This window comes from Sabethes cyaneus, chromosome 2 (assembly GCF_943734655.1).
Source record: "Sabethes cyaneus chromosome 2, idSabCyanKW18_F2, whole genome shotgun sequence".
Lineage (NCBI taxonomy): Eukaryota > Metazoa > Arthropoda > Insecta > Diptera > Culicidae > Sabethes > Sabethes cyaneus.
Window position 1 is genome coordinate 195,145,928 of NC_071354.1, and position 71,183 is coordinate 195,217,110.

The following is a 71,183-nucleotide window of genomic DNA, read 5'->3' on the forward strand; positions in this document are numbered from 1 at the left end:
ATTATACAAATTTATCAGTATATTACATAGACATGCATATGTATTGAGGATAACTACCATAGTGTTATCAAAAAGTTGAGTTATGTTCCGAAGGCGTGTCGAACTCAAATAACAAATGAGATGGTATAACAAAGGTTCTTTTCACCAATAGGTGGATTAAATCGGGTTTTTATAGAGACTTTGCCTATTTTGGCATTCGCCTCTGTCAATGCTGCTATTACCAGCTACAACTGGCAAAGTAATCTAACAACAGATTTTTTTCAATTACTATGGAGTGGATTTCCGCACCGAGTTCAATAAAAACAAATTATTAAACCCAAAATCAACGGAGAACTTGGGTTGATACGAAAAAGTAAGTTACTCTTTTCAAATATTTTTCATGGAATCACAAAAGGAACACTGCCCTGCTAAAAATATTATGTATAAAGGAAGCCGGAGAGATATTCAAATCCTATTTCAAGGTATTCTAGAAAGACCAGAGGACTGATATGACGTCATATTTTCGTTGCGGCAAACGCAAAACGATTTCACAAAACGAATTTAACTAACCTTTTTCACAGTTTCACATATTTCGAATCAATTGCCTGCCTGGCATTGGCTATGTGATGCTAAAACCTTGGCTAAATTCAAACTAAAACTAACAAAATTCAACAATTCACACATCCGACTCAGTTGTCAGCTTGATCCCATCTATGAAGGTGTCAGCTTGGGCCCGCTCTATGTTGGCTACGTTTTACCTTTGTTATACTATAACAAAGGTTTAAAAATTGGTCGAAAAACACGAAATTGATCCGAGGCCCGGAGGGCCAAGTCACATATACCAATCGATAGGGTTCGACGATTTGAGCAATGTCTGTGTGTGTGTGTGTGTATGTATGTAATGATTTTTTCTATCGCCTGTTTCTCAGAGATGGCTGAACCGAATGGTTCGCTTTTACTTTTGTTTGAAAGGTGTTATTGTCTAGTAGATCACTATTGAGTTGCTTCGTGATACGACGTTTCGTTTAAAAGTTATAAGCAAAAATGTGAAAAATACGTGACACGGGTTTCTTCGAAACTACATGACCGATTTCATCGATCTTAGTATCGAATGAAAGCCCTTATTAAAGGTAAATTGTTCAGGAATTTTTAATTGAAAACAAATAAGTAGTTTAAAAGTTAGCCTTAAAAAACCTGTTTTGACAAGGTAATAATTATCGCCTGTTTCTTAGAGATGGCCAAACCGATTTATGCGCTATTAGTCTCATTCGAAAGATAATATATCCTAATAGATCACTATTGAATGGTTTTTTGATTGGACGTTTAATTTGAAAGTTATGAGCAGCCGTATACACCACACCAAAATTAACAATAATTTATAATGATTTTAACCAAGATAATTTACCTAATTTCAATTATTTTAATATCAAACGAGAGGTTTTGACACTACGAATATATATGCAAAATTTCATAAGAATTGGTTTTACCGGTCAAAAGATATTAACACTCGCGCCAACTTTTGTAACACGGTTACTCGCGCGCACAATAGCCCCAAACCAAAGAAAACGTGTGCACTAGAGTTTTGACTGGGAAAACTTGGTTTTAGGTTTATCGAACCTTTGGAAGAGTTTCTTGAAATTGAAAGCTCTATCGTCTGGAGGAATTTAAATTTTTATTAATCCCCCTAAAAGTAAAATAAAAAAAATATTTTTCTTCAGTGTCAATATAACACATTGATGTGTTCTGCAAAGTTATAGAGCATATTATTACAAGAAATTTTGCTAAAGACAGTAACCTTCTATCTCTGCAGCGAAGATAGAAAAATCTTATTTATTGTATATGAATTTGTAAAATCAGTTTTTCTATTTTTGCTCTTTTTGTAATTGTTGTATGACTTTTTCATGTACTACAATATTGTACAAATAGTAAAAATACACAACTTTGCTGAAAACAGTATACCTGTATGTTTGCTTGTTTAGGAACTGTAGAACTTTGATTATAAAGAATACCCTAATTTTGACTCCGAATTACTCGACTACCAGCAGACGGATACATTTTAAACATTTTACATTTGCTGATAGTTTTTCTGCATAAATTTTCCCAACAATTTAAATTATTAATGCATTGAATAATTATGATATTTTGCTCACAATAAGTTTGTTGAAGAATATACGTTAGTTAAACAACGATTTGTAACTTTATAACAATATGGCGTTGAAAAACCTACACGTGCACTATGGGCCAGAAATTAAAATTTCGAGACACATATATTTGCGGTTAAACGGAATGTCTCAGCTCAATGTGATCTTCGGCAACTTTTTGAATGAAAAAATGATGCATCTTTTGAGGGGGTCGTCCAATACTTAGGTGTTACTTTAACAATAATTTAAGTAATAACTTTTTGGGTAAACTTTTTTTCACCTTTTTGGTTTCAAAATATTGAATATAAACCAATTTCAAGTATTTTTCCTGAAGAAATCAAACTTCTACCATTTACCCATTTTCAGCAATAGACCTTTGTTTATAAACGACCCCACAAACCACATTTCTTCTTGTAACATGTTTATTTCAACAGACAGCTCAATGTGATGTTCTAGACAACATTTTGCACATAAAAGAGAAATATTTTTGCTGAAGACTGTTTTGCTTTTTCTGCATTAATTAATAAGATATAACTGTTTTTAGGTTAAACCCCGTCTGATGAAAAATGTGTTTTTTTATCAAGGTTGGTGTCTTCGAAGAAGTAAAATAATAAAATATAGCGCATCTTCCTGCACTATTAGGGTGACCATGAATTCACCTATTAGGGTGATACAAACTTTTGTTTTCTTAAATAAATTAAAAAAAAAAGTTTTTTTCTCCAAAAGTTGCAGAACATACTAAAATAAGCAACTTTGCTGAATAAAGTAACTATCTATCTCTTACCGGTTGCGAAATATAATGATGTGTTGAAAAAGAGCACTTAAAAATCAATTGCACTTAATAACTTTGCACACGATTATTTTATTGCTTTCAAATGTTCTAAAAATTTATTCAGTATGTTGAAATACATATTTTCTGTGAAGACCGTTTGACGCTAGGACGCATATTTATTAAGTTATAAAATGTATGAAAAAATAAGCCGCACTATTCCCAGGTATTCCCAGTCATGGTATTCGCAGGTATTCTCTGAAATACACATTTGGGCAGATAGCTTTAATAATTCCCCACAAATTGGTATGCAAACTAGTTGCAGATACTTGCAGATGGTCAAGATATTCGGATTTTTCATCAGACGGTTTTTAACCTAAAATCACTTATATCTTATTAATTAATGCATATAAAGCAAAACAGTCTTCAGCAAAAATATTCCTCTTTTATGTGCAAAATATTTTCTAGAACATCATATTGAGCTGTCTTTTGAAATAAACATGTTACAAGAAGAAATGTGATTTGAGGGTTCGTTTATAAACAAAGGTCTGTTGCTGAAAATGGGTAAAAGGTAGAAGTTTCATAGCTTCAGAAAAATTGCTTGAAATTAGTTTATCTTTAATATTTTGAAACCAAAAAGATGAAAAAAGGTTTACTCAAAAAGTTATTACTAGAATTGTTGTTTAAGTAACGCTTAAATATTGGACGACCCCTTCAAAATATGCATCAATTTTTTATTCAAAGAGTTGCCGAAGGCCACATTGAACTGAGACATGCCGTTTAACCGCAAATATTTTTGTCCCGAAATTTTAATTTCTGGCCCATAGTGACGTGTTGTATAAAATACAACAGCGTGAGTTAATAAAAATTGATGAAAATTGTTCAAGAAAACTCTATTGATGTGATTCAAATAGAATGGCATTACAGGAAACTATACATAGTTCAAAAACCTATAAACTAGACCTTTACTAGACTTTGTATATGCTAAAGGATAAGATTTTCTCTTACAACTTACTTTTATTTGCACTTACTCAGATTAATAATAACTTACTTATCCTTACTCAGCAATTTCATGAAAAAAGGATCTATCAAAATTTAAAAGTGTTCCTATTTTGTTCAAATTTTGTGAACTTTTTCAATTTTCAAAAATTTTATGTTAACCAACGCACAACGATAACCAATAGATGAATTATTTTCCGAAGACGTGTCGATTTCTATCTCAAATAGCAAGTAAGATCGTATAACAAAGGTTCCTTTCACCACTAGGTGGATTAAATCGGGTTTTTTCTGTACAGGTTGGTATAGCAAGTGTCATTCCCGTGAGAAAGACAATATCAGCATTCTGATAGATAAGTCCTTGTGGAACCGTAACGAATTGTCATCTGATGAGAAATTTGTAGATATATTTCTTATTGTGCAAGGAAAAACTAGACCACCATTAGTTGCGTTACAGAAAAAATCACAGGGACAGACCAAACTACAACAAGGGCTTTAACTTCAAACTTTTAAATGTTTCTCAAAAAATGTTCAGCGACTACGTTTGTTTTTTTTACGGCATCTAAGCCCGGTAAACTCACTAACCTCTGTACTGAATTCCTGGCCATTGCGCTATAGGAGGAAATGAACTTACAAGTTAACTTTTCAGGTGTGGCTTAGCTCTCCATTCACTGGTCCGTGTCCCTTCTGCGGAACGGCTGTCTGTGGGAAAGCGAGCTGGAACAAGCTGGAAAGCCTAAAAGTCATAAGCAGTCAAAACCAAATGAATATGCCGATTGTTACAGTTACTCAGAAATTGCTGACTCTCTACAGATGAGAGAGAGAGAGCACATTTACAGGGCCTTGCTGGAGCAATTGTCATCTTTTAAATTTCGATTTCGTAAAACTCTAGTAGCGTTTGTCAAAATCCCCCTTACAAATAAAGACGATTTATCTTTCAATGACATTTTTTGCACAAGTAATTGTATTACAGTGATCTGTATGAGAGAAAGAACAAAACATATAATTAACAAAAACTATTCCACGTCACGTCCACGTTTTACGAAGTAAGCATATTTTACTTCTTTCTTCATAACGGAGAAGTTGCTTATTCCACTCCAGAAAATACAAATTTGTTTACATTGCAATAAATGCAAAAAATTATAGTCATAATATTTAGCATTGCAGGATTATTTCATCAGTTTGAGGTCTATCGCAGTTCGTGATATTCCACAGACTAATGCGCAAGCCAATCGTCGGATAGATCCTTGGAAGAAAAGCAAATTCTAAAAAAGAAAAAAGAAAACGGTGCATGTTGACTAATTTCTGTTAAAAAGCAAAAGAGAAAAAATCCATACAATTAAGCTGACAGCGCCAAGAAGAGTAGCTTTCACAGTTGCATCCAGATCGGACGGAAAGTCGATAGTAAAATCATCAAAATCTGCGAACGTATCGCAACAAAATCCCGCGTAATGCTTCGTGATGTTGCCTATCCGAGTCCCGTCCAGAGCAACAATTTCGTAGTTTATATCGTAGAAGCAAGCGAAATTAAGTGGCGGTCCGTTAATTCCCAGTATCACACTTCCTTCGGCGTTAAGAATACTAAAGCGTGATGTCCAGCAGGACCACTCCTGTTGAACGACGCCCAGCACCGTGCCGTTTGCTGCCGTTACGGTTAACCGTTCTCTGCTGAAAGGCAACGGATAGCAGCAACAGGGCATACAACAGTTCATAACACAGCGCCCTTCTCGCTGGAACCGGAACGCAGGAACACCGTTTACGGCAAGCACCGTTGAATCCGTGCGAAATCCTTGCGGAATAAAGTTTCGTGTACAACAGTCAGTGTCCTCCTGCAGCCGGTAGATAACCGAGTCGAACTGATTGGCCAGCTCGAAATGGATTGGCATCTCAACACCGCACACGATCTGCAGCCATTCGACGGATTGTTTAAATTTTACTTTATCGAGTCCGATCAGCGGCGACAGCAGTGCTACGGTGCCTTGAACGATAGCAGTTTGTTCTTTCGATTGCGCAGCGCCCTCCGGAACCGGTTGAGAGCTAATAGGTGCATCACTTGCCGAGTACGGTGGTGGAGGAGGCTGGAAGAATCACAGCAGTGTTTGTAAGAATTTGAATTCGCAAACAGTGATTTGCTGGAAGCGTTGTATTTTTTTCTTGTCTCTTATTTTAACTCATGCTGAACTTTATTGCCTGACCAAAAGATTGCTTTTTACACCATTCAAAATAGAGGACACGGTCGATTAAAATTTAAAAAAAATCAATTTTTTTTCTTTCGGGTATTGAGTTGGTAATGATCCAACTTCCGTTAATGTGAAGTGGATAAAAAGCAATCATACACATAAGTATTCCAATGTCGCGTGGAACAAACTCTACACAATAAAACACCTCTCTTGTTAAAACACGATTTTCAAACTTCATGTACCTTTTTGTTGGAAACTAATCAATTTATTGAAACAAACTTTTTTTTTGTTTTTTTTGAAAAAGTTTGAAAAAGAAGATTTATTTTTGATTTTTCAATCATTTTTTCTTGTTTTTTCTCTTTTCCCAGGATGTATTTGGTTTACACACCCCAAAAGTTATAGGAATTTTCTACAAACTTCTACCAACAAAGTTAAAAATGTTTGTTCCACGTGGTACTAGAATGCTTATGTGTATGATAGTTTTTCATCCACTTTCCCAGTATTAACACCAAGATTTCTCTAAAATTATTTCTTTTTTTTTATTTTTAGCCGACCCTATAAGAACTTTTTTAAATTATGCTATTAAAGTATGTTATTAGAGAATCTAAGCTCAACCGAAAATGAATATTGTCCTTAAGAAGTGCAAAATGAAATGAGAAAAGGCGTGCTTAAATTTCTACGCCTAAAATAGTTTTACAGAACTTGAACAGTGCATCGTATACCATTGCAAACATTAAAACTCGTGTAAACATTCATTAATCTTGCTTTCAAAATAGTGTTTATTTGCTGAATTGTTTACCACGAGGGAATTGAAAACTGACGCACAAGAATGATCTTGTTCATAGCTGTGTAACGATGATTTATTTAAGCACTTCACCAAATGTCTTAATAAAAATCGGTGCCCATTGAATTTCATAGAATTTCACTGATAGGCCCAGAATTATCTGCATTCATCACTACTTGTAGAATAGAACTTATATTCTCGATGCACTTCAACGTTTCAACAAATTCGAGATGATGATGCGAATATTATTCCGGTTCTTTTTTTTTCACACTGCACTTTGCTGTAGTTGCATATAAACATTCCGTTGGTTTTAAACAAAAATGGCGTGAGTATCCCATGAATAGCAAATTTATATTTTGATTACAATTCCAACAGCATCGGCAGATCTGTTTTCTAAAAGCTCTGTATACTTACCACTTTTGCAGCATCCATGACGATATTGTATATGTGATGTTCAGGAAGCGAATGAAAGAGGATTTGCTTTAACAAGAGCCAATCCAAACGGCCGGTTCTGGCTGTCGTCAATTCAATACTGATTGAGATGGTCGTTATTTAACCAAATCTTTCCATCACCAGCAAAATATACAAAGGTATTTCCAGTGATTCGGTCCGTAGAAGCCTAACCTGTTGTTTCCTGACCGGCTCCGCGCGGGGAATGATCGTAACAGGTGAAAAGTTCTATTCGATGGTAATATTTATTTCTGCTAGAATGAAGCACGAGTTCACAACGGTTGGCTCGTAGGGTAACTGCTGTAGCACTCTGCACTACCAGACTCAAGCCTGCGTACTGTTTGCGGATATTTTATTTTGTTGGGATTTTCCCGATTATTTAACGTATTCTAACGACGAACAATTTGACTTGTTCAGTTAACAGAAAAAGCAAATAGCAACGCTTACCCTACATAAATTGTAAGCATCTCAGGTCGTAAGAAATATTGATAACCTCTCTCTGCTATTCCGAAGTTACTACGAACACAGAAAATCTTACGTTACCGCTTCAATGCGACGTAATCACAGACTGGAAAACTTACCAGCTCCCATTGTTCTAGTTTCTTTGTACGTTGAAGGCATAAGAAAATTTCAATTAAGGGGACATAAACGACTAAATTTTTTGAAAAAGTCATAAATTTTTTATTTCAGATTTTGATTTTTGCAGTCTTTTTCGTTTATTTTAATACTAATTTTGTAATGAACCGACCACGGGAAGTGGCCGAAAAACGATCCAACACATAAGCATTCCAGTGTAGCGTGGAACAAGCTCAACGGAATAAAACGCCGCTCCTGTAAAACCACTATTTTCAAACTTTATGTACCTTTTTCTCAGAAACTACACAACGTATCGGAACCAATTTTTTTTTGTTTTGTTGGTAGAAGCTTGGCAAAGACTGTTATAACTTTTAAGCTTTGTAAACGAAACACAACCTGAGGAAAAGGAAAAAGAAGACAAAATTTTTTTTGCCATGCTTTTTTCTTTTTTCTCAAGCTGTGCTTAGTTTACAAAGCTCAAAAGTTATAAAAATCTTTGCCAAGCTTCTACCAACAAAACAAAAAAAAGTTTGTTTTTATACGTTTTGTAGTTTCTGAGAAAAAGGTACATAAAGTTTGAAAATCGCGGTTTTACATGAGTGGCGTTTTATTCCGTTGAGGGTGTTCCACGCCGCACTGGAATGCTTGTGTGTGCGATCGTTTTTCGGTCACTTCCCGTGGTCGGATCATTACAAAATTAGTATCAAAATAAGCGGAAACCCCTGCAGATTTAAGATCTGAAATACTTATGAACTTAAGATTTATCACAAATAGACAAATAAATTTATCTGCTAAATTAATACATATATATGTATTATATATAAGTTACACAACACTAGGGTTTTGGATAGTCTTTTTAAAAAACTACGACTACTCTCTTTGAATTCTAAACTAGTAGTGAATGTGTTTAGTCAGATTTTCCTATAACATAAAGTTTTCTTTATCTATGCTAGCCTCGCCCTAACTTCTAGTGTCGTTATCGTTCGGCCGTTATTCGTCCCTTCGTTACATTGTGGTCCATTGTTATCTCCTGTACTTTCCTGCTTTGCGAATGTTTAGCATTATGCAAATACAGGCTTAGCCTTTCCCAAGTATCTTTCCGAGGAAGTTGGTATCCTTATCAGCTAAGTCTATGATGTAGATGCAGCTGTGAAAGCTGAATAGTTTCTTCTGTATGTATATATATGTATATATTGCAATTCTAAAATATGCACTTAGTGTCCAATTCCCATTAGAAGTAATGTATACTATTAGACAAAACATTTACAACTCACCACCTAATGACAAAAAGTGTCACTAAACATCAACGCTTCATGATCGAGATAATTTAAATTACTGCAATCGGCGGTTCAGGGGTTTACCCCGGTGGATTACATAAGGGTAGAGTTGTATAATTCATTCGTCCATCATCTATGAGTTTAAGGGAATGAGTTACATTTATAGTTACAGTAGCGCCCCGTTCATCTGACAGTCAAACTTTTGTCAACGTGGCTTCAACATTTCTTGTTTAGAGCTGTGCCTCAACAGCTTCGAAAACTATTAAAAGATTTTTTTTTACAAATTAAGAGGTTAATTTGTTTTTGCTTAGAATACTGTGCCTGTAATTATTACACCAAGTAATAAGATCAGATTTAGCATTTGTGGATTATAAAAAACGCAGAAAATTAATTTTTACAAACATGGCATGGCAAACATGGGTAAATCGACCACATAAGTTTAAGTTAGAAATTTCGTTCAACCGGGAACATTTTTGTTGAGCACATAAGAGAAAGTCTTTATTCCATCAGCTCCCGATAGAAGTCTATGGACTTCAAATGCATAAAATGATAGTTTTAAATCATGTAGCACAAAAAGATTTACAACTATCCAAGAATCATAGACCCTATTGCAGGCAATGATAATGAAGCACAGGTTAGGAAAATCGGACAAGCGTATTGGTACTCCGCCTGCATCATACAGTAAAGCAATCGAGGCGCTCGGGAACTACGTCACAACGTTCGTTTTGTTGCTATTGGCCTTGCCAGCGTTGCTGATATTGTTCAGGGTTTTGCGTGAGAAAAAAAGAAAGCGAAGTGTTTTTGCTTTTGTCAACACTCACGCGTTGACAGTTCGGCACGAGATTTCCTGTAAGTGCGAGCAGCCTACAAAATCTCTTTCAACGCTGGCAAGGCCAATAGATTGCAAAAACTAGATCTGAGACTAATTAATATATGGGTGAGGTATAGTTTAAACACAGAGAACAGACCCCCAAGCGAAAGGTCCCCTTTGGATAAAACTTATGTTAAATTAGTTGGGAAACTATAGTGATGATGTCACTGAAGGCGCATAAAATTCTACACTAAACTCACAACAGCTAGCTTCTGGCGCTAGCATAACGCTTATAGTCCATATATACTAGCGCCAGCGGAGCCAAAGGTTGTCAGTGCCCAAATCAAAAGAATCATTTAGTTGGGAAACTATAGTGGTGGTGACGCTAGCATATTAGGTGATTTTAATTGTAAATTTTATCCAAGAATTCCCGAGAAATTTGCTCCTGAATGGATGACTGTTCTCTGTGGTTTAAATGCATAAAGCACTCGAGTACTAATCGAGAAATTCTGGGTTGGAGTCCCAGTGCCACGAACTAAACCCAATATATTTTTAGCCGCAGATCGAAAACTTGCCCAGTATTCAATCTATCATTTTTCGCACCAAACACTCCTCTGCTTTAAACTAGCCATACCTGATCTGAAGCAAACCAAATCATTGTCCTCCCAGTTGGCCTCAAGGTTTGATGCTGGCCTAATAAGCCAATCGTCGTAAGTTCGAATCTCGACTGGGAGAAGCTGTTAGAGTCAAGAGGATCGTAGCAACTGGCTCTGCAATTGTCCTGTACTCTAACAGCTGGCTGCGAAGTCTGTCGTATAAAAACAGAAGGTCAAGTTTCTATAACGGAATGTAGCACCTAGGCACAGAACAGAAGTGGAAGTCCGAACGATTCGGCGATCAAAACTGGTGACAGAGTCTTTTTTGTTTTTATTTTTCTTTGGGAAGGTTTTCGTATAGAAGCGAATAACAGCAATACAAGCAGAACGCTCGCTGCCAATCGCATAGCAGCATTCATATGCTTTGGTGTGCATTCGTAAGCGTTCGGGTGTTTTCGTGGAAAAAAGTGACTCGCCACCGCCAGGTTCGCTAGTATCTGCAGAAAGTAGCATGTACGTGTTTGGATTTTAACTTCCACTTCTGTTCTGTGACCTAGGGTTTGATTTGATCTTTGCAGGGTACTTGTCTTTCATTCTTGCAACATGTCCTGCTCATCGTATCCACCTTTTTAATACTGGGTTCTCCATAGAACTGTGGTTCTATGTTGTTATGATTTAGAATTAAGGTCAAATTCATCAACTACAGCATAATCAGCGTTTACACACCGACAAATGATAAATCCAATGGGATTAGCAATGCGTTTTACGACAGGCTCGAGAGGACCTATGGAGAGTTCCCAAACCACGACATTCATCAGAGACGCAATTCCTCCGTTCTGTCATAGAAAGATATAGTCTTCATCTGTTGACCAATGATAACAATCTGAGGTTCATAAGCTTTGCCGAGGTCATTTTTAGTAACTATTTTGCACGTTTGAATATTCAGAAACACACCTGGAAGCATCCAAATGGAGACTCTAGCTCCCAAATCGATCATGTCCTGATCGATGGTCGACACTTTTCGGGTGTCATCTATGTACGGTCTTGTCGGGGATCAAATGTCGACCAACATTAGAAAAGGGCGGACAAGCCAACGTCAAACAGAACGAGTGAGAGTTCATTTTCCTATGCTGCTCCAGCAAAAAATAACTCTCACTCGTTCTGTTTGACAGTTGGCTTATCCGCCCTTTTCAAATGTTGGTCGATAAATATCGACTCTGACTACAATCTTGTCGTGTGTAAGTTTCATGCAAGGTTGTCGCACGTGGCGAAGGCTCGCACTCGGTGCGAGGAGCGATTCACCAGCAACGACACAGGGAGTTTCTACAAAACGGTGAGAAGCAGGAATTGTGCCATGCCTATGACGTGCAGTGATAGTTCTGGCAGTCTACTCACTGACAAAACGGCGGCAGCAGCCAGGTGACACAAGCATTTCTAGACGCTTTTGAATGAGCACGGAGAGTAGAAGGAACAGAAAAAGAATTGTGAGCGATGGTCAATCAACCTGTTGTGGAACCACGAGCCTAGGAGAAGACTAGGTAGATATGTAGTTAGCTGCAAATGACAAGGCCGAGGTAACGACCAGACGAAGATTAGGAAGACACGTAGTAAGCTGAAAAATGGCAAGGCCGCTAGGAAAGACGATTTCCTGGCTGAACTTCTAAAAGTGGGGAGCGAGCGACCGTACGAGACAATCCACTGCTTCATTGTCAAGATCTGAGCATAGGAACAACTGCTTTTAACAACTGTTTTTAAGAAGGGATATCGACTTGAGAGTAAACACTTTCATGAAGATCGCTCCACGGCGAATCAATGCACAGTGGGCATCGATCGAAAAAATTGAACTTTTTGTTGCCGCTGTTTTTAAGGGACAAAAAGCGACTTTTCTTATGTAAAAAATCACGAGAAATCGATTGGTGATGGTCTCAATGCGCGAAAATGAGGAAAACTAGCCCATTTTGCCTCTTTCACCTTTATTTTCTAATATTTTTGGAAGAATTATATACAAACTCTCTCTAATTGCGGAAAGTAGGAGAATTTTAGAAAAATTATACATGAACAATTTTATATTAATATAACATAATCTAGAAGTCTGATTTACCCCATTATACTCAAGAATTTAGAACTGCAGTCAAAATTCCAATTCGATGCTTTTAGCAGAAATTTTTAAGAAGGCATGCCTGGTGTGAAGTTTGGAAAAATCACAAGATCGAACGACGATCAACTTTTTTAACAAAAATGTCGTGCAAGGAAATGTTTTGCCTTGTTTTACCCTACAGCTTGTACTGAAATTTAAGTATGATTGATAGGAAGAGGAGCAGCAGTAAGAGTGCTTCGATTTTGTTCAAATTTAGTATGTTTGTTCCTATTCGAAAAATTTTTGACCCATATTTTTTTATTGGACGCTCATCCTTTTAAAACTATGGGCAAAATGGGCTACTTCCCCTCATTTCCGCGCGTTGAGACCATCACGAATCGATTTCTCGTGAGTTTTTACATAAGAAAAGTCGCTTTTTATTGGGTATGGGGAAGCAGGGAAGCAAATGGGGAAGACAAATGAGGAGCGTCCAATATAGCTCTAGCTATCCCAAGCTCCTACCTAGCGCCTCCACGTGGCCATACCCGGAAATGCTCTTTTGAGTAGCCAAGCTAGGAGGTGCGATACTGTGTGGTTCCCGGCTGCCTGATCTCATAATCGAGGTTTTGGGCAGACGGTGGAGCCACACGATCTGGTTAATAGGTAAGCATAATATAAGTTATTTTAATTATTTTTTTCATTTTAGCTTATGAAGCATTTACTGCTTTATAGTGAAAACTTTGGCCAATACGAGTGTTAATACTGCACATGGATATTGGATACCAGAAGAGAAATTAAATTAATTATTAGAAGCACTTATGGAAACTAAAAGGACACAACTCTATTCCATTCGAAGGACTGCTGGTGAGATTGTTCTATTTTTACCCATATATACCACATTTCATAAATAAACTAGAATCGAGAAGAGGGAGGGACCATCAGAGCACTTGTTTGAAGCGGTGGGCCTAGGGAGAGTGAAACAGTCAACTTTCTATGGTTAATCTTGGCCCGTTTAGCAACACATCGTGGATAATAAGCGGGCTCTTCTCCCCACCTGCTGGAGTCATTCTGCATTAAGACGGTTTATTCAACGATTGACTCATGTGACTTAGCCCTTGGAAGGAGATTCTCTAAATCCCTGGAACGTGTAAGTGATGTTGCTTATCGACCAATTCCCTTTTGGCCCTTCATACAAGAGTTGGGAAGCATGACCAATCGCTGAATATGTTCAACTCTTTTTGACATGATAGGCTCATTGCTATGAACGGATGTTCAGCTAAGGCAGGTGGTAGTACCATATATTCATATTCATATTCAAGAAAAGTCGCTTTTTATCCCTTAAAAACAGCGGCAACAAAATGTTCCGTTTTTTCGGTCGATTCTGACCACTGTGCAATGGTGGAAGGTAATTATATTAGCGTACTTGCAAAAAAATTCTACGCTCTTGTGAGCGGCCTTCCGCCAGTTAACCGGAACATTTGCCATGGCGGACGGAAACATGCGTGTTGAGTTCTTTCTTCGTTTTATTTATCAATTCCTCCTCATTCCTATTCAGCCGCTTCATCTCCTCCAATGATCGCTTCAAGTAGTGGGCCGACGTAAGACCCGGCCAGAACACCGCGTCTTCGCCCTTATGGTATTTCTTGATGAATGACGCAACTTCCGGCAGGCACTTCATACTATAAATTTCCCCGTTCACGGCCAGTCCGGAGTAGCTCACTTCCTTCGTGGGGGAAGTACGAAGTGCCCTGCCAGACGTTACCATCCAGGGTAAGATAGGTCTCGTCATCCATCACCGTCGCGATTCGGCGGGAAAATCGTCTTGACCATTTTATTCAGCCGATGCCGCTGCGTCATTGCGTGCAGCTCCGAGACCAGTGGACGGGACTGCCGCTTCCTGACATGTTTGTATGTCCATGTTCGTCAGGTACTTTTTCACTATTTGGCCGGTTGCATCGACCTCCCTGCCAAGCGCACGCAGCGATGTAGCCACTTTTCCCTCGGTCTTCCTCTTCAGCATCCTTTGGAGCTTCTTGTCGCTCAGTGGCGTCGGCCGTCCGGAACCGGGCTATCTTTTGATGCTCTGATTGTTGTCCAATAGTACCAAAAGATAGTCCAAAAGATATTGTAGATGCCGGAACGGGCGTATTCGGCGTCCACAAAGTGCCGCACGATGTCCGTTTTCGACGCGGCGGGGTACCGTTCTTTGACCGCGCACACTTCTGAAAGGAGTAGCTTCACTGTTTTCGCCATCACGGCTAGAGTTCGACTGATAGAGCTGTAGATTTTTTTTGCAAGTAAGCTAATATAATTACCTTCCATGAGAAATCCATGAGAAATTATCAAACTTAATTAACTTAGTCTTAGTTTTTTACCACCATCCAAAAAAAGTTAATTTTTTAATGCTAGATAAGCAGATAATGCTAGAACCTGGTTGTGGCGAAACTGGTTAAACTGATTCGGGCGATGCTGAATGGGTCAAAATAATATATCAGATTAGTGGGTCAGACTGAGACATGTACTGAGATTTGGCAGACTGCGGTGGGTTGAATAGAGTGTATGAAAACATATGAAAAATCGTACAATATGAACCGTTATGGATATGAAAAATCATCCTTACCTGGCGACAGCAATGTCCGACTTCGCCGTAATCTTGTTTGAAAAACAACTTAATCTTAATCTGCGTTTCGGAAACTGTAAAACAAATTAAAAACAGTATCGAAGACCGCAAGAATGGCCTCCATTGCCGCACAGATGATGAAATAATTTTTTTTTTTACGAAAAGTTATTTATTTTGAGGAGTTCTATTCTAAGTATTGAGTATTTGCCCTGTCAATAAACGGAACGTATCGTGGTATCGAATTAAATGAAACATCAATCATGGTTTAGGGAGCGACATGCTAAAGGGGATAGTTAATTCATATTTGCATAGATAAAGGTTTGACCCAAAGCTTTAACCCATTGGTTTCTGTTGTATACTCTTATATGCTTTTGACTTTGAGGCTTAACGACTACAAAATTCGAAGCTTATCGCAATTGGATATATTAACGTTATATAGGTTTTCATAGCATCAGATTAGTATTACAAATAGGGTAAATATGACCATATGCACGCGGTGTTTGATGACTTTGCCAGATGACTTAGGCCTGCACGATCAGCGAAAGATGGTATACTTCATAAATTCATATACAATATGAATACATTACTGAAAAATTGAAATGTTCCTTTAAAAAAAGGATAGTTTCGATAGTACATACCGGTTAAGAAACCTACTGCTTTTATTCGACAAACTTTGCAGCTAGCTGTTAGTATACTGGAAAATTTGCTGAACTAGTGCTACTTCATATTGACTCTAACAGTCGCTCCCAGTCGAGATACAAACATACGGCGACAAGCTTATTGGACCTAGAATGGTCAAAATTGGCGAACGGTCCTGTTCAGTGATGCATAGAGGTTTAGTATGGCTAGTAGTGATGGAATTTGCCACGTACGATGACCAATCAGAACTGGCGTGCTGGATACATTGTAAATTGATCAAATTAAACTGTTTGATTTCTAACTAAATGCCAGGAGATGAGATTCCTTCGTATCAATTAACTATAGACTAGACAGTCAGATATTAAATAGTAATAATCTAGAAGTTGCCATCGAAAGTCTGTGAAAGTGGAAGCTCCAAGAATAGAAAGTGCGTACATTCGGTATCTTGGTAGAAGTTCCCAAGAAAGGGGAACAGAACCCTATCAGAATGCGAAAACTGGCGCGGTTGTATATCACTCTCAAAGAACTCTACAAGATAATCCTAGATAATCGAAAACAGAAAAAATTGAAGCTAATCTCCGACGGCAGCAATTAACCGCGGATTTCTAGCTGTATCATATGTGGACCATTATACGAAGTTCTGGCTACTGACTACTGACTAAATAACAAAAACAGCTGGATGTAAAGGAGTCCCAGATAAGCTTGTCCATCCCATCGAAGCTCTCTTTTAGGTGTGCTGCTCGACTTGGTGACTCTTGAAAGAAGACGTACGAACGAACTCTCAAGCCACGTTCCTGGGTAGATTGCTGTTAAAAGATACTGACTGCCCCGATCTTCTGAGTCAACTGCATTTGTATGCTCCTGAACAACCCCTCAGAACTAGGTATTTCGTGCACCTGCAGGGACAGAATGCAAAATACGGACTTACGATCCAATCCGATTTACGGCAATACGGTTCAACGAACTCTACGGTCGGTTCGATTTCATCATGACGCCTAATAACTTTCAACGACGACTCTCTTGTAGACGATAAATTTGTAATTGTACTATTGTATGTATTTACTGTCGTATGTGTTTATATCATGGAGACCACCAAGTTTCCGATGATTTTTTACAAATAAACAAAAAAACAAATAAATTAACCACCTAACGGGTAAGACCGTCTTTGACAGCCTTCGCTTTTAGGACCCCAATGACATATTAGTTTTTTTTATCAAGGATACGAAACATTTGTTTAAATCAGTTCTGACTGACTTCTGACAACGCGTTTAAGTATTGTTAGCAATCATGTACCAAAAATGAAGAAAATTTCATCGTAAATTTTTCCGTTGTTTTGTGTGATTTTAATTTTTTAAAGCACTTTTCCGATTATTTTAACGATGTAGCCTGTTTAAGAGTTAATTTTAAAGCTATTGACACACATTATTAAATATGTTACCATTAGGATCGATTGCATAAAACATAAAATTAAATGTATGCTCACAAGAAACCATGCATGATAATTAGTTCAATTTGACAATCGCGGTTGGAAAGCATCTACTTATCTCATACTATAGGGATAAATAAAAAACAGTGTGCCAGTAAACTCTTCGAAAAAATTCTGATCAGTTACATCTCTGCGCGTATAACAGGTGGTATTTAGATTTACCGCTACAGCTCATTCATTTCTTGATGTGTCTACCTATAGCCATCATATCGGATGAAGTATCACACCTTGCAGTTCCAGCTACCGCCAACCAAACAACAGATTCTATTAATAACATTGATGAGCTCTGATGCTGAAGCATTCACGTTCAGTTCGGAAATTTCGCTTAAACAAATGTTAAGAACCAGTTTTCCAGCATTTTGGGTATGTAGACATGAGACATCACGTGTGTTAAAATATTTTTTTGCCGTTTTTTGGAACGTTCGCGCAATATTTAATCGGAACACATATTTGCTTTAATGTGGGATTAAACTGCCGTTTGAGCAAAATTCTCGATGAAGTTGGCTTGATCCTGACAATTTAATGCCTTTCGCCTGACATACAAAATTATTCTTACCATCACTTGATAACTCTTTTTTGAAGCCATTTGATAGAAAATGTCGCGTTAAGTATTGAAGGCTTTGTAAGTCAACTTTGGCCGAGGTCTCAACCGCTACGTGAGGAACCCTCAGGAGTTCGAAATGATTGATTTGAACGGGAATACAATCAAGCGATGGAGAAAAACTATCTAAACATTGCAACGAGGAAGAAGAGCAACTTTTCTGTGCTAATGAGACGCGCAAGCTCCTTTAGAAAGTTAAAGGTTTACCAATCTCGCAAAGGATACACACCAAATATTTGTAGGGACGAGGAGGAACACCTGGTCACAAACGAGTGCGAGGTGGTCGACAGGTGGAAGCAGTTCTTCGATGAGCATCTCAATAGCGATATAATCGAAGGAAGCGAAACAGAAGGTAACTTAAGAGTGCCTACAAACGCTACAAGAGATCTAGCGAGAATTCAATCAGCGGAAGAATAATAGAGCCGCCGAAAAGGACCGATTCCCGGCAGAACTCTACAAAAATGTCAAAGAAGCACTCACCGTATAATCAACTGATCAACCCCGATCTCCCAGATTTTGTTACAACGTCTATCTCCAATAGCAAGAAAATTGGCAAGGAAGTATCAGGCGGGTTTCATAGGGGCCCGTGCTACTAGGGATCAAATTTTCACTCTACGATCAAATCCTGATATCCAGATATCCATGCATCACATTTTCGTCGATTTCAGGGCAGCACGAACGCAAACAGCTATGGCAGATAATGCATGAGAATTTCAGGACTAACTGACATGGCTGATCAAGGCTACTCTGGAGCGAACGATGTGCTACGTGCGTGTTTCGGGGACACTCTCGAGTCCCTTCGAATAGCGCAGATGGTTACGCCAAGGGGAAGGACTGTCCCCTATCTTATTCAACATGAAAGTGTGATCCGGTGAATGGGCATCGAAACGAGAAGAACTATCTTGAACAAAAATAGCCAACACCTTGCGTTCGCAGACGACCTCGACCTTGGGACGACCGAAGTAATCCACAAATCAATGCGTCGGCAATGAACTGGAAGTGATTCTTGGGTTCATATATGTGGGATCCCTGGTCGCCGTCGACAATAATATGAGTAAGGAGATTCAAAGACGCATTCAAACTGGAAGTCGTGCCTACTTCTCGCTTCGCAAGGCGCTTCGATCAAAGAGCATACACCGCTGCGTAAAGCTGACGACGACCGATATACCTCTACGGATTTGACGCTGTAACTGTAACTGCTTACGGAGAACATACGTGCATTAGCCGTATTTAAAAGAAAGATATTGCGGACTATTTTTGGCGGAGTACAAACGGAAAGCGGAGAGTGGCATAGGCGTATTAATCCCGACTTGCAGGCGCTACTTGGAGAGATTTTCTTTGTACACTTGGCGAAAGTTGGAAGACTACGGTGGGCCGACCACGTCGCCAGGATGTCGAACGACTGAACGATAAAATAAATTTTTCAAATTCAATATTCAGTTCTAGGTTCAATCCAAAAGTCCAACTTCCAGTTCAATTTACCATAAGGCTTCCAATAAGAAATGGTCCAAACGTATTAATTCCTATTTCAAGTCCAATTGTAACTTTAATTTTTAGTCAAATTTCAGGTCCAATATCAAATCCAATATCAAGGCCAATTTCACGTCCAACTCTATGTCCAACTTCAAGTCCAATTCAATGTCTAGTCCAACTTCTAGTTCAATTGTAATTCGAAGTAAACCTTCAAGTGCAAACTGGTCCTAACTAATTTTGAAGATCATGAGAATTTTAAGTATAATTTCAAGTTTAATTCTAAGATCAATTTCAGTTTCTATTTCAAGTTTGATTTTAAAGGATGTCCCACATCAAATTGCACCACGGAAGAAACGCTGTCCTTTAGGTAAAATGTTGTATCTAATCTTAAGTGCAATTTCAGGTCCAATTTTAAAATTAATTTCGTGAGATTTCAAATCCAATTTCAAGTTTGATTTCAAGTACCACTTCAAGTCCTATTTCATATCTGATTTCAATTCGAATTGGAAGTTCAAATTCATGTCCACTTTTGAGATCAATTCAAAGTCCACATTCAAGTCTAAATTGGTGTTAATTTGAATCCAATTTCAAGGCCAATTTCCTTTTTTTTTCGGGTTATCAAATTGGTCGCTTAATAGCGTATAAACCTTTGCACGGTGCCTAACCTCAACTCTGGTTTAACGTTTTTGTGTGTTTTGTTTTGATTCCCTTTGGAACCTAATTTTATTGCTAGTGGGTTTATTACTTGTAATTCGTACCATTTTTTTGTGGAAACCCAAATGCCCGATTTTTCCTAAGCAGAAAAATGATATCAGTTCTGCACAACATATATTTTTGTCATTTTTGCAATTTTTTGCTTCTGGGTCGTGCGAATAAGTAATCAAAACAAACCCCGCAACACTGTCAAACCTGGGACGATAAAAACGCACTGACATCTGCGTGCAATGCTTTATAAAGCTCTATGCCGGGCCCTTTTGTGTTGTCATCAACAGAGTATCAAGGAGACCTCAAACGCCAGTTTTACCTGATGTGACATGTAATGCCGCCCACTAAAACACAGATAGAGCCACAAACAAAGCCGACGCGCCTATGCCTGCAGGCGAAGGCGTTTACAGTCCTGCACAGACTCCACGAACTGACTCTCTGCCAAAGGCTGGGATGTCATATTTTGATGATGATGATGATGATGATGATGATGATGATGATGATGATGATGATGATGATGATGATGACAAATGGAACAATTGTCATCTTCCATAGTCCTGGCATTTATGCACAGTCTCAAGATAGGTCTATGAAGTAAATTAAGCGCAGCACAACGAGGGTATTCGCGGTAGTCGACACAAGCTTCAAACCATAGAGTCGTACCCACCACCTAATCCACTAGACCAAACACCAAGTGCGCAGTACTTATAACGGGAATACGTCGCCAAACTCCAACAACCGTTCGCTACCAAGCACCCCGCTGCCCCACAACCTGCATAGATATATGTTGCAACTACATAATACATTATCGCCGATTATGGGAAAACCCCTTGTTAGTCGGGCCGACCTGATAAAGCCAAGAAATGACATGAATAATGCTTGAACTGTTAGCTATAACAGCTCAGCCCAACCAACGAAAGTCCTTGTCAAAATGGGCGACAAACCCAGTGCAATCAACAGAATTTGACTGTATTTTGCCTCTATCTTTCATCGGTGGTCCACTTTACCTCTTCTCATCCTCTCCCTGGTTAGCTTTCCTTTATGATGACTTAATACATTCTAGAACACTTCAATTTCTTACTTGATTCAATGAATTGAATTTTTGCATCCCGTAATGTTTGCATGTATTTCATTCAGCAATTAAATTAATTGTAAGATTTCTCTTTGATATCCAACTGGATATGGGAGATTTGCCCATTGCCCTTCTTAGTAACATTAAAATCCAAGCCGCCACTCCCATAAAACGGATTTTTGGGAGATTTTTATGAGAATTAAGAATATTCAAGAGTCCGATTAATTTAGAACTATTTGTTATCAGAGATCCCCGTATAGGCTAACTCTTATTCAGAATGGAGGCACTTTCTGAGAACAACGCATCAATCACATTTGGCAATTTTTACCCCGAATTCCACTTGAATTCACAAAAGTATTCTAATATATTCTAATACCCACATACCCACATTCAGAATTAAACGTGACCGCTGTTCATTTACTGATTAGTTAAAAAGTCCTACACCACCTACACCAGTGGGGAAATTCAATTCTAAGTCAAACTTCATACCAATTTTGGGGATTGGGGAAGGCAAATAACGAAGCGTCTAATATAGCTCTTGCCATCCCAAGCTCCCACCCAGCGCCTCCACGTGGCCATCCTGGTAATATTCTATTGAGTAGCTAAGCTAGGAGACCCGATGCTGTGTGATTCCCGGTTGCCTGATCTCGAAACTGCGATTTTAGTATAAACCACATGACCTTGTTGTTATTTCGATTACCTATTTGTTTCGTTCGCACAAAAACAGATTTGACTGTAATGTTTTAGCATTCTATTAAGAAAGGGCTTTATTTTGTAAGTCACGTCGAGTGTCACTTTGCTCGATTGATCTACTTTTGGTTTACATAAGTCACACGCAACACGATTTTGATCGACTGGGTCGATCGCTAAAAAGTTAGTGACTCAACTGTCAGCAAGTGACGCTTGAGTTTGCTTTGTTCGTGCAGCCCCAATGTTGCCCATTTTTTCTGTACTCGACACTCAACAGTGGCTGTGTCGAGTCGAGTTATCCGGTATGACTGATAGAATAGTATAGGCCTTATCATATACACTCGGTTTTGTGTTACAATAGGGCTCGTGCTGCATTCGGGCTGGTGTGATAAAGCCATTCAAAGGACAACCGTGCCTTTCACTATATCTAAACAATTATTGAACAATTATTGAAAGCAGATTTTACCTGGGATCAATTTATCCTCTGATTTTTTTTTTGAGTTTGGTTTTCTCCACCCATCAAACCAAACTTTGTCGGTAAGTGTGGTTCTTTTCAATGCACAATAACATTCGGATGAACTACGTTTTCTGTGATATTCACTAGACTCAGGTTTTCAATACGAATGTTGTCATCAAACTTGTGAGACCTTTTGTTTCGATTACAAATAGCTTAACAGTTTATTTAAATTTTTTTCTGCGAACCATTTACATATGAATTTGTTGGCGTCTAAATGATGGAAGATAAAAAGAGCGTATCAAAATTATGAATTCTTTGCATTGTGCTGCATATACCTACTTATGCATTTCTCGAGTTATAACCTGGTAGGTAAGAATATGGTAAATAGTACTTGCGGTATATGTTGATAATATCGACAACATTTTTATGCGATTTAGTTATTAGTCATTTGCTCTAAATAGAATCAACCAAGCAACTATATGTATATGAATTATAGATTATCTGAGATTGTTTTGTGTCATCCACTTTAAGCATTTTCGTTGCATATTTTGTTTCAATGAGGAATTTGGAAAAACGAAAACAAACATTCTTGAAAATTGAGTAAGAGTAACTCTAAGTGCATTAAGGTAACTTATAAATAATATCCCTGGCACTGAAAACACGTATTTTCTTATTTTAAGATGACGGAGCATCAGCTCTACGCGTACGCAAAATAGTATTTGTGCAACATACACATATAGCGAAAATTATGATAGCACATTACCTTTGTTTGTAATACAAGTCTGTCAGATTGTTCTTATACCAAACATACACTGCCACCATATCGCTGAAAATCGCCGCCTAGTACATCTTTATCATTCATGAGACGTATATATTTTAGGGTGTAAATGTTTTGAAACATTGTTTAAAACATTCCCGGACGATCAGCTTCCTTGTTTCCTGATTTTTCAAAGAACATAAAATCCTAAATTAAAAATAAATGCAATTAATAACTGAGTTGAATTGCGGAAAATGAATTTAACGCTTACAATCAGGAACAACGCGCCCAACAGAGTTGCTTTCACCCTTACGTCAAGATCCATCGGGAAGTTAATGCCAAAATGGTCGGAATCAGTGAAAGCTTCGCGTGCAAATCCAGACCATTGTTTGGAAATTTTTCCCACCTGGCTACCTTCGTTCGTTACAACCTAAAACAAGCACTTGAACGGTCAGATTTGGGCACGGCTTGTGTTAAAAACTCTATCCCACCTTAAATTCAACATCCCCGCATATGCTAAAGGTACAAAACGGACCCTCGATTCTAAGTACCGTATTTCCTGACTGGTCCTTGATGCTGAATTGTGGAGTAAAAATGGACCAGTCCTGTTCCACGGTGCCAATTACGTTGCCCGGGGGCGCTGAAACCTCCATTGTCTGCAGGCAACACGGGAACCAGCAGGATTGACAGCGCAGCGGCCGATTAAAGTGCAGCACTTCATTCTGGTAGTAATCTAAAATTTTCATGTCAAATGGTCGAGCAGCTCCACAACAGTTTCGGGTACAGCAGTCCGTGTCTTCAACGGCCCAGTAAACTTTCTGGCCTAGCGTATTTTTTACGGTATACTTATTTGCTGTTTCGAATCCGACAAACGCTTCCAGCAGCTCGACCTTCTGGTGTACCAACAGCTGATCAATGGACGTAAGGTATTCCAAGCCGGGAGGACAATTCGGTATCCCTTGCGGAATAGTCATCCAACCACCTGCGGAAGAAGAAAAAAATATCTTGTTCAATAAATGCGTTTAAATGTTCCTAGCGTTTCTATTCCAGCATCCTTATTTACACAAATGAAGTATCAACACTGTCAATCACTCACTTTGGAACACAGTGGAACCGTACTGCGTTGCAAACATTAGAAGTTGTTGAGAATCGAACGAGTGAAAATGTAATGCTTATACTTGGGAATAGTGTATACACCTAGAACTTACAGCTTTTAATCTTCTACAAAGATAATCAAGGGTGTCTTAAAGCCCACCGACTGGCTGAATGTAAACCAGACAACGAGATTGCTTTGTGGCAAAACAAACATGCAAATAAAAGTTATTGACCTTCTTTCTTCGTCCGTAAGCAGATGATCATATCCTTTGGCTTTGGCAGAACGCTTTCTTCCTGGAACAAAGCGGAACAACCCACGCAGCACAGATTTAGCTCCTTTTCCGTTTACATGGCGTCCAGCTGTGAGGATCTTCCTACCCAGATAATTGTAAAGAAACTTCCGAATCTGAGCACGATTCCAAACCTGATTATTTGCGGGATTAACACGATCAGTGTTGGCTAGATCATCATCTCGATACAAGGAGATAGTCGATACACAGTAGTCCACTGGCGGCTCACTTGGTTTCATATTGACCTTCTTCGAGATAGCTTGTCCGGATGATTCGCTTCAATCCGTTCTGTGCCAGGTTCACGACTAAACTATTGACGCCAATTAAGCCACAATTGAATCGTGCTCTTGCACAGCAGAGCGCGCACCGAATTATCTCGCTCAGATAACTGTGAAAACATCCCATCCATTCTCTGCTGGCCACTATTTGTTACAGTTTCAACAATGTACACAAGTGGGGACATTTACTTTTGATAAGCGATCGCTCGAAGGGAAGCACAGCATGAATATGCATAACCAAAGAATGCAGCGATAGTTGGACAAGGGTCATCAAATCAAATTTTAAACGAGACACATAATCTAATCGGAAAGTTACTCAGTGCGACAGGCGACTTCTGCCTAAAGACATTGACTAACTCGGCACGTACGGATTCTCCAGTTATTATCGAAGAATACTCGACTATAGATGAACCCATTCTGAGCGCGGCATTGGGACTTACAGGCAAGCACAAGATAACTCTTATCTTGCACGAGGTCCAATAAGTGTACGGTACGAGTGAAAAACAAAAAAAAATCGAAAAAATTACACATTGTCATTGTGCAATTATGCTATCCGATTTTTGAGAATGAGTTAAGCAGTTTTTTCAACTATTCGTGTCATCCTTTCAAGCGCAAACCAAACAAAGCGAGTTAAATAGCAGAAAAAAATTAAACACACACTCTTAGCTTGCAGATGCACCTCGAACATTGAAAATTTGAATCAGCAAATGCGATCTGGTCAATTCAAGTTCACGCTGGTGATTCACCAAAAGAGTGTAGATTTATATGTATTGCGAAAATCTAATTCCTAAGATTTGATAAAACAAAATTAAAAACAAAATATGGGTCATTCCATCTCAAACGTACACAAGGTTTGGATTCGACCATCAGCGATTTCAACCAAAGTTGGCAAAATTGTTCATTTCGACCCGAGAACCAATTTCCCAAAGTTTTACGCCGATTGATCAATCCCCCTAGCAGTGGCGCAACTTCCTTTTTTACAGGTTTTCAAAAAGAAGTCATTTTTCGGGTTTCAATATCTCTGAAACAGTTTCATATGAAAACATGATGCCAATATACTTTTTCTATGGGTTTTTGACCGCGCAATCGAATGTCCAGATCGCGTCAAAATACATCCAAAAGTCCACGCAAGGACTCGCGTTGAAAAATCCTTTGAATGGATACCCCCATTTGACATATTACTGAAGAGAATTCAAAACGGCCAATTTTCAGTTCCGGTAGAGGCGATACCGGATGTTCCGGACTGTGGGACATGAACATGCGCACTACAGAATAGTGTAAGATTTAGTCTTATTGACCACAAATGCATTGGATAACTTGTGCGCACTCTGTTAAGCAGATTTCAGAGTTTTATTTCTCATGTTACTTATGACGTCAAAAAAACCCACTGCGATCTGGAATATCTCCGGGAATAATTTATCAACCCACTTTTTCATTAAAGGCCAATCTAATGTGATTCTTTTAAGACTAATTGCATAAAAATCGAATAAAAATAAGCGGAGATAGAGCTAAAAGTGTATCTGCAAGTACCATCATCTTTTATGTCGGGGACGTAAAGGTTAAACTAAGACCATGTGTGCTACAGAGAGGGCGTGTAGGCGGAACAAGAGAGCCTGGACTACTTCTCTAGTCGAACAAGGAGAAACCGCTGCCGCCTATGGTGATATCCATTTGTTGTAGGTATTTCTCGCCGCCTTAGTGGTGCCAGGATGAATACAAAGATGCCACTAAGGCAGCGGTTCCCAAATGGGGGTTCGCGAACCCCAGGGGTACGCCAAAATTTTAGTTTGCTTCAGAATAGTATAGGGAAATCCGTCAGGGGGTACGCGAACCGAAAAAAGGTTGGGAACCGCTGCACTAAGGGATAGAGCTGGTCAGCTACTGACTGACCGTACAGAACAGCTTAAACGATGGACTTTCGAGTTTCAAATGTCAGAGACCAACAAAACCAGCAGCGTATGACGCCTGCAGTTCGTCGAATTAATCGCGTCAACTCGGAGGCGCTATCGCTGGATGTAATTGTAGCAGCCATCAAGAGTATGAAATCCAATAGAGCGCAAGGGATAGACTGTCAGCCGAAATGCTCAAAGCTGACTCATCATTGTTTGCCCAGATGCATCAGTTTTTCAGCAATATATGGGAAACCGCAACTTCTCCGGTGGACTGGATGCAGGGCATATTGGTCAAAGTCCCTAAGAAATGAGACCTAACTGAATGCGGTAACTGGCGCGGCATCACGTTTTGCTCTGTATTACTTTCAAAATACTTTGTAAGGTAATCCTCAACTGGATCCAGGAGAAAATCGACGCTACTCTCCGGCGGCAGCATGCTGGATTCCGGGCTGGCCGATCATGTGTAGATCATATCACAACGCTCCGAATCATATTGGAGCAGATCAACGATTTCCAGGACTCTCTGCTGCTGGTGTTCGTTGACTTCGAAAATGCGTTCGACCGACTTAACCACGAAAACATCTGGGGCGCACCTAGGCATAGAGGAGCTCCAGATAAGCTAGTCCATCTCATCGAGGCTCAGTATGATGCGTTCTCATGCGAGGTTTTGCACGACGGCGTCTTGTCCGACCCCATAATGGTTACTGCTGGCGTGAGACAGGGCTGCATTTTATCACCGCTTCTGTTTCTCATCGTTATGGATGTGATATTAGTTGGAGCAATTGACACTAGAACAAATCGAGGATTGTCTTGGAATCCTCTAACGAAGGTGCAGCTAAATGACCTCGACCTATCCGACGACATTGTCTTGCTCGCACAACGCCGAAACGATATGCAGAGTAAGTTAGATGACCTCTCCGAGAGCTCCCAGGCAGCAAGTCTCACAGTCAATGTAGCAAGAACTAGGTCTATGGTAGTGAACACTGACAATTCCACCAACTTCACAGTAGCGGGACAACAAGTTGAGCTCACAGTCAATGTAGCAAGAACTAAGTCTATGGTAGTGAACACTGACAATTCCATCAACTTCACAGTAGCGGGACAACAAGTTGAGCCGGTAAACGCCTTTCGATATCTTGATAGCCAGACAATTCATTAACCGGTGCCTGCGATATATTATTCGTGCCTGGTGGCCTGACCACTGGAGGAACTCCATCATCGATGTCATCAATGGCCGATAGCCACAGAAATTCGTGAACGTAGGTGGAAGTGGATCGGACACACATTGAGTAAAGTAGCGAACGAGGTCTGCAGAGAAGCACTCGATTGGAATCCGCAAGCACAGCGTAGAAGAAGCAGACCCAGAGGCTCATGGCGACGCAGCTTAGCCAACGACATCCGGGCTGTAGACGAGAACTTGTCCTGGCGACAGGTAAAAGCCATGGCGGGTAACCGGCAGCAGTGGAGATCTCTGATTTCGTCCCTTTGTTTTGCCGGACCGGCGAACATGGACACATAAGTAACAAGTAAGTAAGTAAATAAATGTGTGCTGCAGCCATCTGGACATGCAGTTCACTGTTTGGCAAAATCTGGGGACTGAAACCTCAACTAGCTCTCGGCCAAAGGTGAATGAAGTGAAAGCGCAGGCCAAGCTAAACAAAGTTTAACGCTTGGCATGTTTGCCAGTGACCAGTGCTATGCGCACAACACCAACTGCAGCCATGGAGGCAATAATTAAATGTAATTCGATTCGGCTGTTATGAAAATATCACGAAAAAGATCTATGCGCTTATAGGTATTTCAGTACAGTGTTGGAGATTAAAACTGTAAGCCTATTTGTTACGGCGTTTGGTCTAATAATTATTTTTGCATCAAAATCACAATTGCAGCTGCTTATTTTGACGATGTCCCGGCTTATTATAAAACACTCACCTGTTGCCTGCTGGCCGGCGGCTACCGGAGCAGCAGCCATCTGGGGTGGTGGGTGTCCCGGAATGCCTGGTTGAACCATTACCGGTTGGGGATACGCTCCGTACGGTTGAGCCGGAGCATACTGCATCGTGGGCGGACCCGCCGGTGGATACGGCGACGGCTGAAAGTAGTACTTATGTGATCAATAGTGATTCGTGTGGGTGAGAGAGAAAATGAGAACATTTATTACACGATGCCCGTCACCTTATGCAGCAACAATGTAGTACATCCTTTGAAACCGTTAGAGAATTTTTGGTGAATTTCTGTTACGCACAACATGCGGATTAAATGGAAAAATTACAAATTGAAAAAATGAACAATCCTTAGCTCGATGAAGGTTATAAAGGTTTAACACAGTTCAAGCAAACAGATGATGACAGATGATTAAATTCCAACAAACAAATAACTGCTAAATTCTATTTACTGCACTTTCGAATAATTATTAAACACAAAAACTATACTAACAGTATTCTTAAAGGGTTCCATATTCAATTGATTGTATGAAAAGCTTATTAAACTAGTGCTCCGTTTGTAGCAAGCGAGTTTGATGTCCACTGACTAAAACTTATCTAATGGTTAGTCATACTCGGTACCGGCTTTCACACGTATTTCAACTTTTCAACAATGTTACACGCGCACTACGCGGTTCATACTGATATTCACTTATGAAAACTAATAAAGCCGTCTATATGCTTTCCCAACGAGTACACATTTTGCCCGGTGCAATTTGAACAGAAACTAACACAGATTAGTCGATATCAGCCCCATATCGAGTGTGGACTTTCGGAGCGATGACATATATTCGCCAGCGTTGGTCGATGAAAATGACTAGCCTGCAACCGGTCAGTGTAAATTTGATTATTATCGCAACGGAAGCGTGCCAACAAATATGTTTCCAGGAAGGTTGAGCTAATGTGCACTTGACTGGCTCGCAGGCAGCAGACTTGGATTGCTCGGCAGGGAATGTTTGTTTTTCTTTCTGAATGCCTATCGCAATGCTAAATTTTTTCTGCGAGGTAAAACTATTGGCGATGACATTTAACGATAAATAAATTTCAAAGTCAATCTACAATTTTATATATTCCATAACATTCGACCGGTATTTTAAAACGGAAAAATATATTTCGTTAACTAAAGAATATAAAATTAGGTATTGTTAACGCACTTTATGACTAAAAAACTAACAAAAATAAACAAGATTATTATCTAATTTTTGATCGGTAGCTAGAGATAGAGGGAATGGAAAAGCTGTATCGTTACAAAAAATTAAATTGACTCCATTATAAAGTCAAGACAAACGCATGAGGTTAGGTCTAAGATTATTACATTCGCTTATGTGAATAAAAAAAACTATTTCTCATAACAGTCATAAGTAGTCAGAGGTGGATAGAGTTACTGTTGATTAATACTTGATTGTCAAACAAGCCGCGCAACGCATTACATTAAAATCCTCTCATGCAGTTTTGCTCGTTTTTGCTATATTTTAAGGCATTACAGTGAATCATAAATTTACGTAACAAACAGTTGAACATTTGCAAAATGTCAAGCAGTGTCGGATTGCACCGGTATGGAGTTTTACGTCAAGCACAGGTTGGTGTTTGACCAAATTGTAGTAAAACACCCTTTATGCAAATGAGATTGAACATTTTGATTTTCGAAATTATAGAGCTTCAATAAATTATAAATATTGGCGGGTTTTCCCACGCAATAGTTTCAGCTGTCTCACAGAGGCACATGCACGGGCGCGTGCCTAGAAGTACATCCACTGTTATATGTTTTCAACGACTGTTTGACCCCATTTATGTTTATAAGTTACTATTCAATTCTACTCTCTACATCACAACCATTCATTATAATCAACATAACACAACTACACTGCACTGGTTTGAGGCAAGGGATAAGCGATGTTATTGTCCAAGTTCTCAACATAAGCAACAGATGATTACATGCGTTTATGAATCTACTTACAGCTGCGGGCGGGTAGCCTCCTACTATGGGGCCTGGCGGGTAAGGTGCCTGGCCGGCCGGCGGGTATCCCATACCACCTTCCTGATGCATCGGTGGATAGGATGGATACGGAGGAGCATACGGTGCTTGCTGCCCGGATTTATCATCCACAGTTGGTCCTGGAGGATAGGGCGCGTACGGCGCGTAGCCTCCACCTCCCGGTGCCGATGGTTGTTGATTCATGATGAACACAGTTTTTCTTTTTCGAATCGGGTTACGCAGGTTAAATTATAATACTCTAGTGCGATTTAAAACGGGAACCTAAACTGACTTGCGGGCGGTTCTTAAAGTGTCCATACGCCGGTGAATAGCTGTAATCAAATACAAGATAACATAGTAAACTTTTTGGGATTTTCGTTATCAGATATATTGGGCAAAAAAGCTACTCCAGCATATAATATTATCTTATCAAAATGGGCTGCTGTGACTCATGTTTGTCATACATAATACATGCAATTGCGCAATAATAAGTTTAACACTATCAATTCATTAAAATTCATCGATCGTCTGTGCGATAAAATGAATCGACAATTTTTGATGTCAATTCTACACAAAGGAATGTGGCGCAAAATTGATAACAAGATTGAATTAATCCGTGTGTTTCTTCTGTTTGTCTGTGGTATAATTGTTCCATCTTCAATTTTTGGAAAAAACTACATCTCCGTTTACTTTTCCGATAAACATAATGTGCATAGTTTAATTGCTAGTATAACGTAGTGTTTTTTTCTAAAGTTAGGCAGTCACGCAGTGAGAAAATTCTGAACTATTGTCCCCAATTTGAAAGGCCTTTATCTACTGAACAAATTTGTCGAAGACACTATACCTCAACAAGGCCAGGATAACGATCTTCTCCATGTTGGAACCAGGGATGGAAAAAATCGCTTCTAGCCATCAAGATCATACACGGAGCGAAAAAGCTCCAGTTTGTTTCAAACAAAATGATTGTTGTTTTAAGCCTCAATAAAATATTTTTATAACAACCTGAACATATTGTTGTTTCCAAACGAGATTCTGTTTGAATCAAGTAAATAACAGTTTTGAATTAAAAGTAAAGTATTTTCAATTTTGAAGTTGACATTGATGTAACAATAAATATTTTCATTTCAATCATACATTTCAGTTTGAAACAAAACGAAATTTTTGTTTGTGCGTAAAACAACCATAAATATGGTTGAAACTACATTTTTATTCTCCGTGTAGGAGTGATCAGATTCAGATTCATTGACATCACTACTTGTAAGCGACAAACAGTGTGTCGCGTTCCGTACAGATCATGACAAACCTCATGTCAGATCATATTCATTCGCGTTGACAGCATTAAACGATCTCTTGCACACTCATAGAAATGCCCGTATGTACATGTGGGTGAAAATCTGCCAAAATGTTTCGATCTCTTGCGCTTTTTAAGAAATTTCTATTCCGCTTCACCCCTACAGTAAACTTTTGGAGGTGGCAGCAGCTTACGTTCGTCAACGCGAATTGCATGATTGCTTTAAGAAATTATAGCAGATACAGACGATTGGTTGTGTGCATCGTATGAATCGCAATACAAACAACATGTGGGACCTTTTATCCCGCAGGTGGGTAAAATGTAACACTATGATCGACTGCTGAGACTGTTTAGAGAACAAAATCTTGTGATTAACGCTAAAGATTCACTGTTTGTCATGATCTGCACGGATCGTGATCTGTGCGTGTGGCGTTAACTCACAGATTTTATCAAAATCACTGATTTTCCATCCCTGGTTGGAACCGTATTAGCATTCGTATTGTGGGGATGACTGTAATACGTCGGTTGGACAGTAGTTGCATAATTTAAAATGAGAGTGTTCCTATTTAGTAGTAGTAGCAATATTTGATATGGTTTGATGGACCCTATTCTGTAAATCTCGTCGAGTGTCACTTTACGCGACTAACTCGAATGAGCCGACCGCTAAAAAGCTAGTGACTCAACTGTTAGCAAGTGACGCCTGAGCTTGTTTAATGTTGGTTATTCATTGAGCCGCTATGCTGCCCGTTCTCTCCTCACTTAACACTCGACAGTGGCTGAGTCGAGTCGAGTCGCTCGACGTGACTTACAGAACAGGGCCCGATATTACAAGAGTTTGCACAAGAAAAATATACCCTCATTGTTAAGTAAATTTAAGCATATTTTTTATTATCAAAATCATCTAAAATAAAAATCCTTCGATTCGAGCTTTTGCCCCACTGTACTTCATCTGGTCGAGTCGCTCTATCTAAAAGATTGCTCTCTTAAATAGCTCATCAGCAATGTATAGTGACTGTCCTATTTCCAGTCGGTTATCAATACAACAGTAGTGCACTTCACTTAACTTTACATTCGCTGTACATAATAATAGTGTTAGCAATGAACCAGTGGCAAGGAAAAGTAGCTGTCGTGACAGGTGCAAGCGCCGGTATTGGTGCAGCCATCGCCAGGGAGCTAGCCAAGGCGGGAATGATCACGATTGGGCTAGCTAGACGACCAGAAAAAATACTAGAACTCAAAAACCTATTACCGGAGGATGCTTCCCAGAGAATTCATGCCGTACGTTGCGATGTTTCTAAAAGGGAGGATATCAGGAAAGTGTTCCAAGAGATTCAAGATAAACACGGAGGAATCGATGTACTAATCAATAACGCTGGCGTTGTGAAACAGACGACACTTTTCGCGGATGACGATGGGCAGCCCCTGCAGGAAATTTTGGATACCAATGTCCTGGGACTGACATTGTGCAGCCGAGAAGCCCTGAAATCGATGAAAGCGCGTGACACCAATGGACATATTATACACATAAACAGCATCGCCGGACACAAAGTGCTACAGTTTCCGCACATGAACATGTACGCAGCTAGTAAATTTGCTGTCACGGCTATCACGGAGACGATGCGCAACGAGCTGCGTGAGATGGGTTCCAAGGTCAAAGTGACGGTAAGAAATAAATTGTATCCTGCTTTTTAATTTAATACATTCATTCTCTTTTTGTTCCGTAGAGTATAAGTCCCGGTGTGGTGAAAACGGAAATCGTAGCCGGTTTAGACGACCACAGAGACTTTCCTAAGCTGGAATGCGAGGACATTGCCGCGGCTGTACTGTACGTGCTGGGAACTCCGCCGCACGTTCAAGTTCACGAGTTAACAATCAAACCGGTTGGAGAGCAGTTTTGATTATTTTTTGCTCAAACTGTAATTAAGGTGTTTCGAACTGGTGTTTTGAAGTAAAAATGTCATTTTTATTTTTGGATTGATATTGTTTTGAAATTTGAAAAAAAAAAAAACATTTCACAGATTGTACCCGGAGGGTTCCTAACTTTATGAAATCTTGTACACTGGCAAAGCTCATGGACTTCTGAACGAAAGCAATATTTTCAAAATTCGAGGTCACCAATTTTCCCTAAAAATTCCCAGTCTGGGGGAAATTTATGGATTTTCCCAGACATCATCTATTTCACAAATTTATTACTTCTGAATCAAGTATCGTAGAACAACGACATTTTAATGTAAATGCATGAAAATTTTCACAGCAATCCAGTAAACACGTTATTTGTAAAAAAAAACTTTTTTAAATTTTTCTTGAAATCGTTTAGTGATAAAAATTTTTGGATAGAGTTTTTGTAAGTAGATTTGTGAGTTTGACGTTGGCCAACATTCCAAATGGCCGTCTCAGGAAAAATGGCGAACGATAAGGGGCACGCGCAGAAAGCATGTGAATATATATAAATAAATTAATCTTCTATTGACAAATCGCGTGTATTGTTCTGCAGTAGGTCCCATGCACATAGTAATGGATGTGATAAATTGAGTCTATTGATATATCACACTTGGTTTTTGTTTTTGAGAAAAGCAAATATAGTGCTTCAGTTGTTGAAACTCCATCAAACCCCTAAGGTAAATTTTTTTACGAATATTACTCGGCTTATCAGAACTGTACATAAAATAGAATTCTGAAAAATTACTGAGAATGATTCACGGATCAAATTTGTAATAGTTACTTTACAAAATAAGTCTCTTCAAACTGCCTCACCAACGGGCTTGATCGTAAGCTCATGAATTTGAACATGCGGTGGCGTGCCTAATGCGTAGATTACTCCATGGGCAATGTCTTCAGGATTGAGCATAGGCATCTTTTCAACTTGCAGGTCATTGTATGTATCACACAACTCTACCATCGGTGTTCTCACGAACCCAGGACTAATGCTCTGAAATAAATATTCAAGAAGTTTTAAAATATTCATAAAATTTAGAATAACTATCGTTACCGTAACTTTAATCTTCGATCCAGCTTTTTGAAGTTCGATTCTCATCGTCTCAGTGAGCGCCGTAACTGCATGCTTACTTGCCGGGTACAGGTTCGCACCCGGATAAAAAGGGACCTTGTGTCCTTCAATGCTATTAATATGTATGATATGCCCATCAACGGCACGCTTGTTCATCGATTGGAATGCTTCACGACTACACAGTGTCAATCCGAGCACGTTAACATCAAGCGAACGACGCAAAGCGTCGGTATTTCCCGCGGCCAACAAATCCACTTTTTCGTAGGTTCCTGCGTTGTTCACCAACACGTCGACTCCATCGAAATTTTGCTCAACAAATTCAAATGCCTGCCAAATTTGCTGCTCGCTGGAGACGTCGCAAGGAAATGCATGTAACCTTGAGGCCGCTTCCGGGGGAAGTTCTGCTTTCATAGTTTCCACCCAATTGTCACGTCTTGCTAAGCCTACGGTAATCAATCCGGTCAGGGCTAATTCCTTTGCGATTGCAGCACCGATTCCCGAACTAGCGCCCGTTACGATAGCGACTTTACCCATCCAACGCTCCATTCTGCACAAAAGTTTACTACGGACTAGTGTAAACAGCACTATGGATATGGAACATTGCGGGTGATGTTGATAAAGTGAGTTTGTTATTGAATTACACAAACTAAGAGCTGACATAGATAATGATGATTGAGTGATAAATAAATTCTTTGTTGTGTTGTTGTGACGCTATGCCAAATGCAGAGGCATATTTTCTCGGTCAAGCAGACAAACCCTGAGCAGAGTACCGCAACAAAAAATATGTTGCTTAGAAGATAAATATAATCAGTAACTATAAACCGTAATATTATTTTCTATATAATTCTGAGATTTGGACGTTTGGTTTAACTTGACCAGTAATTAGATTTTTTAGACCTAATTGATTAGATCAACAATTTCCGTGGTTGACTCTGATCAGGAGATCGGGCCCACAACCTCTAAGCTTGCTTGGCGGGCACCCGAATATGCTATTGGTGGTAGATGTCTTGTATGTCTCCTCCTAACGTGTTTCTCCGTTCATGAAACTAGTTGATCATCGACGGTAAAAACTGCAAGATATCCTTGCAATCCTTAGACAAAGGACTGCTATCCGGGTGCATTTCAGAGATAGGGACTGCAAGTCCCTTGTTTGAATAAATAACTGTTAAACGAGATTTCATCCACTGAGACTGCGGCGGAACAAACCCGACGTTCATGCTTTGGCGGGCTTTATTTTTTTATTTATTTTTAACAACAGACATTGTTTTTTGTCTTATTGATATTCAAAACGGCACTTAGAGGAACATTCTGCCACGTGGAGGTCGTGGTTGAACTCGTAGACGAGTGCGGTTGGCAAGCCATAAACAATCGGCTCTCACAACCAGGATATCAACTACAAGAATTGTTCGACACGGACATGTCCAGGTTGCAAGGGTGTCCAATCCAATTAATATCAGGCGCGTTTCACATCTGGACAGCTGGAGCGGGTTGTTCCATGGGACGCGATGGGGGCATAGCGAATGAATCTGCGTTGTATTTTCTCTAGCCGATCATCGCCGCAGAGACAATAAGGATTCCTGACTGCCGACCAATATCCAAGCCAAGCGTTGAACGAAGTAGTGCACAAATACTTCAATTCTTCTAGCAATGTATATCAGTGAAGCTTTTCGCGGTTCTCATAATCAGGCTAAGACTGCGGGATGCTTTGGCAACGACGTAGTTGATGTGCTGCTTGTATTTGAACTGTGAGTCAAGGAGGACTCCCAGGTCCTTGATGCAGGCCCTTTTTTGGTCAGTTCACTGCCGAGATTTTTCCTGAAGTACGATACAACTGAACACGTGCTAACATTGAACTCCATTCCATCTTCGTTAAACCATCTTGAAAAACTCTCCAATTATTATTGCAAGAACATGGCGCCTTCTATTTTTTTTTATCTCGAGAAAGATCTTAAGATTATCAGCAAAGGAAAGCCTAGGTGCGTCATCGTAGCGAAAAGTTTACGTCGATGACATGCAGCACGAAGATGAGCGGGCGAAGATGACTGTCGGACGTAGTAATAAACTCGCTGGATATTGATCCTCCGATTTTGATAGCTAGATGTTGATTAGCCAAATATAAATGCACCCAAAGCAGTAGGGTGCCACTAAGTCCCATCCTGTTGAGTCTTTAATTTCGTAATTCAACACATCAAAAGCAATAGAAGGATCGGTGTAGATTGCATCCGTATCCGTAGCATAAATAGCATAAATAAATGAAAGAAGGTTTGTCATGGTTGATCGACGTGGCACGAATCCATCTTGGGAATCGTCGATGAATTGTTCACACTGATGTTTATAAATGGTACTACCTACTACCTGCTTTAACATCATACGTAATACTAGACTAAAGAAACTGAAATGATATAGTGGTCAAAGTAACTCAGTAGCTCGTGAGTATCTTGTCATCATTAATCCAGTGACACTTTCTGACGACTCTGCTGGAATTTCCATCCTAACGGGTGGCAACTAAAATTTTGGAATTTTTTCGCGGCCCTTATGCTCCACAACAAACGAGATCAGAGAGAAATGAGAGTATGTATGCATAGAGTTCTGAATTAAGAGACTGGCCATGGCAACTATCACTAGCTCGCGAGAACTTGTCATCATTAAACCAGCGATACACGTTTCACGTAATTAGTGAGTGTCGTTGGTTTAATTATGCGAGTTTTTGAGTGACATGGCCAGTCTCTCAATTCAGAACTCTATGTATGTGTTAGATCTCTCTCCTCTTTTCGTTAATATTTTTTGTTTTGTTTATGCTTGCCGAGTTTTGCTAAAAATGGCGTCGAAACAAGAAGCATTTCGGGAGCGCGTTGTACACTTCTACGAACTGCAACAGAAATCTCGGCAAAAAGTATACGGTATAATATTTAAAAAGCGTTGCGGCTTCGACTGTTTACCATATCCTAAGATGCCCAACAACTATTTGCAAGCAAGATAGTGGAAGACCAGCCAAAATTATGGACGCAGAAGGACATCGTTCTCTTTCTCGTTTCTTCAACTACAAGCCCTCTGGTTTGGCCATCAATCAAGATGCACCAGACGAATGTTTGAAGAAAATTTTGATCCCGTTTTTTTCAAAAATATCATGCAGATGGACAATACGTGTTTTGGCCGGATAGAGCAACATCGTATGATGCCAAAAAAACACAATCGTTCCTGAATACCCATTCGATCCCATTTTTACCCAAAAACCACGACCCGAAAAATCTGTCTCAGTGCACCCAATCGAAGATTTCTTCGGAGTTTTGAGTTCCTTGGTGTACAAAAATAACTGGAGAGCCACGAATTGCAAACAGTTCATTGGCAGAATCGAGAGATGCATTCGCAAAGTTGACATGACGACCGTACAACGCTCCTGTTTCGACGTCAAACGAAAGCTTCGTCGAACTGCCGATTACGGACCGTTTTCATATATACTAATTTTTTTTCAACAATGGATAATGTATCTTCAATTTAGGTAAATTAGATCTTCTTCATGTATCTTTGTCTTTTTTTGACAGCTTGAGGAAAAAATTCCAAAATTTTAGTTGCCACCCGTTATACATACACATTACTAATCAGCATTAGCGACAAAAAAACAGACACAGTAAAACCAGTGAAGCACTTTGAAGCATATGGTTCCTAGGTTGATAAGCATTTCCTCTTATCGACGGAAATATGAATACATAGCGCCCTACACGCTGTTCTCTCGAAGTTGCCCCTCTTCACCCAAAACCACTTTCCATTTATAGTTACTTTTCTTTGCTTAGTTCCTGGAGTCCTGGAAAAGATCCTATGTTCATCCAATATGCAAAAAGAGAATGAGCGTTTAGGAGCTTCTAAAGACTTCAGACTTACAAATCGACAACTCTCAGCTAAATTAGGCTCTACTGAGTCGTGCTGCTTTCGCAATCAATCTGAAGTTCTACAAGGAAGCAGCGTAGCACCATTATTCAATATGTTTTTAATGACGTTTGTCTTGTGAACCCATCGGACTCTCTCTGAACTATTTCTCTCTCAACGATTTGTTGAGGACTGTGAGTTATTCCAAGGTTTTAAAACTCACTTAAAAAATGATGTCGCTTATATAACCTGGCCATCAGTATTTGCAAAAGCTTAGTCAGCTCTTTAGTATGCTCCATTTTAGACACACCTTCCAATCGCTTATATTTGGTCAACAATAATTGAAGCCGTGCAACGGAGATTTATCAAACACGTTTTAAGACATTTTTTGTGGCCGGACCATCAAAATCTTTCTGGTGTATGACCAATTGGTTAAAACCACATTGAATAATAATAATAATCAAAATCTTTCGAATCTTTTAAGTCGGGAAATCGATGCCCCTGAAATTCTAGGTATGAGAGTTATGAATGTTACGTCTCGGCCACTCAGATCTCGAGCATTTCTTCGACCCGCTTGCCATCTCAGACATTATGGACAGCATGAACCAAATCAAGCGATGTGTTGTATATTTAATGAAGTCATATATGAACAATTTGACTTTTTCATATCAATAATAGAATAAGGACTAATGTAATTTTAGGTGAAAATTATGATATTTATGTTTGATTAAGTTTGTGCTTGAAGGCTAGGTTGAGAATAGAAACAACCTCAACTCAAACCGAATTTTCCCATTCACAGTTTGTAATCTGTGATCCGAGGAAGAGCTATAATAAATAATAGTAATAATAATAATCGTGTCCTTCACTTTTCGCCACGCTGCTATTTTACCAGATTTCTTCTGACCTTCCGCCATTTCCAGAATTAGATGATCCTCCATCGCCTATCGATTTTGGTCCAATTGAAAACTGAAACCGATTAACGAAAGCACATAAATAGTCGTTATTTTTTCGACCATATGTTAGGAATAAAAACTAACTCTATCGAAAAATTTTTGCCCTGAAATATCAAAAATTGGCAGCAAGCAGGAAAAAAATATTTCAAAAATCTTCCGTTCACAATTTTTCCGACTTTTCGTGTGAATTCTCCGCGACTGTGTAAAATATTGTAAAAAACTTTTCCCAAATGATATTTTTGTAAAATGTACTTACATTTTAGCAAAAGCATTTCTGCTCTATGATGTTTAGTTAAAAAAATGTAATAAATCATATTATGTATTTGACTAGATAGATTAGACCATGGTGAGTAAAGCATTAGACTAAAATATACCATTTCATTAAAAGTCAGCATAAAAAAGTACCTAAAAATGGTGGGATTGCGCACTAGAGGTTTAATTATGCAAATGTACAAAATTTCATGGAATTGTGGAACCCCAGTAGCACAATTTTAAAAAACGCCCATGTCTGAAAAAATCTTGATAATATTTAAAAGCATAATATTTAAAAGTATAAGAAAAACTGCGTACAATTAAGAGCTATCACGGTAACTCTAGCAGAAAAATTTTGTGAATTAGAAGAGACCATTTATTTTTTACTTTTTTATAATTGGTCTTTCTGATCTGGATGGCTGGATCGCTCCAAGAAACAGAGACTTTATGAATGAAACATTTTTTGGTTATCCATAGTATAACCTTTAGGTTGTGTATCAAAAATAAGTTGGGCCTACCCGTTTTTTATGAGTTTACAAACGAATTTGACCTATTTTGGTTTATATAAGTTACAATTTGAGCACCTTCCTACTAGACATTTTTCCTACCAAAAGAGAAGGGCAACCCGGGTATGTACATATAAAAATGTTTGTACCCTAGCGATTACAACCAGTAGCAGGAAACACGTTAAGCGCGTTACTACTCCAGCTGCCGTAAACTTACTAATTTTGTTTAGTGTTTACCAACTGCTTAGTATGGATCGTTGGATAGGCAAAATAGCAGTAGTGACTGGTGCGAGCTCTGGTATTGGAGCCGCGATAGCCAAAGAGTTAGCCCGATCTGGCCTCACAACTGTAGGCCTCGCTCGACGAGTGAAGCGTGTCGAAGCATTGAAAGGCGAACTACCTCCAGAAGCAGCTTCCCGCTTGCATCCATTCCGCTGTGATGTAACACGGGAGGAAGACATTATGCGGGCGTTTGCCTATGTCGGCGACACATTCGGAGGAGTTGACGTGCTGATCAACAACGCTGGAGTATCGAGGGATGCCACTGCATTGACGCCAGGAAATTCAAAAGCGATTCGAGAAATATTCGACACCAATGTGATCGCGTTGATCCACTGCAGCCGGGAAGCGTACCAATCGATGAAGAAGCGATCCGCGGAAGGATGCATCATTAACATAAATAGCGTTGCTGGCCATCAGGTTTTCGATTTGCCACGACAATCAATCTATAGTCCAAGTAAATTCGCAGTTACTTCCCTAACGGAATCGTTGCGTATGGAGTTAAGGAAAGAAAATGCGAACGTTAGAGTTACGGTAAGAATGTTAAAGTGCAGTTAATTAACGTGATTTCGACCATTTATGTTTCCCTGTTATTCCAGAGCATTAGCCCAGGAGTATGTAAAACAGAAATTTTAGAAGGAATTCCTGGAGCAGACTTGGTACCGACACTTGTACCGGAAGATATAGCTGACGCGATACGTTATGTGCTTAGTACACCAGCAAGGGTACAAATCCAAGAGCTAACAATAAGACCTTTGGGAGAGCCGTTTTAGGTTCAGAAATAAACGAACAATATTCCACTGATGCAATCTAAAAGCTGTTTTATGTGTTTAAAATCCTTTTCGGTTTTTATTCCCGTCTAAGAATTCGTTTAGAGCAATTTAGATGAAATGAAAAACCCAAAATCGGAGATGATAATTTAAACTATGAGAAACAATAACAACCGAAAAAAAAACTGTTACCCACATATTGGCTAAAGCATTTTGCTATCAACTTTTTTAACAAATTATCCAGAATGTAAACTTGCAACTTGCAAGTACTTCTAATTTTATTAAATTAGTATGAAAACCTTGCTGAAAATATCTTGCAACACACTGTCCATTTGACATGCAATCATGTTGGATTGCGCAAAATAAAAAAATTCTTTCAAACATACTCTTCAAGTGCAAACCATTAAAGAATCAAAATTATAAGGAAAATAACACTTCTGCTTTAACCATCACCCGCAGTAACATTTGGAAAAGATTTTTCCAAGTGGCAATGATGAGATAAATTTCGATGTTTAGGTAGGAATAAGAAATAATGACTCACGTTTATGCTCGATCTGTTTCACGTCGCCACGGATGCCAATACAATCACTGCTTTCGCTAATCACTACTTGAAAACCAGCGATGAATCATTACTTACTGGTGACCACGGCTCTCCCCATTCAGTAACATTACTCAAATAGCATAGAAAGTGATCATTAATGGTGGGTGGTAGTAATCACACCACTATGAAATTGATCGTGACTAAAATTTACACAATTACTGAGATTCGATTTCGCACATGCAGATCAGACAGCACTACACTTTTGAAAAATCTTCGCCAGTCGATGTTACATACAATCCTCTTTTCCACTATATAGTTTTTTCCTTTCAGTTTCACTAACAAAACTATGCTTCGCGTTTTTGGTAGCCTAAAAGAACACAAATTCGCGAGAAAAGAATGTTGGTATTTTTAAGAGGAATATTTTTATTGTCGGTCGCTCGGTTGGCATGCAGAAAACACAAACACTTCTAAGCAACGCAATGAGAGTGAATACACAGGTGAAGGCAGGCAGGATTCGAACGTTTCGCAACTACATATATATACAGTACCGCCCCGCTAATCCCACAAATTTATAGCCGGATTAGCGAATTTTGACTCGATAATCCGACAATCAAACTGACGTCAGTGTGAATTAGAAATGTGGTTTTGTTTACATCCATACGTAAACAACTCCGGAAATTTTATAAAATATTTGTCGTAAATACACAATAACTATGTTTAATACTCAGTAATGCTCAGTTTCGTCAACAAAATATTTTGAAACTCTTAGTTAGTGTCGAAATAAGCGCAAGCACATCAGTCTATTGAGAATAGCTATGAAAATATTATGGCCATGGCAAAAGTTAACTTAGTTAGAAGGATGTATCATGTATCATTTTCATTTAGTTAGAAAGAGTACCATTCTGACTCTAACGGAGACGCCAAACGAAGGTAGTATTCGATTGAAAGAAGTTAAGTACAATACTTTTTAATTCGGAATTTTCCGGATTAGCGAGATCCGGACTATTGAGTCGTCGGATTATTGGGTGTCGGATTAGCGGGGGGATACTGTACGAAGGTAAAGTGCTGCTACCTGGATGAGTTTAATCTACAAATGAACCAATTTGATATATACAGGTGTGGCAATGTTGGTTAAGTGGTGTTAGTGCAATGAAGGAATTTCATCATGGTGTGGGTGGAATCGTAAATCGACCAATCACGATGAAGCATGACGTCAAACTCCAAAAACAAACCCCATTGTCCGACGTGGTTTATTTTTGTAGTTTGACGTCGTTTTCTGATTTTTCGCTACTAATACCACCAAATGTCTGGATCTGCCACACCTTTCTAAACCTCATTGTAAATGAACCAAGGATAGGAATTTGTCAAAGAGTGCAAGAAACAGTGAGATTTAGGCCATTGCACTTCTGTGAGAGTAAAGGAGATTGTGTAGCTTCGTAGACGCTGTATCCAGCTTTTTACGAGCCATAATGGCGGAAATGTTCGTAATATTTGAACAGCATTTTTGACGTTTTCCTAATACATCGCAAGTTTTCTTTCCGTACATTCCTTTAGTTTTACCGTGAACGCGCGGGAAGAAAACGTGCGATGTATTGGGGAAATGTCAAAAATGCTGTTAAAATATTACGAACACGTCCGCCATTATGGCTCGTAAAAAGCTGGATATCAAATTTACCAAGATAGGACACACGTATCCAGCTTTTTATGAACCATTTTTAACAAGATTTTTAACATATCTGTATGCATCGCTCATATTTCTTTTTTTTTTGTTCTCACGGCAAAACCAAAAGAACGTGTAGAAAGAAAATATGGATATAATAAAATAATACGAATACGGATTATGTACAGAAACTGTAGATTACGGAGTCAACTAGCAACTCAAAAACCGCTAAATTTTGAATCAAAACATAGAGTTACCTTTACTTGTGGGGGAGTACCACTCGTTTTGATTCAAAATTTAGCGGGTTTTGAATGCCTAGTCGCCTCTGTAATCTACAGTCTCTGTAGGATTATGCTCTCCGCTATTATGGCTCGTAAAAATATTGCTGGCGGCGTTCACCAGAGGGGTGGTGTGGCTGTCAAACTACATATAGCGTTTTTGTTTTTGCTTATACCGTTTTTGCTTTTGCTTTTGCTTAGGTCCAATCCAGGTTCGCTCTAGTTCCAATCGAACGGCTGTCAAAACGTTTGTTTTTTCACTCAGGTTGAACTTAGTTTCGCTCTGGGTTGCACTTTTTAGACGACGGGTTCACACTGAGATTTTGCGCAGTTTGAACCTCGCAATAAGCAATACACTGACAACCCGAAAACGTTTGTTTATGCTCGTGAAAATGTTTGTTTATTCAGTGGTAAACTCAGGTTGAAAAACAAAAACGCTATTAGATCCAACCTATTTTCACCCTAGTTTCAATCGAACTGCTGTCAAAACGTTTGTTTTTTTTTCACTCAGGTTGAACATAGTTTCGCTCTCGGTTGCACTTTTTAGACGTTTAGACGGACAACCCGAAAATGTTTGTTTATTCTCCCGAAAATGTTTGTTTGTTCAGTGGTCAAGTTGGAATTAACCCAGGTAAAAAAACAAAAACGGTAATACATTGCCCATGTCCCACTCATTGGTTTTGGTACCTTTGGTACTGCGACCTACTTAAAAGTTGATTCGTTTTAAAACAACTGAAACTAATTAGAAAGCAGTTGAACACAGCCTTTATAATAATTTATTATAATTTAATTATAATTATAATTTAACTATTATTAGCTATAATTTTCGATATGCTGGCTGGTTCCAAATTGTCGCCATCCATGGATGTTTAGTCCGCAAAATTTTGACAATTTCACACTCCTGGCATTCACCAAGAAAATACAGCCTGAATTCGTTAATTGCACGGGAATGACACTTCCAATACCAACCTGTACAAAAAAAACGTAGCCAACATAGAGCGGGCCCAAGCTGACAGCTTCATAGATGGGCTCAAGCTGACAACCGGGTCGGATGTGTAAATTGTTAAATTTTGTTAGGTTTAGTTTGATTTTAGCCAAGGTTTTAGCGTCACATTGCTAATGCCAGGCAGGCAATTGATGCGAAACAAAAGAAGCTGTGAAAATGGTTAGTTAAATTCGTTTTGTGAAATCGCTTTGCGTTTGCCGCCTTTTTCATGTGAGCAACGAAAATGTGACGTCATATCAGCCCCCTGGTTAATTGGGCCACGACTGCACTCCAGCTGATTCGCTAATTGGGCCGACTGACAGTTGTTAGAAATTTCTAAACTCGAAAATTCCATACAATTTTGACATTCAGGTTGTCACATTCGCTATGACGGCACCGCACGACCTCTTTTACACTTACAGAACTGCCCGTAGCTGAATGCGTGAAAATTATTTCTGATATGTTTCTGTCTTTTGCACTCATTAACAAATCGCTATTCTGCTTCACGCAAACTCGAAACTAATGAAGGTGTCTCCACTGCGGCGCGGTCATAATAGCGAATAGCCCAATTAGCGAACACCCAATTAACGAACCACCAATTAACGAAACTTTGCTGTAATCAATTTTGTTTCTTACCTTGTCGAATACTCTCATTGAACATTGCGATGTTTTCTCTGTTTTAGGACGATTCAGAGGAACCAGATTAACAGTCAACGGAACGTTAGCGCTGCGATTCCGAGTAACGTGATAGACGAAATTCTATTGCGCTGCCATTCGCATTTACTGCGGTGTTATGCAAATCGAGTTACATGTTGCGAAAGGTTCTTCTGGAAATTTTCATATAATTTGCTTCGCTAATACGCGATGAAATTGAAACGCGAATGAAATTGATTGAAACGCGTGTCAATAGATAATATCGACAGAAAAACAAACTCGCTGTTAGAACAGTTTGAAATGTAAAGCAGAGAATAGGAAATTGAAAATTTAGGCTTTCTTTTTATATACATACATTTAGATATAGAGCGGAATCATTCATTAAAAATGAATTGGCAAATCTTTATTTATCTTAAATCCTGGTTACATTTCGGCAATCATTACTATACTAATAGATAAGTGCTAATATAATGTGATACACCTTTGCACAGATTAAAACGTATATTTACTGGATAAAATACCGTTTGTTGCGAGAGAATAAAAAACTGAAATTTATGGAAAGAGTAAATGTATGTGGGTGTGTGCGTGAATGATGAACTTTATCCCACCGGCGATAAACGAACGCACATCGCCCGGTCGCAAGTGGACATGAAATGAATCTACGTTCTAATGTCCAATATCACTGATTAGAAATGAACTGGTTGATACTGTATATGAATATGAATAAATCGCTTCATCTGATCTGATTTTTTGGACCATTGTCTATTCCATATTGATGTACCAATAATTTGTCCGTTTTTTGTTTTGTTTTATTTGTTTGGTTTGGCGGAAGAAAATGAAATCTTCTTTTAATACGCACCGATCCCGGGGGCATGAACTGCACGTCACTGTGGTTTTTATTTTATTTTTGTTTATTAGTAGATAGTCGGAAAAGCTTCTGTATGCTTACCACTATGTATGTAGATTGTTCGTAAGTCCGGTGAAACAAAAATTAGGAGATAAAACGTTTACCAAGTGGATGAATCCAACTATACTTAATCCAGTGAGGATACTATATTAACTACCAAACTGAATCTTTGCCGCTAAAGTATGATTGTACAAAATGTTAACAGAAATCTTCGACGGTTCTAGTGGTCTAAGACCGTCGTTTCGCTTGTACACAAGAATATATTCTTTTTTGATAAAGAAAGTACTTTCTCTCATGATGGTTTGGATAGTTGCGGTGAACAATTAAATGATGCATTGATTAGTGTAACGAATGTAGGATGTTTGGTTTTTGGTTGTAATGTCGTAAAGTGTATTATGTACTCTATTTTATTTGTGTGAGTTATCGTTTCCACTATCCGTTATAACTAATGTCATTATAATGGGTCTTCCTAGAAAATTTTTAAATTTAGCTTTAATCTCATGCATTTTGCGTGATCTCGAACAGCCTGTTCGATCATACATAAGTATATTTTTCAAGATGTAATCTTTAGGTTTGGTAAATATAGGAAAGATTGAATCACACCCTATTAATAATATTCGAAATTACTGCACTGTTTATTACAGTACCAGTGTTGTCGGAAGGATCGTTAAGTCACAATGAAATGAAACCTAATAATAGAATAGTAGCATAGTGACAACAAATAATTAAAAGGTCTGTTGGTAAAAGATGCCAAGCGAAATACCTATATAGGTACTACCGTAGGTGGCGTGCGCACGCATGCCTGCGTACGTAGTGCTTATGTCTAGAAAATGTATGATACAGTTGCTAAGAATCCTACCGTAACAATTCCAGTCCCAATTGTCGTCACTTCACATTTGGACTTTTCTAGTGTGCTTTCTTCCAGTCTTGTCAGGAAAGTTGTTCCACTACTACACTTCTGACTTGTTTTACACATGCGTGGTGGTCCGGAAAAACTGTTCTTAAAGTCTGGAAGTCTTCTCGAACGCGGTCCTATCAAACGTGGTTGTGAAGTGGCAGTACAGGTTGACAGATGTTCGTTCATTTGCGTACATTTGGTCCAGCGTTTCTTTTTTCTATCGTATCAACCGATGAGATGAAGCAAAGTCTTGGTTGGTTCCAGTCCAAGCGGTCTTTCTGACTGTGGTTGTTCTTGTTGTTGTTCAGAAATGATCTGGGGCTAGGATTTCATGTTTTTTTTTTCTTTTGTTTTTGGGAGTACTGTACTGTGGTAGGGTTTGTTTGTTCGTCTCTAGCGTTAAGTAGTAAAATAGTTCTGTAAAAATAAATATGTTAATTTTTTGGTTGGTTAATGTAAAAGAAACTAATGTTTATGGCTTAATGCAGAAATGGTAAATGATTTATCAGGTGATTTTAGCTGGTCAACGTCATAAAATGAAAAATAAAAAATGCTATGTCGTGTTATAGTTCCCGCATCCGTTTTGAAAGACTATTGAATTAAGTATCACTTTAAAAAAGAGGACGAAAATAACAAAATACATCATCTTTGCTAATTTATACTAACTGCCTATGGCATTTATCTGAATCGAACAATTGCAAATTTAAAATCTACGATTCCTTTTGAAAATAATTCGGAATGATTAAAGAAATTCCGTTTGAACATTATTGTACTGAGTATTTCGTGTGGTTTATAGTAAAAAGCAATAGTGTTCTTGTTTGAGTGTTGTGTTTCAGTTGAGTAGAACTTTAGAAATTGGTAGAAATAGCAACAGTTATAAATACGGAAGAACAACAAGGGTACCAGAATCAATATGGGAATAATAGGACAAAGCATGTTTATACTAGGGTTTTTAATCTTAAGATTGCATGCCGCACGGAATCAATTTTCAGGAGCAGTGCGATAGAAACTGCAATAAACTACAGTTTAAAACAGCTGAACTAAACAGCTGAATAAATATTTTCTTTAAATGTACCCTCATCCTCAGCAAATTTTTCAGCGCTATCGACTTCTTATCAGCATTGATGCCAATAATGTTCGACCAACAGGTGTATTTTGAAAGCCAAACTATTTTCGAGAGGTAAAACAATAAAGAGGAAACAATAAAACAAATTTGCGAGCAGCCGTCTATCGGCTAACCTGGTCACGCATTTCAAAACGCAACCTGTACGTCGAGTCAAGTACAAAATTGTACATCGAGACGCTCCTTCGGTGTGTGGTTTCCTATTGCAATGCCCTTCTAGCGTACGAGTACCTAAAGAAGATGGACGAAACAACAAAACCTACGCAATGCAAAAGCCGAATGGTTCGGAAATTTACCTTGTCCAATTCTATGGTCTAGGTCTTCTCGTTTGTGGTATGCCTTCATTGATAATGCGACAGATTTCGGACTTAATCCTGTCGCTGCGTTGGAACGTCCAGTGTTTACTCATTGTCCATGCGATCGTCATGACGCATGCGTTTTCTTCGATCGTTGCTAGGTTCTTCAGCTTCCAAAACCTTGCAGAAAGATTTAAAAAGATTAGCATGCAAGTCAACTACTAAAACATCTTTTGCAGGGTGTCGACTCAGTTTCGAGAAAAGAATTCCGGATATATTAGGGTATTATTCAAAACTCGAGAAAATTACTCAAATTACGATAAAACAATCTTTGCTAGCGCAGCAACTGCCCAATAGTTTAACCGTTGGCAACAATGTTTGTTGACTAAATACAGGTTCAGAAAAAAATCCAGAAAACTTGATCGTCGGGAATCAACCATTTTGTTTTAAATAGGGCTAAGCTGAGCTGAGCGTTGATTAAAACCAGGAATTTTAGTTTTTAGCAACACATTGTAGGAGTTAATATTAGGCCGACCCTTATTTATGCAAAGGATTTGAAAATTTTAATTCGTTAAGTTTAGAGGAAATTCCCTGCGAATTCCAGGTGTATTGAGAATTAATAAAAACCTCTGAGAATTCTTGGTTTTCGGTGTTTTCCGAAACAGCGGACACCCTGCTACAGTGTGACGCCAACAATACCTTGAGTCGAACGTTTAAAATTTCCGCTCCGTGCAGTGTTTCCATAGCTTTCTTAGCGCTGTTCTCGCTGGCAAACTTGGCGTAGCCACAGTTTTTATTCGGCAACAGGTACACATCGATTAGATCGCCAAAACGACAGAATGTTTGCTTCAGCACGCTGGTCGGCAGTGCTTTCGGAATACAGACGATAAAGCATCGCTGGGCCACTTCGGCGTTAGAGTTAGCCATCGGCATTGGTGCCGGCAGGGAAACATTGCAAAACGCCGCGTCGCGATCTACAATTTTACGCTCTGATAAGAGAGGGCAACGGATTAAGATGATCGTATCGAATATCACAGAAACTTACCGCCATTGTTGAATGGATCAGTGCTTGCCATGAAGCCGACTGTTTCCAGTCCCATACGAATGATCAGACGTTCGCCTGGTGGATACTCCAAACCATGAATTTTATCTCTGGCGTACATCGCCGACTGGGCATTGTTGTACACCACTGTAGCCGTCACATTGCGGCTGTCTGTAAATACAATTCGTCAATTAATCAAACACTTCTCGATAAACCAACAATCTTACTGAAATCATTATTAATCTGACAGTAATCCAATCCAGGAATAATGTCAAAAAGCCTCCACAATTGATCCTGATTCAGTGCCGGACTGCAAAGCACGGTCAGCGAAGTGTCGTTTTGATTGGTCGACTGTCCCGAATAGTTGCTGGTGTTGAAGCCAAAGTTTGTGGCCCGATCATTGGTCATACCGGTCATTCCTCGGCGATCGTTGACACCCATTGACCCGAAACCCATGATCGGTGCCGAGCTGCTCATTCCGGAACCCCGCTCACGACGGTCATCGTTGAAGCCATTCGAGCCCCCTCCGCTACTGTTGAATCCACCGAAGTTATCGTTTGACGATACCGAAGCATTTCGGGGTGGCTTTGGTTCGGCGAACACAGCTTTATACTTAGAATCACAATCCTCGAAAGCCCGGGCAGCGTGAGTGAAACGGTTGAATTTGACATATGCGAATCCTTTACCCTCCTTAGTGGCTCTGTCTCGGATAATCGTCACACTATCGACTGTTCCAAACTGCCCAAACTCCTGTCGAAGCGATTCCTCGGACATTTCCTTCGGAATCAACACAAACAGCCGAAGATATTTTTCCTCCTCATTTTCGGTCTGTTTTCTTGATCCCTGCTGGCGATTAGCGGCTACTAAAACCTGTAAACCAGAGTTTACCCCCTTTTGCATAAACCACACAAAATTAAATACTAACCTTAATCGGTCTCGAATTATCTCCAATCAACTTGCCATTCATTTCTTCTAGCGCTTTAGCCGCTTCTGATGTTTTAGAAAACTTGATATAAGCCACCCCTTTCGCATCCCCTGACTGACGGTCTTTCACTATCCATATTTCTTCAATATCACCAAATTGATTGAAATGCTCACGTAGATTATCCTCCGTTACCGTTTTGCTGCAGATAATGAAGAGACGCGACATCGGCGGTATATCTGCGGAATTTTTATCATCGTTGAAATTGTTTCGACTTGATCCTCCTGATCTACGGTCAGCCATGTTGTCTTTCGCGTGTGATGCGTTTTGCTATTCGCGTTCGGGTTTAGCTGGAGGGGGCAAAGAACGCGGGTACAAAATAAAGTTAATCTTCACAACGAATCTACTTACAGCTGTTGAAAAACAGTATAAACTACTCTCTTGGTGCTTAGAAACTATTTTATTCTATTTGCAGCGTGATATAAAGCAATTTACACCGATTCTTTCACGAAAAACTAACACACAAGAATGTTGAACCATCCAATCTTTGACATGAAATGAAAATGAAATGGTCAAATTGTGAAAATGAAAAAAGAGATGCCAGATTTCACTAAACCTGCATGCGGATAACTACTCGATTTCACAACTGCTCGAAATTCAAATAACTCGCAAGGGGCTCAGTAAAGGCTAGATTACCTACAGGGCCCTGATGTCCCTGATGTGCAACCATCACCTCGCCCTATCTTAAGATAATTATTACGCTTTCTTTATCGTTTATAGGGGAGTGGCATTAGCCTTCGCCCTCTCCCCAATCTTTCGCCCTTCAGATAAAAGTTGCGTTTATCACAGAGAACAGACTACCACCTACCAGGCAATTGACAAAAAGTGTGTAAAAGGTTTTTATGCAGCTAACTGGCACCTTTATCTCATTTACATTGCGTTGACGAGAGCTAACATCAGGCGGGCTCAGGAGAACAGACCTCATATTTCTAGACAAGTATTGGCGCTAGTGTGCCCATTGTATTCCTGGGAAATCACCTTCCAGTAAGAAACCAGCAATTCTGAGCTACAAGTGTCAAAAGTGTGTTTACGTTTACGAAAAAGAAAAAGGCAAAAACAACTACTCGGTGGTCGGTGCTGGTGCTTGTGGAACAACTAATTCATATTCATTTTGCAGCTGCAGCTGCAGGTGTTGAAATAAGTGCACTCTACGGCCCGCAGAGTTACCGGCTAGCGGCTATCATTCCGAAATAGATCGCCAGTTGCAAAGTTATCATTTTGGATATGTTCGTGTTAGATTACTGAAATTTTACTGAGAAGTTGCCGCATATCTGCCCCTGCCAGTGTGTCGGTTTTGATTCACTTATGATGAAATAAAAAAAAACAGCGGCATGAAGTTGGAGACAGTCCGCATTGTTCATCATGTGTTTGAAATTATATCACAGAGAAGCGATGGCAGCGACATCAAGATTTAGTTTGCCACTTACTGCTCGAGGGGCGCTCTATTGAAGGATAACTCGTAGATTACATAAAAACCTTTTACACACTTTTTGTCTGTTTTCTGTGATTATATATCAACTAACTGGTAAATATTGCAGACGGTAGATAATCTACAGACGCGCAAAGAGCGTGGCATAAAACACCAATCGAACCGTCAAATCGAGACACCAAATGAGCAAAGTAAACAAACTTGTGTTTCGTATCCAGCTTTTTACGAACCATAATGGCGGACGTGTTCGTAATACCGTGGACCCCCGTTCGTTTGACCATTTTTAATCTGAACACTTTTTAATTTGAACCCCGCTGGTTTGCATGACGTGCAAATTAAAAATGGTTCAAATGTCATTCTCAACATGACACCATTTGTTTATGTAGACAATGCACATAAACACGATTTGTTTGTACTGACCTAGTGTGTTTAATCGGTTTCACATTTCGTTTTCCTAACGATTAAGATAGAAATTCGATCGGAAAATGCTATATTCGCACTTGCAACTGCCAACTAAGACAAACCACCAAAACAATAACAAAGAGCAGGGCGGCCAGTTCACACAGGTTTCAGCATATTTCGGGTTACCAGTTGTTCAAATTAAAAAGTAACCCCGTTAGTTTGCATGAGGAATCGTTCAAACGAACGGGGGTCCACTGTATTTGAATAGCATTTTTGACATATCCCTAATATATCGCACGTTTTCTTTCCGTACGTTCCTTTAGTTTTACCGTGGACGTGCGGAAAGAAAACGTGCGACGTATTAGGGAAATGTCAAAAATGCTGTTCAAATATTACGAACACGTCCGCCATTATGGCTAGTAAAAAGCTGGATAGGCAGGGAAGACTTAGTTTTGTAATCTACCTGAGATGTTAAAACTTTAACCACAGACAAACAGACGAAACACTCGCGATAATTCCATCGTCCAATCAAAAACCACTCATTTTTTCAAAAAAGCATGTTTCGCAACATGGCCAAACCGCGGCGCGCGAGTGTTGCTTTGAGTTTTCAGTATAAAACCATTCAAATGTACAAAACCCTACAGCATAAAACCTTGCAAATGCAAGCTACTCCGCAACATGCATGACAGAGGGTGCTACCCAAGTAACCACGAAGCTTTATATCAATTCAATTGTAATGCTTTATAGTGCGCTACAAAGTACATCATACAATGTATTATTTTCTTACATGTACAATAAATGCAGTAATAAAGTGGAAAAGGGCCCCACTATTGTCAAATTAAAGCTGCATTATAATAGCAATTGCTAAAGCACCATTACGGCATGAATTAAACATCGCTTCGCCTGCATTCCCAAGTAACCAAGAGTTCGAATACTGGTGTCTAACAAGGGTTAAACAGCTTTATGTATATCAATCTATAACTTGCTAAGCAGCGTCACTTTTAAGTAATTAACAGAACTTTCAAGCTGTCTTGGGTCCACTGCATAGAACGCTAAGCAGCTTCGAAATAAACTGTCAAAAACTAAGAAAAAACAAATTTAGCAGCACTTCTATATGTTCTATTTTTATATTTCTACCTAACTTCTATATTCGTTGCATTTGCCTGCTGTTGGGTTTGAACCCGGGTGTTCCGCGTTGTAAACCTATACCGATCCACTGCGTCACCTTTGTCGTATACAAGCGATGTGAATTTTGCCAATGAGTTGTTAAGTAAAAGTTCGTTTTAGAACTTGCAGCAGCTTTATGCAGCGCGAGTTAATTATAGAACATAAAATTTGTAACCAGGCAATTAACTATAGTAGTGAGATACCGACAGCATATGCTACACAACACAACACAATAATGAAGAGCATTACATTCTAATTTATATTTGTAATTAGAAATGTGCGAGGATTAAATTTATTCAAGTGAAATAAAAATAATTAATCTCCAATAGTTTCAGGTTCTGCTGGTTTGATCACCAGAAATATAAACAAAAAAGCAGCACGCAGAACTTGTTAGCAACTAAAGTTACTTCAGAACTTCATGTAGCATCCTAATAGCTTTGAAGTATCTATGAAGTACTCGCAGCACTTCTTAAGGCATTTAGTTCCACGTATACTTGATATACACTACTAATCAGCAAGAAAGTTCCACGGAACTGAATCTGAACTAATTATGAACTTTCGAGTTCGCGTGTCAAGTAATATTCGAACTTTTGGTTGCTTGGGTTATCGACATATCGTTATTTTTAGCTTGTTTGCGAAAAAATTATAAAAACATCAATTCGGCAGGCGTGTCAAAAGACAAAAATAAATATATATTTTCCTTTTTTTTATGTCCGCTGATTCTAGCAGCTTCTCAAGCTATGCGTTACTCCATTATTTACGACGAATGGATTTTTTTTTGCATTTCAAATGTTACCTTTAATGAGACTTGAACCTGGGTGCGTGTACCCATGCATGGTTCATTTGCTGACGCCTTTTATATCTCAACCACAGCTGTTATAGATGAGTGGGTTGTAATTAGTCGTACTTAAATTGTCGTTCGTAGTTCATTTTAGAATTCAATTGGTTGAAAAAAGACAGCAGCAGTTAGGTGAAACAGAGCATGAGTAGTGGCCGTAAATAAGCAAAAACGAAGTCAGGTATAAGCATTTTATTAACATTTACGGTACGTTTTAAAGATTTGTCCTAAAGCTTGTAAGCAACACATTGTAACATTATATACGCAAATAGTGTTTTTAATAATGCTAATTTACGATAATGCTTAAACGCATTAGCAATGTTTATACAAAAGTTTTAACCATGCGAATTGCTGATATACCGCTGTCTGGTATTAGCGATGCCGAGCTACAGCCAATATGGGGTTATGCGTTAATGCTTGTGGTTACTTGGGTAGTGTGCAGGCAAAATGTGCAGGACGATGGTTTTTAAAGGATTTTCTTCTAAGTGTCATGTCAGTTCGTCAGTGCTTTAACTATTGATTTACTAAAAACATGTGGATTAGTTGCCTTCGATATATCATATAATGCTTTAAAAAATTCAATAGAGGTTTTCCGTCAAAAATTTTTTTTCACTAAATGTTCGGTTTTGACTCTTAGAAATGATACCCATATAAAACTTTCTTTATTAAAGCCTCTAACTACTGTAAAAATGAAAAACTAAAATACGTATATTTCAACCGGTCACTTCACGGATGTCTTACATGCCTTTTTGTACCAGTGTCCTCTATTTTCACCACTTCGAAACCATTTGTGCCACTCTTTACTCTTGTGGCAAGCAACAAACGAAATGAAAAAGAAGGTAATCATTAGCTTTTCATTCGTTTTATCCTTTTCACTCTACCACTGATACACATATGTCAAAAACTGTTATGCAATGCTGCCAGAAAATCTGAAAATTTTGATAAACAGTGCAGCCGAAACGAATTTTTTAAAACTCAACATTCGTGATTTGGTGAAAAGAAACTCAACATTCTTGCAATTTGCATTGTTTAAAAAATCGTAGTAAATTCTAGAGTCAACGAAAAAAATATATTTTTGCACCATTGTCACTCGTATTGGGAGTACTTTTGAGAAAAAATAAGAAAAGGAGGGGTATGATCTGACGGAAAACCTCTATTGGCTTGTTCACTTTGCAAAATATGCGTCGTAATTTGCAAAGTTTCTTGGAACATACCAGGCGATTCATGCAACTTACTGCTGACTTGTGCAGATCAATAATAATCAGACAACGTTGATATTTTAAAAACCCTCGAAGATTCTTTTTGCAAAAAATGTTGCGGGAATACTGCGTAGTCAGCTGCAGATGTAGGTGTTGATTATCTGAACAGTAAGCGGGTCCGGCGGTATTGTTTCACAAATCCGTTCGAAACTGATTCCGAGTTCCGAATCGATGCGGACAAATTGAAAGGTTGCGGTTGCTTACAAATACTGTCGATAACGAACTGCACCACAATTTGCAGCAGATTTTTACTACAGATCTAGGACAGGACATGACATGTGACTTCTTCTTCTTCTTGTTTTTCTTTTGGCGATTCCCTTTCAAAATTTACTACGGCAAGCGAAAAGTGTCTCCAAGAATGCAGCTGCAGTTTATGATAGAAGCCACTTGTCCTACACTGAGAAAAAAACCATGGTAATGCGAAACATGTATGCATGGTCATCTTAACTATATTGCAATATTGTAGCGCTTACCATGATTATTGTCAACTTGAGAAGTTTCGTGGTTAAAACTACTATGACAACAAGCAAATCGCTGACTATTTCCGTGGTTAAATTGACTTTTCTCTCATACTTCTAATGACAATATTTTTGCAGCTTGATATAACAATATTGAATTGTCAACAGGACCATAAAATTGGTAACTTACTAACTGTAAGAATATCATGGTAGTTTTAACATTTTTATGGGTTATCGTAACAGTATAAGTTTAGTGCTTTTCAACCGACTATGGAAACGCGTTTCTTGATGACAATTTTATGTTTATTTTGCCCTTTTTCTTTCTGTCATTTGAAACCGCACCGCCATTACGAAAAATTTGAGTCACGAGTGATGTGCTTAGTTGTGAGTTTTTTTGTTTTTATTAAATTTTTTTTTGATATTATGAACAGTTTGTTAGTGCAAAACAAATAATAAAAAAAATCTAATCTTTAAGTGACAAATTGTATTAAATTATTTTCTGTGTACGTGAAAACAGGTTGAATTATTTTACTGTGTAGTGTACTAACAAAAACAAACTGCTAAACTGTTATGGTGTAATCGGTGTTATTTATAGCTTGTCTGTTTTATTTTTTTAATTGCGGATGGTGCTGGACTTCCGCTCTAAACAGTTCAATCGGTGGTTTAGACGTGTCCGTGAAGTGTTTTTGGATAAAACGCGAAATGATGTCCAAATATTTCCATTTAACTTGACTGCGGCGAGGGAGCTGCGGGATAGACTGTTGGAAACGTATATTTGGAACTGTAATAAAGGCAATTTATATATCCTATCTGCATGCAGACCATCATCTATAGGTAGTATTCGATATTTTTTGATTGTATGAATTATTGGTATTATCTTTTCTTTAATATTCGTCAGGTATATTTGGATTACTACACATGAGACGCAAACTACTAGGAGCAAATTGTGATAAATAACTTTTTTAGGAAATGTACTTTTAGGAAATGTACTAATGGCTTTACGATTGCCAATTGCAATCCTTGAGCGTAAAATATACCCTTGTGAATTAGTCAATGACCTGGTGAGTAACGGTTGAAAATTTAATAGTCATAATTTAATTGAAATGTTTTATACAGATCGAGTAATCCTTAAGCGACAAACATGCTCTTGAGTTAGGCCTTAGAGAGATCGCAATATGTGGAGGCGCGAGTGGAAAAGCACTATCGCAAGCGATTGAGCAGAGAATCATTACTGAACATAGATTGCAAATTGCATCAAAAGTTGCGAAACACAAGAATCTTGCAGACAGGTATGCATTTAATGTTTTTATTGTATTAGCTATTAATATGCTTTGATTTCAAATTCTCTTTTATAAAAATTACTCAATCTGAGCAATTACTTTAGATACATTAATTTCTCTTCCATGAGTAGGTGGTTTGTTGAGTCCTTCAGCAACCGCCAGTTTTAGTTTCATGTATAGCATGTAACCTAACCTAATAACCCAATAACCAACACTCTCTACTTTTAAAAGCCGCAATTACCGTCACCGAGAAAAATTGGAATAATGCGAACGATTGCCAAGTCCCCATTATACTATATCTGCTCGATTTTTCGTACTTCTGAGCGATAACACTGATCTTGAATAACTGTCAAGAATTGCGTTATGAAACTCCCTCTTCTGTTGAGCACTCTTACCACTGCGTCCATTATTTTGAACTATTGTGCTATGCCCCGTTTATTTCTTTTACTGTACGCTTCAAGCTTACCTATCACTTGTTAAGTAAGTAATAGGCTCGTAGCTGGAGCGAGACAGGTACCAATCAGGGATGACTTGGTTTTTGAACGTTGTTACCTTGATCGGCGACGCAAAGTAGATCTCCCTTGGCTCTGGTAGACCATTTTTGGGATACTGCACTCTACGTCCTATTAGTGCTCCACAATTGCAGAGCAAGTGTTCCGAGGTATCACGCTCGGCATTACACAAGCGACAAATGTTATCTTGTACGAAACCGAGATTCCGAAGAGACTCGCACAATGTCCTGTCACAAGACCGGTAAGCGTGCTGAGATTTCTTGATGTCAACTTTTGAGTAACCCTAATACACGGCGTTATAATTTTTTTGATTGTTTGAGGGATTGTACGGCCATCCAATTGGCCATGCCTGTTCGGCTCTCCCGTTGTGTCAGCTCACTTTTCAGCACACAGTCAGGGATGCAGCGAAATGGATTTGGAACCGTGAATGGAGGGTTAGATCCACATCTGGCTGGTTCGTCTGCAAGTTCATTCCACTCTATAGCGCAATGACCAGGAACCTAGTACAATTTTACCGAGTTCACTTGGCTTAGTTGCCGTAAGAAGCAATTGCAATCCCAGACAATTTCTGAGGAGCACTTAAAAACTTTAAAGGCTTTTAGTGCCGCTCCCATACCAATGAAACACAAATTTCCTCGTAACTCGTGAACTAATCAAGCAAGTGGAACAAAATATGACATATGGGTGTTTTTGGAGACAAGAATGTTTTCTATGATGAATTGAAACCTTTCCCCGCTTCAGGAGAGGGGGCTCCTATACAAATGAAATACAAATTTCCTTATAACTCGAGAACTAGTTAATCAAATGGAACCATATTTGGCATGTGGGTGTTTTTGGAGGCATGAATTTTTTCTATGATGAAATTGGACCCCTCTCGGTTTTTAGGAGGGGGGGGGGCTCCCATGCAAATGAAATACAAATTTCCTTATAACTCGAGAAGTAATCAAGCAAATGGAACCAAATTTGGCATGTGGGGGGGTTTTGGAGCCAGCATTCTTTTAATGATGGTTTGAGACCCCTCACCCCTGTGGTAGGGGGATAAGGACTCTCATACAAATAAAACAGAAATTTTTGCGTAACTAAAAACTAATCGAATTCGAGCAATTTTAGATTCTTTCATAAAACATTAATCTTGTTATTGATTAACCACCAAAAACTATCAATAGTAACATTAGATAATTCAGCGTGCGACGGCCACACGCCGCGAGTGTTGCCGGCGACCTGCAGTCGGAAGCGCCGGCCACTGTGAGGGGCAGCCCCCCGTAGAGATTACCTTTATCTAGGTTTATTTATTTTCCTAGATCTACTGACCTCTATTACTTTCCTTCAGTTGGGTCACCCCTGCGAAATGGTACTTTCTACGAAAAGATTTTCCGTGAAATGGTACATCCCGCGTAAGGTTTTTCGCGAAATAGTATTTTGCGAAACATATTCCGCGTTATAGTCAACCGAGAATTGGTGTTCCGCAAAATGGTATTCGGCTAAATGGTTTGCAATGATGGCGAATATCTAAATGCTATCCGCTTTATTTTATCAGGCTAAGCAATGGGGGAAGTTTGTCGGGTCAGCTAGTTTGTTATATACTACAAAGTTTTAAATAAACATGTATTTTGTTAGATGGGTTAGACTGAAACCCAAGTAACACTTGCAACATGTTTTTTAGAAAAATATTCAGAAAACAGTTGCATTTAAATCATAAATAAGTTTAATGGAAAACAAGATGTTATAAAAATGTTTTATTTCAAACGCCGATGTTTTCAGCCAGAATGACAGGTTAAAGTTGTATTTCGGTTGTACAGCTAAGCTTTAATCGATCATTTACAACTGAGTATTCGCGACGCAAAAGAGTAAGAGATTTTTAAGCCTGTTCGCACTCACACGAAAACCCATGCCGAATTGTCAAAACTTGCGTGAAAACGAAAGCAATAATACTTCCTTCTCTTTTTGTGGCACACAAAAATCAAACAAATATCAACAACTTCGTAGTTGCGAATTGTCGGCATTTAACAGCGGGCGAAGTGTACAGATGACGATGAGTACAGCGCAGATCAATAACTTTGACACATTTTCGCAAGATTGCAATATTTTATTGAGCTTAAATGCTCCAATTTATGAGTTTTCCGAGTATTTTTTAAGCGCAATTTAAGTTTTTTCACAAATAAAAATTAACTGTGAATCAGTTGTAAGTTAACGCAAAACAAAATTAATACAGTACAACTTTTCATTGGTTTCGAATTTTTTGTCTATCGGTGTGCTCATTTGAACCTAATCTTGTATAAACATGGCCGATGACTGCGCCAAAATATAATGAAATAGATCAATATTTTTGTGTCGTAGAATGATTTTGCGTATAAAAGGGACATATAACATAATTAATATAAAATATCCCACAAGTTTTCAAAGAGATTAGCATTTTTTGTGAGATTGTCATAAAATGATATTTATTTCGATTCCACTCAACTTCTGCTTATAAAAGTAAATCTTGAGCGCATCAATTTTTCGGAAGTAGAATGGCAAAGTTCACGATAAATTTGAAATCGCACTTTAGTTTAGATTATGTGAAGGCTACAATGTTGCTTTGAGTGATTGATGAATTATCGAAATATAAATACTTTAGCCATTTTATCTTGCGAAAAATGCCTGACATTATTTTGCTTGGAAATACAGAACTTCAGGGAAATGTCAGAAAAAATCCCTTTAACAGTTATTTGCGCTTTTCTGTTGGTAGTACAAAAGCCATGCAACGCATAGGCGTCACTTTGAAATATTTCACAAACATGTTACATTTTAGCTCGTTTCTTGCGCTTTTTCAGTCGGAAATTGGTTTTAAATGAGTATACGAGAACGAAAGGTCAGCAATTAGCTTTGTTTTAAATCTGTTATCAATTCTTATTTAAAACCAATTGTGTTACTTGGGAAAAGACTTGTGTGGCACTCTATGTTTGTCCATATATCTATATTTTTGAGTTTATTTATTGTTGTTATTAAATAAGTTTTTAGCTGGCCCGGCATATATTTTATCCACAAAACAGTTAATGCGGCAAAAGGGTAGTTTTCCGACATTTCACTTTTTGTCTGATATAACTTTTATTTGGTTTCGTTTTATTTATTTTGGTTATTTTTGGATTTATATTATTAGTGATTTATCTAAATAAATGATAAGCTGCTTAAAATTGAATTCGTAGAAAAACGCATCGGGTACTTTCCTTAGGTGACCCGTCTTGCTCCACCTGACCCTATATTCTATTATAGCTGTTATCGCTGCCTGGACGACTGTGGACCAGTCTCCCATAGCTACAGATATTCTTGTTCTGGGACCGTACACTCCAGCACCCATTTTGACTTCCATTTTTGACCTGTCGGTATAGAACTTGATTGAACCACTGTGGAGGTTAGGTCCCTCCCCAACTCATACCGAACGTGAGGGTTCGTTTAATGTGTATGGGATGTCATAGTTGGTTCTAGCTTCCATCCAATCACTATTCATTTCCGCAGCTGGACCGACAAACAGGTAGAAGATTCAGGATACTCAAGTGACCGGTTTTATCTCCGTCGAGTATTGTCTTCAATCGTTTAAGTGTTTAAGCGAAGGACACTTTTCTTAGCCTCTAACTGAACATGTTGGTTCAGGGGTAGTAAGTGGAGGATAGCTTCTAGAACCTTTGAAAGTGTGCTTTTCATTGCTCCAGTTACGGCCATGCATGATAATCGTTGAAGTTTGTTCAAATTTTCAATAGCTGTGGCTTTTATTAGTTTTTGGCCACCATACCTACGAGGCATAAGCTATCTTAGGTCTCACAACGGCGGTATGGACCCACATCACCATTTTTGGTTTGAGGACCCATTTTTTTCCTACCAGTCTAGAACATACCCATAAGGCAGTCTGCCTTGCTAATTATTAAATCTAAGTGTGCGTGCCAAGATAGTTTAGCGTATAGGATTACTCCTGAGACGAGACTCTACATTTAATTTCTTCCTTAAGGTGTAGAGATTGTAATTTCAGTTTCTTCTTCCTAGTGAAACAACACAAACAATTGTTGTTATAGAGGGATTGATGCCCAGGCCTTCTTTACTACACCAAGGCCCTCTGCATTCTATCCGATATCACGTCGTCGAATTTTCAAATAACCATGATGACCAAATCATCAGCAAAACCCACAAATTCGAAACCTTTTGCCTCTTAGCTTCTCACAAGATCAGGTCCAAGACTTCCTGCCTCATAGCATTCATGAATGTAGGTTCATTGTTTTTATTAGCAATGTCGATATTGTTTAACGAGAGAAATTCTAAAAGGCACTCATCTCGATTGTTGATGTTGTTAAAATATGCAACGTACATCGGCACCTCCTTCAATCTTCTGGCAGCACTGCTTTTATCGAATGCGTACATACAACTATACTCTTCCTTTTATATTCATTCTTATACGAGCACTTGAGTGACGCGGTCATAATAAAATTACTTTCGATAGATATTCCGTGTTTAATTTCGTTATTACCCATAACAGGTTATGGGCCCAGAAACGAAATCCACAGCGCGAATAATAGAACTGTAGTAATAAAAATCATGGCAGACGCAAAATTCGTAGTGGAAAAGTTAGGTGACACAAACTATGCTACGTGGCGTTTTCGTATGGAGCTGCTTCTCATCAAGGAGGAACTATTTGAAATGGTTTCTTGTAATAAGCCGGAGAAGCCGGATCCTGCTTGGTTGGTGAAAGATGGAAAAGCACGTGCAGTTATTGGACTTGCTTTGGAAAATAATCAACTAACGCATGTGATGAAGGCTGAAAGTGCGAAAGATATGTGGGAGGCTTTAAAAGGATTTCACCATCGGTCCTCGCTAATAAATAAAATTCACGTGTTAAAGCAGCTGCTCCGCTTACAACTTGAAGAAGATGGAAATATGGCGGACCATATCGCCAGCGTTATGGAATTGTCGCAGCGCTTGGAGGCGATGGGTGATACGTTAAGTGGTTTTTGGATGGTAGCCATCTTACTTTCTAGTTTACCACAGTCTTATGATGTCTTGATCGTCGCTTTAGAAAGCAGGAGAGATGAAGAACTCGATTTAGAATACGTTAAAGGAAAACTTCTGGATGAATGGAGACGAAGGAATGAAAATTCGGTTCATCAAAATAAAGCGTTGAAAACGGATGTTGGAAAGCCGTTTGGATGGCGAGACTCGAAAAAAACATGCCATTATTGCAAAATCGAGGGACATTTTCGCCGAGATTGCCGCAAATTAGTCGAGGACCGAAAGAAAAACGAGCGTAATGAACAAAATGCGAAGATAACGAAACAGCAAGAAGAAGAATTTTGTTTTGCTAGTGGAGACGCATCTGGAAGTGGCGGTGTGAAATGGTTTTTGGATTCGGGAGCCACGTCACACATGGCAAAAGACGTTTCGGATTTCAAAGCGGATACAGGTATATCAATCACACTGGCTGATGGAAGCAAGGTTTTGTCGAGTGGATCCGGTAATGTTCGATTGACTGCTGTTGATGGAGAGGGAAACCCTCGGGAAGTTTTGGTGAAGGAAATTTTGCGCGTACCATCTCTAAGCGGTAATTTACTTTCGGTTAGTAAAATGACTGACGAAGGATGCATAGTAATTTTCGAAAAACATGGATGTAAAGTGATTAAGGATGAAGTCGTTATAGCGGTAGGCGAACGCAAAGCTAGTTTGTACCAGCTGAAGGAGTACACAAAGGCGTTGCTGGTTGCAGTTCAACATCAAGAAAACTGTCAACATATGTGGCATCGAAAATTAGGTCATCGCGAACCTGGTGCCATCGAGCAGATTGTACGAAACGAGTTAGGATTAAATTTGAATCTGATTGACTGTGGAATTCGATCGGTATGCAAAATCTGCTGCGAAGGAAAAATGAGCAGAGCACCATTCCATGCATCTGAGACAAAAACGGATTCTGTTCTGGACTTGGTGCATACCGATCTCTGCGGTCCGCTAGAGACGCCGACGCCAAGAGGAAATCGGTTTATTATGACAATGATTGATGATTTTTCTCGATATACCATAGTATATTTGCTAAAACATAAAAGTGAAGCAGAGGATAAAATTAAAGAATATGTACATCTGGTACAGAACCAGTTCGGAAAGCATCCAAAAATAATTCGAGCGGATAACGGTGGCGAATATTCGAGTCATTCTCTACAGAATTTTTTCAAGCAAAAAGGAATTATCCTTCAGCAGACAGTTCCTTATAGTCCTCAGCAAAACGGGGTGGCAGAGAGGAAAAATCGCAGTTTGACTGAAATGATGCGATGTCTGCTAGCGGAAGCAAAAATGAATAAAAAATACTGGGGCGAGGCCGTTATGACTGCAAATTTTTTGCAAAACCGTCTTCCAACCGCAGCTGTTTCTAGAACACCACACGAATTGTGGACGGGTAAGTTACCTAACTATAAACATTTTCATGTATTTGGCTGCGAAGCATTGGTATACGTACCCAAAGAAAAACGACAGAAGTGTGACGTCAAAGCCGTGAGTATGACGTTCGTTGGTTACGATGAAAATCGTAAAGGATTTCGTTTTTTGGATAAAAGTAAAGATACAATTATTGTCAGTCGTGATGCTAAGTTTTGTGATGCTGATGTAGTCAATAACCATATTACTGAGAGGCTATTGGATCCGTTGCAAGTGGAAGTTGATTTGAGCGATGTGCACACGAATCAGGAACCGGAGGAAGTTCAACAGGAAACTCCAACTGCTGGTATGAATCTAACAGAGAATCAGAATTTTTCACAGGATAGTACATTGAGCGAGGAGGAGCTTTTTATTGGATTTCCACGGCGATCTTCACGGAGCAACATAGGCGTACCACCGAAGAGATTTTGTCACGAAACCAGGATCGCGAAATCTACAGATGTGGAACCGATAAATTTCGAAGATGCTGTGTCCAGATCAGACAGCAAGTCCTGGATGGAAGCTATGGAAAGTGAAATTACGTCGCATCATTTGAATAAAACTTGGGAATTAGTTGAGCCACCAGTGAATAAAAAGCTAATTGGTTGCAGATGGGTTTTTAAACTTAAACGGAATTCATCGGGCGAAGTTGTTAAATACAAGGCTAGATTAGTGGCCCAAGGTTTTAGTCAACGTTACGGGCTCGATTATGACGAGATTTTCGCACCTGTTGCCAAACAATCGACACTTCGTATGCTTCTTACCGTAGCCAGCTATCGTGACATGTCACTTAAACATCTGGATGTTAAGACGGCATACTTATATGGAAGCCTAGAGGAAGAAATCTATATGCGTCAGCCTCCTGGTTTTGTTCTCGCAGGCAAGGAGAAATTGGTTTGTCGGTTACAGAAGAGCGTGTATGGTTTAAAACAGTCTGCTCGTTGTTGGAACAAGTGTATTGATAATGTTTTGGAGCAAATAGGTTTTCAACGAGGAACTGCAGACCCCTGTCTGTATAGTAAGATAATCGATGGGAAGCGGATTTATATCTTGATATACGTTGATGATATCCTTGTCGCCTATGAGGATGGTGAACACTTTGCTGAAGTTAATAACGAGTTGAAGAAATGTTTTGATATAACAGAACTTGGTGATCTGCGAAGTTTTCTAGGAATGGACATTGAATCCAAAAATGGAAAATATTCGATAAGTCTGAAGGGTTATATCGAACGTCTCACGGAAAAATATAATCTCATAGATTCGAAGCCGGTAAAAACGCCTATTGATCCAGGTTACGCAAAGGATGCAGGGGATAGTCAACCTCTCGAAAATGATAACGACTATAGAAGCCTTGTGGGTGCTCTCCTTTACATTTCCGTGAACAGTCGTCCAGACATAGCCGCAAGTATGTCAATTTTGGGACAAAAGGTGAGTTCTCCGACGCAAGCCGACTGGTCAGCAGCAAAGAGAGTTCTCAAATATTTGTACACAACTTGTGATTTGAAATTGATGTTCAATGGAAAGAATCCTTGTCTACAGGGTTTTGCTGATTCTGATTGGGCCGGTGATTCAGCAACACGCAAGTCGACCAGCGGATATGTTTTTATCTATGGTGATACAGCGGTTTCTTGGTGTAGCCGTAAGCAGACGTGCGTTTCACTGTCATCGATGGAAGCGGAATATATTGCACTTAGTGAAGCTTGTCAAGAAGCAATATGGCTTAGAATGCTTTTACAAGATCTCGGCGAACGACAAGTCGATGCTACGATTATCAATGAAGATAACCAGGGATGCATTGCTTTTGTGAATGCTGGCCGAACATCAAAGAGGTCGAAACACATCGAGACGCGCCAATTCTACGTGAAAGACGTTTGTGACCGTGGTGAAGTGAAACTGCAATTTTGTCCATCGGAGCGAAACACAGCTGATTTATTTACGAAACCACTCGGTGTTTCAAAACTGATGCAGCACAGTGACGCTTTAGGTTTGTCATCAAATTAGTTCAGCCGTATGACGTTGAGGAGGAGTGTTAAAATATGCAACGTACATCGGCACCTCCTTCAATCTTCTGGCAGCACTGCTTTTATCGAATGCGTACATACAACTATACTCTTCCTTTTATATTCATTCTTATACGAGCACTTGAGTGACGCGGTCATAATAAAATTACTTTCGATAGATATTCCGTGTTTAATTTCGTTATTACCCATAACAGATGTCGGTGCCAGCGAGGTGGTGTGGCTGTCAAATCACATACATTGTCCATGTCCCACTCATTGGTTTTAATACCTTTGGTGCTGGGACCTACTTAAAGGTTGATTCGTTTTAAAACAACTGAAATTAATTAGAAAGCAGTTAAACGTAGCCTTTTAGTTATAATTTAACTATTATTAGCTGTTATTTTCGATACGCTGGCTGGTTCCAAATTGTCGCCATTCATGGATGTTTAGTCCGCAAAATTTTGACAATTTCACACCCCTGGTCGGTGCTTCCCCACAAAATGCGATAGCGTTGGCTTACTTAATTGGCCTAACGTCTTATGACAAGGCCTGCGCAGTATAATTTCTCCATCTGTTTCGGTCCATGGCAACTGATCTCCAGTTCCGCGGGCACCCGGTGCTCGCCAGATCTCGCTCCACCTGGTCTTGCCACCTCGCTCGCTGTGCCCCTCTTCGTCTTGTTCCTACCGGATTTGATGCGAAAACCATTTTTGCAGGATAGTTGTCCGGCATTCTAGCAACATGTCCTGCCCAACGTATCCGTCCAGCTTTAACCACTTTCTGAATACTTGGTTCGCCGTAGAGACGCGCGAGCTCGTGGTTCATTCTTCGCCTCCATACACCGTTCTCTTGCACTCCGCCAAAGATGGTTCTTAGCACCCGCCGTTCGAAAACTCCGAGTGCTCGTAGGTCCTCTTCTAGCAATGTCCACGTTTCGTGCCCGTAGAGGACAACCGGTCTAATTAGCGTTTTGTACAGTGTGCACTTTGTACGGGGGCTCAGATTGTTCGACCGCAAGTGTTTGTGGAGTCCGTAGTAGGCCCGACTTCCGCTGATAATACGTCTTTTAATCTCACGGCTGGTATTGTTGTCCTCTGTTGCCAGCGAGCCAAGGTATACGAACTCGTCGACTACCTCGAACTCATCCCCGTCGATTACCACGGTGCTGCCCAAGCGAGCCCTGTCGCGCTCGGTCCCGCCCGCCAGCATATACTTCGTTTTAGACGTATTTATCTGCAATCCAATCTTCTCTGCTTCGCGTTTCAGTCTGGTGTACTGATCTTCCACCGCCTCAAATGTTCTGCCGACAGCATCCACGTCGTCAGCAAAGCAGATAAATTGACTGGATTTATTGAAAATCGTGCCCCGCATTTCGATCGCCGCTCGCCTTATAACACCTTCAAGCGCAATGTTGAATAGCAGGCAGGAAAGACCATCTCCTTGTCGAAGTCCCCTGCGAGATTCGAATGGGTCCGACAATCCACCCGAGATTCTCACACAGCACTGGATCCCATCCATCGTAGCCATGATAAGTCTAGTAAGCTTACCCGGAAAGCCGTTTTCGTCCAAAATTTTCCATAGCTCTTGTCGGTTTACGCTATCAGCGTTGGCATCGCAGCCGATAATACAGTCTTTGTTGACTTCTATGCAGAATTTGACGAACGCCGCAACCTCTTGAGTTGCAACCTTAGGAACGTCTCCAGGAAAATGGGGCGATGCTACGATAATATCGGATTTCCCTTGGCGATTGATACCTCAACTCTGATCGCCACTATGTCTCGTTTGATGAACTCTGTAATGGGCAAACAATTAATGTTTGCGTTGGCCAAGACAGCAGCTCTCGGAGGATCATATTTGTCATCATAGAAGAACTTACATGTTCTTGTTTGAATACCTTGTATTCTTCCTTTGTAGACCCAGGGCTCTTGAATCAGGGGTGGTATTGCCATTTTCGTTTCGAATGATTTTAGTTCGTTTCGCCCATTCATTTAACGTGGTCGAAACGAACCAAAATCACTCGAAACGAGAATCGCAATGTCACCCCAGGGCCAGGTCCACACCGTGTTCGATAAACCTCCTGAAAATTACGCCCGAAACAGCTTTCGCAAGTGGAAGGTTTATCTGCACTGTATTTTTGTGATTTTTCCGCTCACTGGTATTTAGGAGAGACGGAATTACCGGAGGTTTGGCCTCATGGAGGCCGTAGTTTTCTTACTACCAGTAGCCGAACACACTTTGGATCGAGGGGGAGCTGGCTTCGTGTGGTCTCGCCTTTCCCACGTATATTACCGGAGTTTCCTAGAGACCACTTTTTTGGTTCCGCTCGAGGTTTCCACTCCTAGCGCCGAGGTTGCGACCCCGTTGACGGCCGAGCGTATCATACTCCACCCGTTTTCGAGGGTCGAAGCATCTAGCTTTAAGCGCACGTGTACTGCTATTAGGTAATTGTCCGAGTCGGTATCCGTACCCCGTAGGGAGTGTACGTTGGTGATATTCGAGAAAAACCGGCCCTCGATGTGAATATGGTCGATTTGGTTCGAAGTTCATTGGTCAGGTGATCTCCAGGTGGCTTTTTGGATATCTTTGTGGGAAAAGAAAGTGCTTCTGATCACCATCGCTGGTGATCATGCATCGCTGGCCGTTGTCGTTCGTATCGGTGTGCAGGCTATGGGACCCGATCACCGGTCTATACATTGCTTCCCTGCCGACCTGGGCGTTCATATCGCCGATGACGATCTTGATGTCCTGTCGTGTGCAGCTGTCGTACGTTGCCTGCAGCTGCACATAGAACGCTTCCTTCTCGTCGTCGGGTCTACCTTCGTATGAACAATGCTCGTTTATGATGGTGTAGTTGAAGAAACGGCCTTTTATCCTCAGCACACACATCCTCTCGTTGATCGCTTTCCAGTCCATTACGTGATCCTGCATTTTTCCCAATACTACGAAGCCCGTTCCCAGCTCGTCGATCGCTCCACCGCTCTGGAAAAATTTGGCTTTAAGGCCACGGATCCTCCACACCTTCTCGCCTTTGCGACAGATCTCTTGCAGTGCCGCGATAAAAATGTGAGCCAAAATATTTCGGGGGATGGGCCAAGGCCGCCAGGCCCCCCTGGCTACGTGGCTGCTCCCACCATTATTATTACGGCAGATAAAATAAAGCTAATAGTATTTAAATATTCACCGTGATTATATAACATTTCGCCGAATTTTCGCGGAAAACCAATTCTCAGTTGACCATAATGCGTAATATAGTGTTAGCGGAATACCATTTCGCGAAAACCCTTTCAGCGAAAAGTACTATTTCGCGGGTGCGATCCTCACTTACCCGCCGTCGCTCGTTCGGACCCAACTGAAGGAAAGTAATAGAGGGCAGTAGACCTAGGAAAACAAATAAACCTAGACAGAGGTGTTTTCTCTGGGGACTGCCCCCCCTCGTAGTGGTCAGCGCTTCCGCCGGCAGTACTCGCGACCTGCGGCCATCTCGCCCTGAATCATCTAGTGTATATAAGCAGTTTTTAGTGATCTTGATATTGACTAATGTTTATGGAAGAATTTTTCTCGAGTTCAATTAGTTTTTGAGTTTTGCAAAAATATCCGCTTTATTTGTGTGAGTACAACCCCTTCCAGAGAAGGGAAAACCCCACCTCATCCAAAATTTGGTTCAATTTGCTTGATTGGTTCTCGAGATATGTAAAATTTGGGTTTTATTTGTATGGTGGCTCTGTGTAGTATAGTAAAATATTTATAAACTCTATTATCCGTTGATCTAGTAAACATAGATTCTTGGATATGCTATTTAATATACATACTGGGAAGTACAAACTTTACAACTGGGCGGCACAGACGTATTTTCATTAGCAGCACTAGCTAGTACAATAAGAACCTTCCCTGGCCCTAAAAACCGCATACAAATTTTCACTCCAATCGGTTTAGTAGTTTCCTAGTCTATAAGGCACATGCAGAACAGACAAAATTCATTTTTCTGTATACCCAACAAACATTTTTGTTTAATAGTATACCTTATTAAAACCATTGTATAGCTAATACCGAGTAGCAAACGCCTGATAAGTAGTTATATAACAAAAATATTTGTTGGGTACAATATTTTCTTTTTCTTTATATTTTCCGCAACATATTTTTAAGAAAATTTGCATCTGTTACTTGCTTCCGAAATATCGAACATAACCGGATTGCAGCTCTTTACAAAAACTAGGAATGAGCCAACACCATCCAGCAATCACAACATTTAGCCTCTATTGTGCGAACGGTATTGTTACCGGGTCCAAGATCCACGTCATAGATCTTCTTGATTCGTCGTAAATACAATACAATGATCACGGTTTGCTCACCAACAGATGTTTTATATCGGAATCCACAGGCCAGTGAAACTTTTTATTTTATTAGGCCAGTGAAAAAAAAAGAATCAATCCAAAGTTTTAATCGCCGTCATCATAACTCCATACCGTACGAACTACAGGA

The 71,183-nt window shown here is 39.4% G+C and overlaps 6 protein-coding genes across 11 annotated transcripts; 2 read left to right on the forward strand and 4 right to left on the reverse strand.

Moving 5' to 3' along the window:
* Positions 1 to 4,833: 4,833 nt before the first annotated feature.
* On the reverse strand, positions 4,834 to 7,473 carry LOC128737813 (phospholipid scramblase 2-like). Its single transcript, XM_053832550.1, has 3 exons — positions 7,264 to 7,473; positions 5,223 to 5,963; positions 4,834 to 5,150 (listed from the first exon to the last, which is right to left on the reverse strand). Exons 1-3 carry the CDS (start codon positions 7,279 to 7,281, stop codon positions 5,055 to 5,057), a joined length of 855 nt encoding a protein of 284 aa, XP_053688525.1. The 5' UTR covers positions 7,282 to 7,473; the 3' UTR covers positions 4,834 to 5,054.
* A 15,111-nt stretch (positions 7,474 to 22,584) lies between these two features.
* Positions 22,585 to 42,535, reverse strand: LOC128733395 (phospholipid scramblase 1-like). Of its 5 annotated transcripts, none has more exons than XM_053826958.1 (7): positions 42,406 to 42,535; positions 42,112 to 42,241; positions 30,631 to 30,980; positions 28,624 to 28,783; positions 23,628 to 24,118; positions 23,408 to 23,566; positions 22,585 to 23,343 (listed from the first exon to the last, which is right to left on the reverse strand). In XM_053826958.1, the coding sequence occupies exons 3-7, from the start codon at positions 30,850 to 30,852 to the stop codon at positions 23,284 to 23,286; spliced, it is 1,092 nt and encodes a 363-aa protein (XP_053682933.1). In that variant the 5' UTR covers positions 30,853 to 30,980; positions 42,112 to 42,241; positions 42,406 to 42,535; the 3' UTR covers positions 22,585 to 23,283. The 5 variants fall into 5 exon arrangements, with proteins under 5 accessions (XP_053682933.1, XP_053682932.1, XP_053682931.1 ...); XM_053826957.1 differs by having other exon boundaries at positions 42,349 to 42,535; XM_053826956.1 differs by having other exon boundaries at positions 42,323 to 42,535.
* Positions 33,005 to 33,889, forward strand: LOC128733396 (farnesol dehydrogenase-like). The gene is made up of 2 exons (XM_053826960.1): positions 33,005 to 33,601; positions 33,664 to 33,889. Exons 1-2 carry the CDS (start codon positions 33,038 to 33,040, stop codon positions 33,835 to 33,837), a joined length of 738 nt encoding a protein of 245 aa, XP_053682935.1. The 5' UTR covers positions 33,005 to 33,037; the 3' UTR covers positions 33,838 to 33,889.
* On the reverse strand, positions 34,680 to 35,498 carry LOC128733399 (farnesol dehydrogenase-like). The gene is made up of 2 exons (XM_053826962.1): positions 34,929 to 35,498; positions 34,680 to 34,868 (listed from the first exon to the last, which is right to left on the reverse strand). The coding sequence occupies exons 1-2, from the start codon at positions 35,490 to 35,492 to the stop codon at positions 34,680 to 34,682; spliced, it is 753 nt and encodes a 250-aa protein (XP_053682937.1). The 5' UTR covers positions 35,493 to 35,498.
* Positions 40,771 to 41,573, forward strand: LOC128733398 (farnesol dehydrogenase-like). The gene is made up of 2 exons (XM_053826961.1): positions 40,771 to 41,334; positions 41,400 to 41,573. Exons 1-2 carry the CDS (start codon positions 40,771 to 40,773, stop codon positions 41,571 to 41,573), a joined length of 738 nt encoding a protein of 245 aa, XP_053682936.1.
* A 3,527-nt stretch (positions 42,536 to 46,062) lies between the features above and the next one.
* On the reverse strand, positions 46,063 to 51,412 carry LOC128733594 (RNA-binding protein 45). Of its 2 annotated transcripts, none has more exons than XM_053827304.1 (7): positions 51,288 to 51,412; positions 50,880 to 51,226; positions 50,182 to 50,824; positions 49,958 to 50,125; positions 49,612 to 49,886; positions 48,913 to 49,092; positions 46,063 to 47,910 (listed from the first exon to the last, which is right to left on the reverse strand). In XM_053827304.1, exons 2-6 carry the CDS (start codon positions 51,177 to 51,179, stop codon positions 49,018 to 49,020), a joined length of 1,461 nt encoding a protein of 486 aa, XP_053683279.1. In that variant the 5' UTR covers positions 51,180 to 51,226; positions 51,288 to 51,412; the 3' UTR covers positions 46,063 to 47,910; positions 48,913 to 49,017. The 2 variants fall into 2 exon arrangements, with proteins under 2 accessions (XP_053683279.1, XP_053683278.1); XM_053827303.1 differs by having other exon boundaries at positions 49,612 to 49,901.
* Positions 51,413 to 71,183: the final 19,771 nt, after the last annotated feature.

What these genes read in the sequence shown, in the direction of transcription:
- LOC128733395 (XM_053826958.1), bottom strand. Translation starts at nt 30,852, where the DNA reads ATGAATCAACAACCATCGGCACCGGGAGGTGGAGGCTACGCGCCGTAC. An exon ending in GCGGGGATGTTGAATTTAAG is followed by an intron (nt 23,567 to 23,627) that starts GTGGGATAGAGT and finishes TGCTTGTTTTAG; the next exon opens with GTTGTAACGAACGAAGGTAG. An exon ending in TGGGCGCGTTGTTCCTGATT is followed by an intron (nt 23,344 to 23,407) that starts GTAAGCGTTAAA and finishes TTTTTAATTTAG; the next exon opens with GATTTTATGTTCTTTGAAAA.
- LOC128737813 (XM_053832550.1), bottom strand. An exon ending in TTGGCGCTGTCAGCTTAATT is followed by an intron (nt 5,151 to 5,222) that starts GTATGGATTTTT and finishes TTTCTTTTTTAG; the next exon opens with AATTTGCTTTTCTTCCAAGG.
- LOC128733399 (XM_053826962.1), bottom strand. Translation starts at nt 35,492, where the DNA reads ATGGAGCGTTGGATGGGTAAAGTCGCTATCGTAACGGGCGCTAGTTCG. An exon ending in GATCGAAGATTAAAGTTACG is followed by an intron (nt 34,869 to 34,928) that starts GTAACGATAGTT and finishes TATTTATTTCAG; the next exon opens with AGCATTAGTCCTGGGTTCGT.
- LOC128733396 (XM_053826960.1), top strand. Translation starts at nt 33,038, where the DNA reads ATGAACCAGTGGCAAGGAAAAGTAGCTGTCGTGACAGGTGCAAGCGCC. An exon ending in GTTCCAAGGTCAAAGTGACG is followed by an intron (nt 33,602 to 33,663) that starts GTAAGAAATAAA and finishes TTTGTTCCGTAG; the next exon opens with AGTATAAGTCCCGGTGTGGT.
- LOC128733398 (XM_053826961.1), top strand. Translation starts at nt 40,771, where the DNA reads ATGGATCGTTGGATAGGCAAAATAGCAGTAGTGACTGGTGCGAGCTCT. An exon ending in ATGCGAACGTTAGAGTTACG is followed by an intron (nt 41,335 to 41,399) that starts GTAAGAATGTTA and finishes CTGTTATTCCAG; the next exon opens with AGCATTAGCCCAGGAGTATG.
- LOC128733594 (XM_053827303.1), bottom strand. Translation starts at nt 51,179, where the DNA reads ATGGCTGACCGTAGATCAGGAGGATCAAGTCGAAACAATTTCAACGAT. An exon ending in TGATCCATTCAACAATGGCG is followed by an intron (nt 49,902 to 49,957) that starts GTAAGTTTCTGT and finishes CTCTCTTATCAG; the next exon opens with AGCGTAAAATTGTAGATCGC. An exon ending in TTTTAAACGTTCGACTCAAG is followed by an intron (nt 49,093 to 49,611) that starts GTATTGTTGGCG and finishes TCTTTCTGCAAG; the next exon opens with GTTTTGGAAGCTGAAGAACC.